This window comes from Phascolarctos cinereus, unplaced genomic scaffold (assembly GCF_003287225.1).
Source record: "Phascolarctos cinereus isolate Bilbo 61053 unplaced genomic scaffold, phaCin_HiC Scaffold_4;HRSCAF=312, whole genome shotgun sequence".
Taxonomy (NCBI): domain Eukaryota; kingdom Metazoa; phylum Chordata; class Mammalia; order Diprotodontia; family Phascolarctidae; genus Phascolarctos; species Phascolarctos cinereus.
In genome coordinates this window covers 441,758,052-441,830,140 of record NW_027555847.1, presented here as the reverse complement: position 1 = coordinate 441,830,140, position 72,089 = coordinate 441,758,052, and the positions used below count along the sequence as shown (strand labels likewise).

General features: G+C 39.4%; 2 protein-coding genes across 2 annotated transcripts; both read right to left on the bottom strand.

Annotated features, from left to right (window-relative positions):
* Positions 1-28,007: 28,007 nt before the first annotated feature.
* Positions 28,008-31,276, bottom strand: SEPHS2 (selenophosphate synthetase 2). The gene has a single exon (XM_020995756.2). The coding sequence runs from the start codon at positions 30,830-30,832 to the stop codon at positions 29,471-29,473; it is 1,362 nt and encodes a 453-aa protein (XP_020851415.1). The 5' UTR covers positions 30,833-31,276; the 3' UTR covers positions 28,008-29,470.
* A 4,074-nt stretch (positions 31,277-35,350) lies between these two features.
* On the bottom strand, positions 35,351-51,854 carry SERPINB12 (serpin family B member 12). The gene is made up of 7 exons (XM_020995696.1): positions 51,687-51,854; positions 45,931-46,050; positions 44,991-45,134; positions 43,068-43,185; positions 39,034-39,176; positions 37,679-37,846; positions 35,351-35,755 (listed from the first exon to the last, which is right to left on the bottom strand). The coding sequence occupies exons 1-7, from the start codon at positions 51,852-51,854 to the stop codon at positions 35,351-35,353; spliced, it is 1,266 nt and encodes a 421-aa protein (XP_020851355.1).
* Between the last annotated feature and the right edge of the window lie 20,235 nt (positions 51,855-72,089).

The window sequence follows — 72,089 nt, the reverse complement described above, 5'->3', positions numbered from 1 at the left end:
GAAAAGAAGGAGAAGGAAGAGTTTTCCTCTTCAAATCAAAAAGAAAAGTTTTTAAGTATTGGAACACAATCTAAAGATAATTTAGTTCATTCACATTAGTAATATGTATGTTTCAAGTTTTAAAAATCTAGTCTCATTACAAATTGGTACACTTTTATGTGTTATATCAAGCAATTTTTAATAATTTAAATGTTATTAAAATGTGAACTAAAAGAAACTGAAAGGTAGTGAGATAACTGTGTAAATCCAGCTAAATTATTTTATCAAGTCCGGTTAATCTTGTTCTATGATGTTTTATAACTATCATTTAGAAAATCAGGTATTTCTATCTTTACCTATGATTAAAAGAACAGCTTAGAGCTAAAATAATTTAACTATCACTCATGAAAATTACCAAAATTGTTAACTAAGTTATTTGAAGTTACTGTTTTAAAGCTAAGACCTAGAATTCTTAATTACTTCTGAGTGAAAAGGAGGGACACAAGGCAATTCCCTTAACTTTGTAAGCTTGCCAAAAGCTCCTACCAACTGTGTCAAGGTCGTCTGCTCTGAGAGAAGAATTTGTTTATGTTATTGAGTTCCTAAACAATTCATTTAGCTTACTGAGAAATTGCAACTTTATATAAATGATTTCTAATAATTGGCTTTTTCACCAAGACAAGTTTAAATGCGGGAAAGAAAGGATGTTAAGTAAAATTTCTTATATATGTGAGTCCTAGTAAATCTTTATTGATTATTGCACTTCTATGAAAATAATTAACTGTATCTGGCTTTAAGCCATAATCAGTGAAACTTACTGCTTGAGGTAAAAGACTCTTAGAACTATAATTAACTTTGTTTTGAGCTTGAATTTGGGTATGGTCGTCTCATTAAATCAGTATTTCCCATTTTCCCTATTATGATCCTTTAAGGAGGAATGTTTCTTACCATGTGCCAAAATTTTGTTCATCACACTATTAAACTTGTTAGTCAGAAATATTCCCAGACAAAAATAATTTATTGTATGGATGATAAACTTTGCAGTTGTCCTACTACTACCAAACTTTCCTTATTAATGCCCAAGTTTTAACAAGCTTTTCAGTCAACAAGCCTTTCAGTCTCATAGATTTATAATTACCCTGAAAGGGTACAGAGGGTGTCACCCTTTGCTTACTTTGGGTGTATTGTTCTGCAGTCTGCAGGTATACCACCAAAATGTTACAAATTAATCAAGATTCCTTGATAATTTTTAATAAGTTTCACATGACTTTTACAGATATTAATTACTTTTAGCTTGCCTAATAAATCACCACTAATCAATTATTTTAAGATGAAGTTAAACTACTAGGATAACAGATAGCTAAAACTCAATTCATTTCCCCTTAATTTGTGGGCGCGATATTTTACATTTACTGAGAGCTGTTATTTTCTCCTGCCCACTGTTTGTGCTTTTTCTATCCGTAAAACTGACAAAACACAAAATGAAATCCATGAACTTGTTTGGGCTCCTTAAAATTCACCTGTTTTTATTATTGCAAAGAAGTCAGGAAAATTAACGATGCTTTATGACTTCCTAGCCTTTGATAGTTATTGATTTAAAAGATTGCTTTTTTACTATTCCATTACAAAAAGCTAAAAAGATACATTACATGGATGACATTTTATGTGCTCATCCCAATCCTGAAGTGTTGGAAGAAATCTTGTTAAAAATACAAAATTTGTTGCAAAGTCATGGGCTTCAAATAGCCCCAGAAAAAATTCAAAAACATCCTCCATATCAATATTTAGGTCACCAGATACTTCAAGAAAAAATAGTTCTACATCCTCCAAAAATAGACCTACAAAAGTTGAAAACACTTAATGATTTTCAGAAACTTATAGGAGATATACAGTGGCTTCGGTCACAGATAGGCATTCCAAATTATGAATTGATACCTTTATATGATTGCCTTAGAGGTGATCCTCAATTAGATTCACCCGAATACTGACCCCTGAGGTGAAACACACATTGTTGTATATTCAGGAACAAGTAGTTGGAGCACACACAAACAGGATTGATAGGCATGAAAGTGTGGAGGCTTCTATATTTAACACCCCAAATTCTCCAACAGCAGTGATACATCAGAAACAAAGGCTTTTAGAATGGGTATATTTACCATCTCAGCCAAAAAATACTTTAAGTAATTATATGGTCCTAATAGGGGACTTAATACATAAAATTGACAACAGGTGTTTAACATTATGTGGCACACATCCGGAAGTCATACACCTTCCATTTTCTCAACAAATGATTGAAACAGCAATACAAACAATGCCTAACTGGCAAGTGAATATCAATTTGAAACTTGTGTATGGAAAACCCTTTAAATATCATGCAATCTTTGAGAATTGGCCTTGGATACAACCCACACTTACAGCAGGTGAACCCGTACATGGGATTAATGTCTTTACTGATGCCACAAAGATGAATAAGGCCTCTATCTGGTGCCCTAAAAGAAAGGAGTTACATGTGATTGAAACACCCTTTATATCCACACAACAGAATGAATTATATGCTGTCTATTGTGCATTTCAAAAATATGAGGAGCCAATGAATATTATCTCAGATAGTAAATATGTTGAAGGAATTCTAAAACATCTAGAGACTGCTGTAATAAAAAATACTGGTAACAATATATGTCAGCTGCTTAATGCTATACAACTCATGATACAGAATAGGACAAAAAATAAATTTATGTTTTGCATGTTCGTTCCCACACTCTTGCCCCAGGACCAATTTTTGAAGGTAATGATATTGTTGATAGGTCTTTAACAATGAATGTGGAAATAGCAAGGAATAGTCATAATAAGTTACATTTATCTGCTAGGTCTTTAAGAACTTTATATGGCATAACAAAATCACAAGCACGTGAAATTGTTAAGCACTGTGCTAATTGTGTGCCTTTTCAACCCCCTTTCCATGTTGATGTCCATAACCCCAAGGGACTTACACCTAACACCTTATGGCAAATGGATGTTACTCATTATTCTCCTTTTGGAAGACAAAAATATGTTCATGTTTCTATTGATACTTATTCAGGCTTTATTTTTGCTACTGCTCAAGGGTGAGGCTGTTCGCAATGTTGTTAATCATTTGCTTCATTGTTTTTCCTTCGCTGGCCCACCCCAATGCTTAAAGACTGATAATAGTCCTGCATATATTTCAAGGTTTTAAAAAGTTTTGTACTGAGTTCTCTATTAGTCACACTACTGGCCTTCCCTATAATCCTCGTGGTCAGGCCATAGTTGAACGTGCCAATCGTACCTTGAAAATGGTGCTCCAAAAAACAAATAAGGGGGAGCTAAGGGATCCCCTTGGCATCAATTGAACACTGCACTCTACACTATAAATTATTTAAAATTCGATAGTTGTAACCTCTCTCCTGCAATGAAATATCTGGCAGGAAATGACAACAGTACTAGTGACACCACTAAATCAAACAGATTCCTTTCTCCTAAACATAATATGAAAGTTATGTGGAGAGACGTTGACGTGTCTGGCAGGGTCCAGGGCAAGTGCTAACCTGGGGGCAAGGGTTTGTTCTTATTTTCACAGGTGATGGAGAACTCTGGGTCAGAAAAGGATGTCCATTATCCATTCAGAAGGGACAAGGCAAGCAGAAGAGAAAACACAGGCCGGCCAGGAAATTGAAGGAGCCGAAAGAATAAGAAGAAGGCACTACAAGAACTTTTAACCAAGCTGTGCCTCTTGTCGTTATCGTCAGCAGGGATGCAGAATATGGCAGCAGCAGAGACAGGAAATACAACACGATGGGCCTTTGTGATAAAACCACCATGGCCCAGACTAGTTACATGGGGAGAGACAATACCTGAGGTCATTCTGTAAGGAAATGCCTCCACAGGTTTTGGCAAGGAATTTCATTTCATATCACCTAAGAACCGGTCTCAACACACTGTAAAAATGAACTTTACTGGTGTGGCTTTGGTGCCGCCTATTTGTGTTACAAAAGGCAATGACACCAAAGACTCCACGTGTTTACAATTATTTAATGTCACCACCCATTTTGATGGGTATGTGTTTAATAACATGGCACCCTTTCCTTATACTGTTGTCTTTTTTCAATTTTATAAGGTTACTTACACGGGCATCTTGGGGTCACAGTGTGTTAATGACACACCTATCAGACTTCCGAGTAATTCAAAGCCATGCTATCATGTGACACTGATCATCAAGAGCTTAGGGTATCCTCCTTGGTTATCTTGTCATACTTCAGAACGTCATTGTGTTGTGTTACAAAAGAATTTTACGTTACAATCCTGGCACAATTATACTAGGGGAAAAACAATCATACTTGGGCTTTTGGTGGGTTTCCATTTCCTCAGTGGGTTTCCCTTCATGACAGAGGGGTTGAAAATCAGTTGTGGAAGGTGTGGGCAGACTTAGGCCCCATAAACATTACGAATTTGCAAGGGACCTTCCATGATAATATGACAATGAGAGCTTATTTGACTGGTAATCATGCATTTATGTGCGGAAGAGCACAGAATGTTAATATAATGGCCGTGGATTCAGGGGAATATAATGTCACTTGTATTAACTGCAGGGTGTCTGAATGTATAGGAACCAAGATTAGAGACCAAATTATTTTTGTTATTACACAACAAAAGTTTGCCTCGGTGCCTGTAAAAAGCAAAGATTGGTATGAGTCACGTTCTGATCATATTTTTGGAATAACAGACCAAAGTAATCAATTAGCAGTTGCTAGGAAAAAGAGATGTATTTCATGTGCAGCATTAGGAATTGTTAAACTTATAGCTATCATAACTGCTTCTGTATCTTTATCTCAATCTATATCTATCCCAAGAAATGAAATGGTTCAAGCTGATTTTATGAATCAATTAGCTCACAATGTATCTAAAGGTTTTCAAACACAAAAAAAGGATAGATCATGAATTTTACCATATACTTGAGGGAATGAGGGAAACCATTATCGAAATAGGTGATGAATTGCATATTTTAGAACACAGAACGCATCTAAAATGTGATTATAGGTATGAATTCATTTGCCTTACCAATGTTAAATGCAATAAATCCCAATGGGACTGGCAAAGAATACGTAGGCATCTAAATGGGCTGTTTGGAAATTCTACTATTGCAGTGGATATTGATGACTTATGCGAAATTGCTAAAGATATTGCAAGGGCGGCTGGTGAAGATTTGATGCCAGATAAAACTGCCCAACATATACTTGATTGGCTAGATAAACCCGGTAACCCTTTTGATAACCTTGGCCATTGGCTTATGTCTCTATTGTCTTCTTTGTTGCCACTATGTTCACTATTGCTGGCCATGCTGTGTTTTGGACCGTGTTTGTTCAGGTGCATAGCTAATCAGATAAAGGACTTTGGGACTGAGCTTCATATGCTCCGTCTCCAACAAAAACAAAAAGTGGGAATTGTTAGGGATCTATAAGGATGTAGAGGGCCACAGGCTGTTCAAGAGGTCTCACTGATGGGCCGAGGCCCCTCTCCGGTGCTGATCTTTGAGCAAAGGTCGCCTGGTTCGGTGCTCCATTGTATGGATCTTTAACAATCTTTAAGTCTCCTGGTTATTGTACGGTCATTAGCAGTCTATTCTGGGATTGGAGTCAGATAAGTGCACAGATAAGTGCTTGCACTGTCTTTGAGCACAGCATGGGCTATACGTCATTGTAACTTGAGAAAGAGTTCCTGTTATTTTACTATATAAGTAAGTGCTTTGCTAAAAATAAACGGAGTTGCTTTCATCTTGTCTCCCGCCTCATCAGTGCGCATTCGAGATAGAAAATCAATCTGGTCTTGATTCATCAGGTGATTGGGAAATCCTAGGCCCTAGGTAGGCTCTATAGCCAAGTGAACTAGTTGTGCACAACAAAGGCTCTTACCGCTATACCATGCTTCTAATCTATGGTAACAGACTCTTTCATACAAAAACTGGATCGTCAACCTTGATTAATCTTGATTAATCAATAATCACAAACTTCCTTTGTGACACTAGCCCTCTACATCTTTCCAAAACACTTTGGCAGGGCTTAAAATAGTCAAAATGAGCTGCCTCCTTGGGCACAATACATTGTAGTGGAGAAAATTTTGTATCCATTGTCTGTAGTTCTTCATTTGGGGATCAGTCAAGTTGTGTACTTCCCAGTGAAAGATCAAGAGAGACAGTGGTCTCCATAAAGGATAATACACAGAAGGCATTCAGTGTTCAAAAATTGCCTAAGACATACACATGCTCTGTTTTGGCTCTGCATTCAAAGTGGCCCTCAGGCAATCAATCTTATTGACCTGACCAGAAGAGTCACAAAGCACTGCTATGGAAAAATCAGTCTCTGTTGCCAGGTTCTGCAAAGCAATTTGGGAAAGGATCCAGTCAGGTACTCTAGAACTATGGCAAGAGATCTCCCGATGATTGGGTTCCACAGAAAACCTTTCAGGTAAGGTCAATCTAAATGGCTATCAAAGGAATTGAAAGTCAGTGAAAGAAGGAGGCAACAAGGCACAGTGGACAAAGAGTGGAACCTGGAAGATCCAGTTTCAGTCTAACTTCTGATACTTGTCAATTGAGTGACCATGAACAAGTCACTTGACCTGCTTTTAGCTCAGCTTCCTCATATGTAAAGTGAAAATAATAATAACTAGAACACCAGAATACATCCATCCTAGGGTTGTTGTAAGCCTGAAAACAAGCAGTCAATGTTTTTTTAAAAATGAAAGAAAAAAGCAAATTTCTGAACCAGGAAAACAGTATTCACAACTACAAAAAAAAAGTAATAGGAAGAACAATAACTAAATTAAATGCTATTATAACTATCAAGCTTGGAATTGGAGAAGAGTTGAGAAAATGCACCTCCCTTCCTTTATCATACATCTAGGGACACAGTTTGGAATGTTGTATATTGTTGGACACAATTCAGTTGGTCAGTTTTGCTTAACTACTTTTTTCTTCTCTAATTTTAAAATCTTGCTACAAGAGAAGGCTTGTAAAGCTGGGGAGCAAATCAATGAAAAGTCAAAAAGCATTTATTATGCACTTCCTCTGTACCAGGCAGTGAACTTAGTACCGGGTATAAATACAAACAGAAATAATTCAGTCCCTATCCTCAGGGAGCTTATATTCCACTGGAAGGAAACAATACTTGTAAAGGGAGCTAGAAAGTGGGGGAGGGGAGGAGAATACACCTATCCTAGGGCATGCTGGCTTAATCAGAAGAATCTTGGGTGATTAGTCTGTACCCATTCCCAAAACTCGAGCTTCTAGGAAGAATTCACCAATGAGAAAAAAGGCCTGCAGGAGCAGAGTGAGTAGGCAACTGAGGCATGATGGTATCACATATTATATATCTGGAAAAGAATGTGATACAAAAATAAACGTTATTAATAAAAATAAGATTAATATTTTTTAAAAGTCAATGAAAGAATGAAAAATGAGATTTTCCACATGATTTTAGCAGCATCACTAAGAAATGTCCCACCCTGTCCTCTCCTCTTTGAAAATGACTTGAAAAAATTGAAAATGGGAGCAGTTGGGTGGCACAGTGGATAGAGCACTGGCCCTGAGTCAGGAGGACCTGAGATCAAATTCAGTCTCAGACCAGACACTTGATACTTACTAGCTGTATGACCCTGGGCAAGTCACGTAACCCCAACTGCCTCGGAAGAAAGAAAGAAGGAAAAAAAATGGAAAAAAGAACAAAAAATTATTTTAGGCCCTAAAAAATGCTTCAAAATTTAGTTGATGGCAAAGAGCCCTTATAAAGGATCAGTTTCTGCTTCTTCCTCTATTTCTGTCCCTGTGTCTATCTTTTGCAGCCTGAAGGGATTCAGAAAGGGGAACAATATTCAGCTTAAATACAGATTTTTTTTTACTTTCTAAAGTATCACATTAATCACTTCCCCATTTTGTCTCATAGAACTTTTGAGACTAAACACTAAGAATGAGGGTCTCTGTCTTTTTATCCCCTCTGGACCATGTTTAGGCCTTTGTTTTTTTAAAGTATCTCAAGTTTTGGGAACCTGTAACTCCTCTGGGAGCAAAGATTTGGATTGTTTAAGCATATGCTCAGATTTGTTTGCATTCTACAATCAATGTACATGGAAATTCCAAAAGAAGTACAAGACTAAAAAACTTATACTCTGAAATCAAAATCATTTCTCCTAACTTCAAATGGGAGTGTGGAGTATTTAAAGTTGGAAGTCATTAACATTATATCTTAGATTTGATAAAATTAGTTTTTTAAAATAATAGCACTCAGTAACAACTAGGCAGCTTTTATATATGCACTTGAACATCTTTACTATTTTGTTTTATACCCCTAAACTATTGGGAAGGACTCATCCTGTTTTGCAAAACTGTGTTCAATCCAATTGAGATAGTTTTTTATAGTCCCCTGGTTCTTGGGGTTGAATGACCTACCCAGGTCATACAACTAGTAAGTGTCAAGTGTTTGGTCTGAGTGCAGATTTGAACTCAGGTCCTCCTGATTTCAGGACTGGTGCTCTATCCACTGCACCATCTAGCTGCCCCATAGCCCTCTGGTTCTTAGAGATAACATGTTACTGCAACCTTCGTTAGTAGAGAGGACTAGACCTTCTGATCCCATTCTCAACACCCCATTCAGCCAATCACTGCCCTACAAGCCCAGAGAACAAGAAAACTTAACATCTCTAACATGCATCAGAGATGGGGTATCTGGGAGAGCCTCTTCTCTTTCTCCACATTTGTCCCCATTGGCTGATCTCAAACTGCAAGCCTCTATGGTCTGGGTTCTGACAACTTGTAGAGACCCAGCTCAAGACAAAGACCTAAGGAACATGTCATTTTATTTCTGCCGGGCCTGAAACCTCTCCTGGGTAGGAAGAATATTCTTAAATAAGCCTCTTATTCTTGAGTTTTATGTGTGTCACATGCTTTTCGTTTCCTTCCATGTGACAGTTTATCACAAATAACATAAGAGGGAAGTTGCTGATAAATGTAGGAAATGATATAAATAGAAGGAACCGATCAATCCTCCCCAGTTATTTTGTAAGACCCCAAGAGCACTGAATCCAAATGGAAAATTTTCAATTCAAACAAAAAAAAAAGGACACTAAAACACACCTCATTGTGTATTTCTGAAGTTGATTTCTTGAAAGTAAATATAAGAATTTTATCCCTATTAGATTTCATCTTATTATAGTCAGTCTAGCTTGCTGGCCTTTCAAAATCTTTTTCAATTCTCACTCTATCATTCAACGTGTTAGCTATTCCTTCCAGCTTCCATCATCTGTCACTCTGTAAACCTTTGCCTTCATTCAAATCCCTGATAAAACATTAACCAGCAGAGACAAGCACAGATCCATAGTATGTGGCACTAGAGAACTTGTTTCAACTGTTAATAACGACTCTTTGGGTCCAGCCATTCACCACTTTGAAATCCATCTGATAATACACGTCTCTCCATCTTTTTGACAAGAAAAAGATGAGACACTTTAACCAAATAAGTAAACTATACCTACCGCCATCCTTTCATCAGTCAGGTTAGTAATCTTGCCAATAAAAGAAATAAGGTCAGTCTGACATGACTTGTCCTTGTTAAGCCATGTTGGTTCTCTGGGATTAATGAAAACTAACTTTCCTTCACTAGAACTTGCAGAGCATTTTATGATACTTTTATTTTATACTCATAGCATATTTTATATTTGTCATAAGGGTATACAGCATACAAGAGACTGGAATTGACAAATATTTCTGTCTCCTCAGAGGAAGCTTTCAGGTAGTAAAGAGAAGAATCAATGCATGATCCTCACAGGGAAAACATTGAGAGTTATGACTGGAGGACATGGAACTTCAGTTATTAATTAATAGTGTGGCCCCTCAGAAGTTATGTAGACACACACAAAAAGCTTTTGTGTAAATCATTTCCTAACATTCCTTCAGGCCCTACCTTCTTCAAGAACTTTTCTCTGCTTACACCAGCCCATCTGCCTCTCTCTCTTTTATGAATTCCTCAGAAAGGCAGTTTGACATAGTAAAAAAGCATAAGATTTAAAGTCAAGACCCTGATTTGAGTTCTAGCACAGACATTTATTAGGTTTTTAGCTATGGACAAATCACTTAACTCATTCTCCCTATCCCCAATAGAGTGTAAGTTTCTTGAGGACAGGAACTGTTTCTTTTCTTTCTTGGTTTATTTGCTTTTTTTGGGGGGGGGTACAGTCATTGTACACCCAGTGCTTCACACATCGTAGGTGCTTAATGTTGATGAATTAAGCTGAATTGACCTCTCTGACCTAAGGGTCCTGCCTGTCACGTGAGGATAATACTCATACTAACTATTTCACGAGGTGGTTGTGGGGAGAAAAAAAAAGCACTTTACAAACCATTAAACTCCACAGAAATGCAAGTCTTTATTATCATTGCAATTACAGAGTGTACAATAGAGCTTATCATTTATTTGTTTTCACATTCCATGAGTATTGTCTTTGTCTCCCAAACTGGGTTATAAGCTTCCTGAGTAGAGGGATCATGTGATATTATGGGACCTGATCAGCCATTGTGATGTTGACATAGTGTGAATTCACTCTAAGGATCTAAATGGCAGGTTGTGATGTGTTGCCTTGTGTGTTGCAACCCTCCAAGGCATTTGCTTCTGGGATAATTCTGCTAAAATTTGAGTGAAACACAAGGCTTCCTTCCTTCTGATATTTATACTCTGATTGCAAAAATGGTGCCACAGTATGGCTTAACAAGGCAATGCAGCAAAACTAGACTCTATTTCGTGAGTATCCTCCATGATTTGATCGTATTGTTCCCTCCACGCGGAATCACCTGCCTGGCTCTGCCTGTCCAATTCCTACTCATTCTTTGAGGCCCAGTTTCAATGACACCTCCCATATGGAGTCTTTTCAGTTCTACCTGATGTAAGGACAGTGTTCTTTCCTTCCTCAAAATTCCCTCAGCCTCCTCTACCTTTCTTCCTGTCCTCTCAAATACCAAATGCAAGTGTGAGAGAATTCTTGACTTGATGTCAGAGGACCAGGGTTAGAATCCCTGACTGTCACCAAGTAGCTTCCCCTGCCTTTGGACAAATCCCTTTATATCTTTAGGACTCCTCATCTGTAAAATGAGTGGATTAAATTACATAATCTCTAGACTAGATGATGCGTAAGGCTCCTTCAAATGCTGAATCAATGATGCTATGTTTCACATCATAGCTACCTGTGTATATCTGTGTATATGTGTGCTCAACATTTATTGAGTAAAATATTAGAAGTGGCATTATTTTAAAATACAACTATAAAATCCTGGAGCATTCTGTATATATACATTTTATAATTTATTGTAAAAAGTATTTCTTGTTAATAAAAATATCAAAGAGATCTAAGTTCTAGACCCACCTCTATGACTAGAATTCACTAAACCTACCAGATCTTAGGGCAGCTAGGTGGTACAATGCACAGAGTGCTGGGCCTGGAGTCAGTAAGACTCATTTTTCTGCGTTCAAATCTGGCTTCAGACACTTACTAGCTGTGTGACACTGGACAAGTCACTTCACCCTGTTTGCCTCAGTTTCCTCACCTGTAAAATAAGCTGGAGAAAGGAAATGTCAAACTACTCTTGTATCTTTGCCAAGAAACTTCAAATGGGGTCATGAAGACTAAGATATGACTGAAAAAACAGCACATTGAATCAGATTTTAGTTTCTTCATCCCTTAAATAAAAGCACTAGACCAGATGATATCCAAGGTTTTTTCCATCTCTGACTTTTTTATGATTTTGTACTTCTTTATATCCCTGTGACTCCTAGCATAATAGTAGACACATTAAATGCTTACAAACAAACTGATTTATCCAATGGTACAGACTTACCAACCCTGTTGTGCATGTATACCCCATATACTCTAGCCAGGTATGCTCAGTTGAGCTCTCCAGTCAGATACCTACAGTAAAATTGCACAAGCATTGTGAGATAATTAATCAGGCTCTTATTTTATTCCAATCAGCATTAATCAGCTTGATATGATTCCACAGGGATAATAATTAAAAGTTCTGTATATTAGGCCCCAGATCTGTGAATTACTAGTTATAAAGTTCACTTGCCTAACCACAAGAATACTGATGACCAAACCCAGCACAGGCAGGATGCCTTGACATGATAACAAAAGCCCCCCAACTTATTTTTGTACGTCCAGACCACCTTCTCTTGCCCAACATGAACAGATGACCATCTTATGACCATTTAGTCAGTGGAGATGGCCCTTGCCTTGCCCATCTTATGATCACCTATACTGATGCATCATTTTTGGCCTCCCTGGAGGGTCAAAATCAAGGTCTATCAACCAACGAGACCCTGAATTTTATTTTGCCTCTTCTGAGTGTCTGGGTATCAAGTCCTATAAAAGTAAGGCCCTGAGGAAAGGAGGCATCTCAGATCAGGAGGAAAATCTGAGATCCACTTCATTAGAGGGAGTCATAGACCCTTTAATAAAGTGCTATTTGCTTTGCGCTCTGCCTCAGGGGTTCTTCTTCCAGTTTGGGTAATTTTGGACCCCACAGAATCAAATTTTTGGTTCTAGTGAAAGCTCATCCTACCAGGAAGGATTAAAAGTACCTTCGTTGTATGCCTGTCAGCCCCCTTGAAAAGATCAGCTGATGGGGCTGTATACTAAACTAGAAACTAAAAAGTATTTGAGCTTTCACTGTCGATTTTCAACCTCAGCCACCATGACATCTCCCCATTTTGGTGCTACAGATTTGAATTTGGGTTAAGAGCCCTAGAATATTTATAGAACTGGAAAGGAACTCTGGCAATGATTTGGTCTTTAAGTACCCTTAAGGAGGGTATTCCTGCCATTGAAGGCAGGAAGACCTTCTCTGATATGAAGATGGATTAAAATGAAACATCATATAAACACAACAGTACACATCAAGTTCAGCACCAGTATAGTTGGAAATGAATTAGAAGTAGCCTCTTATTGACACATTTTTTTAGTCTCTTATGGCTCTAACCAAATACATCTTGGTGGTGCAGTGGATAGTATCAAACTATCAGACCTAGAGTTAAGAAAAATTGAGTTGAAATCCAGCCTCAGACAATTACTAGCTGTGTGACCCTGGATGAGTCATTTAATCGCTGCCTCAATCTTATTTGCCAAGATCTCGATGGGTCTCCCAACCCCCTGGTGACCTAATAGTAGAAAATCTCCAAGAAGAAATAAAATATAACAAACTATGTAAGGATATAGTAAAATGGATGGCCTCATCCACTGCTGTACTTGCCCTCCTTGAATTAGATCCTGAAGTTTTGCCTAAAAGGATTGCTTTCACAATGATAGATGTATTTGGTCACTTCCCCTTGTTTCCTGCCCTTAAACAGGGAATGTTTTCTTGTTTCTATAATAAATCCCAGCAGTTGCATTCCAAATACTCCCCTTTTCTCCCCTGGCTGATCCCTCCCTTTCTCAAGCCCTCCCTCTCCTATGTTTCTTTGGGTTTTGTTTGGGTTTTGGTGGCTCAGAGTGAGTGTAAATAGTAATTGTTTCTGTTCCGGCCAGAAGCCCTGAGGGTCTTCCCCTCCCAGATTGATTCTTTTGGAAAGTCAAACTAGGCCATCTTTTGCCTCAGTTCTTACCCAGCCTTTAATGACTGAATGGGTGTTGCCTCAGATAAACTGAGACCATAACTGAAAAAGGCCATGGTCTCCCACTGCATCTGGGGCCACCTCCAGTCATCCTGACCTATGTCTTGCCCCTGGACTCTGATGACTATAGGAGAGAGAGAGAGAGGCTGATAACTTCACATGGCTCTGCCTCACTTAAATCCAATTTACTTGTAAGTCAAGACATCACCCTGCTGATATCACTAGTCCTCTTCAGGAATGAAAGGCAAACAACAACAATCTCTCCTGTGAAATGTTTTACCCATCTCCCTAAGTTACTGTAGAATGCTGCTGATTGACTGTGTACTCTAAGTAGGCCTGAAAGATATCCTAGAAAGTTGAAGATGCTATTTGATAAGAGCAGTATTCCTTGGCATGGTAATAAATTTTCAGATTTTCAGTTTGGTCTCCTATCTTTGACCTATTGGCATCAGACCCTCACTGACCAGTACACTCGTCCCAAGAGGTATCATTTCTCTTGGTCCAGAAAATCCTCTCCAACACTTCCTAAATTGTTGAGAAGATAAATTCAAATTGTATGTGTAAAGTGCTTTGCAAACCTTAAAGTACTATGTACATAATAGCTCTTCTTAGTATTATTCTTTGTAGTATTTAATACTATGGTCCACCTTTTCATTCTGGATCAGGTCTCCTCTCTTGGCTTCTGTAACATTGTACTCTCAGGTTTTCCTTCCATATCTCTGACTGCTGCATTTTTTTCTCCCTTGCTGATTCTTCATTCTTTTCCTTTTTTTAAAAATTAATTTATTTTTAGTTTTCAACAATCACTTCCATAAGCTTTTGAGTTTTAAATTTTTCTCCCCCTTGCTCCTCACCTCTCTCCCCAAGACAGCGTGCAATCTGATACAGGCTACATATGCATTTCTATTAAACATATTTTCACATTAGTCATGTTGTAAGGAAGAATTAGAACCAATAGAAGGAACCACAAGAAAAAGGAAACAAAACAAAACAAGAAAAAAAAGGCAAATAGTATGCTTCGATCTGCATTCAAACTCCATAGTTCTTTCTTTGGATGTGGATAGCATTTTCCATCATGAGACTTTTGGAGATGTCTTAGATCCTTGCATTACTGAGAAGAGCTAAGTCTATCAATGTTAGTCATAGGACAAAGTGGCTGTTACTGTATACAACATTCTCTTGGTTCTGCTCACTTCACTCAGCATCAGTCCATACAAGTCTTTCCAGGTTTTTCTGGAGTCCACTTGCTCATCATTTCTTACAGCACAATAGTATTCCATTACATTCATATACCATAACTTGTTCAGCTATTCTCCAATTGATAGGCATCTCCTCAATTTCCAATTCTTTGCTACCATAGAAAGAGCTGCTATAAATATTTTTCTACATGTGGGTCCCATCCTTTTCTTGTTACTTAAATTTAGGTGCCCCCAAGTTTTATCCTTTGAGCTCTTACCTCCTCCCTATATTCTCAAGGCAGCTAGGTGGTATAGAGTGCTGGGCTTGGAGCCAGGAAGACTTGGGCTCAAATCCAGTCTCAAGCACTTACTAGGTGTATAACTCTAGACAAGTCACTTAACCTGTCTGCTTCAGTTTCCTCATCTGTTAAATGAGGATAATAACAGCACCTACAAAAATCGATGAGATGCTATTTATAAAGCATTTAACATAGTACCTGGCACATAGTAGGCACTTAATAAATGCTTGGTCCCTTCCTCCTCAACAATATACTATGGAAATTAGCTATCTGACTAATATAAGAAATTCAGTAAGGGAAAAGTGGGAGAGAACATTTTAAATGGAAGATGTCAAATACTTCCACTTATGAAGTCTCCCTTATGGCTGAGGTTTAGCCTTGCCCAAGATAATGCCGGGAACCCCTCTGAAATGAGGAATCATCCACGCTAAATGATTTCAAACTGAAAAGCCTCAGAGGACATTTCTTCTAATTCTCTCATTTTACAGATAAGGAAACTGAGGCAGACAGGTTAAGTGACTTGCCCAAGGTCACAGCAGGAACAACAACCATTTCTGGCTGAAAGGTGAATGAGATTTTAAGCCACAAGGATGTGACATAATTTCACACAGAGGTAAAAACTCTTTTGTAGCTTGAAAACAAAGCTCCTCTGATTTTAGATGATCATTTATTAAACACTTACTATGTTCCAGACACTGTGCTAAATGCTGAGCATATAAATAAATAAGACAGTGCTTCAGTTTCTAATCTTTAGTATCACAGCATATCCCAGCTTTTTAAAATAGTCATGGATTGTCCTTGTACTTTTCCAAAACATATGTTTCCTATTGGACAGTTCTTTCCTCTGTCTTTTACCTCTCCAGGTTACATTGCAAAAGCAACACCCTTTATGTAAGATTAAGAGGTGTGGGCTACCAGCTCTGATGACCTTGCACAAGATCCAGGAATTACACACAGGCTTAGTGTATTACACTATGGCAAATACTGTGTTCTAGATAATTAAATGACACTATATAATCCCTGAAATTAAAGATGAGTAAGTGAATGCTAAGTAACCCAACCAAAACCATCAGAATAGCCACATGGTGTTAGATGCCAACCCTAGACAAAATTAAGGTTCCTCCCCTTTCTGTGGCACCTTTCCATTTTCTCCAGCAGGGTCACCAGGACTTGCCTTTCAGTCGATAGCTACCTTCCTATTAGCCCCCTTAGCCTACAAAAACCTGCTCTCAAGAAAAACTAAACATCATTTCTCAATAGATAGCTGAACAAATGATATAAATATAGAGTTCTCAAAAGAAGTAGAAACTTTACAACCATATGAAAGAATGTTTCAAACTACAAATAATAATAAAATGCAAGTCAAAATAACTCTGGGTTTCACCTCACACCCAGCAAATTGACAAAGAAGACAAAACATGAGACTAGTTAATGTTAGAGGAGTTGTGGAAAGATGGACATACTAATACCTATTGGTGGAACTGTAAATTGGTCTAACCATTCTGGAAAGCAATTTGGAATTATGTTAAGAAAGTGACTAAAATACGTCCATAAGCATTAATTCAGGAATCTCACTGCTAAGCACATACCTCCAGAAGGTCAATGATAAATATTTATATCAGCACTTTTTGTTGTGGCAAAGTATTGGAAACAAAGTACATCCCTATCATTGGGGAATGGTGAAATGAATTATGAGACATGAACATAATAAAATATTATTGTGCTCTAAAAAAAGAATGAATATGATATATACAGGGAAACTTGGGAAGATATATGAACTGATACAAGGTGAAGTAGGAAAATAATATTAATTATGACTAGAAAGAATACCACCACCAAAACTATTGAAATTTAAGGCTATGACCCCAACACATCCTTGAATGGAGGTATTACACAATGCACATGTTTTTGGACTTTTTAAATGTATCGATTGTGCTGGTTGTTTCTTCTGTTTCTTTCGTTGTTTGTCTTTAATAAATATTCTTTGTTATATGAGATGGCTCTCTAAGAGAAAGGAGAGGGATAATGGGGAAAACCATGATGATATAAAAAAACAAGACATCAATAAAAACTTATTTATAAAAAAGAAATGTAATGACAATAACTAAGCCCCAAAGAAGAGATATGAGGAGATAACCTCCATCTCATTTTTACAGAGGTGGGGGACTATGGCTGTGGAACACTACATGTAATATCAAACTTTTTCAAAGTATTGGTTGGTTTTCCTGGAGTTTTTTTTCCCCCTCTTTTCTATTCTGTATTATAGGAAATGATCATCTATGAGAAAGAGAAGGGATATATTGGGCAACACAAGGGATGAGAAAACAAAGCACATTAAAAAAAAAAATTTAAGTTCCATACCATTTCTCCTCAGGTGCACCTGCCCAGTGAGCTTCCTCATTCTTTTCTCAATTGGTGGCCCATTCATATTCATGGGCTATATTCACCAGTCTATGTGACCTCAGATTTTTCTTCTCTTTCTCTAAAAGTTACACACAAACATATTTACTTAAGCAATCCCCAGAGTCACCCCTTCCATAAGGATATAGCCCACATAGATAGAAATAGCAATTATAGCCTGATGTCATCATTCTCCACTCTCTCTACTAAACACTGAATTCTTCACCTGTCTGGTATAGTGACCCCCATTTCTGCTATGACCACCATCTCATGGTTAATCTCTGAAAATCTTCAGTCTCCCCTGGTTTTAGACCTACCTACATATAAATCAATCCCTTAGTTCTACAAATGGGTTACATTGTTTCAAAGGGAGATTTACTAGGTAACAATGACAACAACAACAAATACAGCAAAATCCAAAAGTGGGATGATTTATAAGTGTACAGAACTTGAAAAATCTTTCCCTATAATCTAGCTACAAATTTACTGGCAGAGTTGGCCCATCTCTATTCTTTTTCTTATGTCTTTTTGTTTTTTGGGTTGGGCAATGGGGTTAAGTGACTTGCCCAGGGTCATGCAGCTAATAAGTGTTAAGGGTCTGAGGCCACATTTGAACTCAGGTCCTCCTGACTCCAGGGCCGGTGCTCTATCCACTGCATCACCTAGCTGCCCCTCTCATGTCATTTTTGAAGAAGCTGGTTGAGAATGTACTCTTCCTTATCTGGCTGCTAAGGGAGCCTGGGATTTCTACATAAGTTGCTTCTGAGAAAGTTGTAGTAAATGACCGCTAAGGTCTCTTCTAGCTCTAAATCCAATATTCTGTGACCCCATTACTTTCTTGCCCTTCTTTTAGAGATCTGTATTAATGTTGCCCCTGGAAGACCTGTTCTCAGGTCCACAGGTTCCAGGTCAACAGCCCAAAGCATCCTGGTTAGCCATGATGTTGATCATTTTACCCACCTTCCCATTTAATAAACTCCAGTGGCTCCCTATTATGACCAGAATCAAATGTATGAGATCCAGTAACACCGGCCTCCTTGCTACTTACTACTCACACAAGATATTCTGGAAATCATGCATTTTTCCTGGCTGCTATCAATGCTTGGAGGCCCTCCTCTCCTCCATCTCCTTCTTCTTTTTTGAGGCAGAGTCAAGTGACTTACCCAGGGTCACACAGCTATTAAGTACCAAGTGTCTGAAGTCACATTTGAACTTAGGTCCTCCTGACTGTAGAGCTTGCCACCTAGCTGCCCTGCTTCTTTCAAGTCTTATCTAAAATCCCATCTTTTACAAGAAGCCTTTTCAAGTTCCTCTTAATGATAGTGCCCCTGAGGTTATGTCCAATGTTTCCAGCATACACATATACATATTCTAGTCACCAAGCTTTCCTGAGCACTTAAGAGTTAACTTTTTCTCCCTATCTTAAAAGTCTAGCTTCCAGTTGGCTCTCCATCCCAGTTTCTCTTTCCAAATATACCAGATAATTAGAGGTATCCATTCCCAGAAGAGAAATGAGGGTCACACCCTGGCCTAATAATGATCACAGCTTTCCCAGGACTGATCATCAGCTTCAGCTATTTTCCCAGCTTAATTCATACTTAGGTGCCTTTTCCTCCCCAGGTGAGTGACTTTCCATGATTCCACAAAAGATTTAAACATATAGTAATAATAATAAAGATAACATCCTCCCATGGAAAGAGAAGGGTCATTTCTCTTTCCACCTAGAAGGATTCATTAACATTACTGAGTCTATAACAAGTTAGCCTAATATTATCCTTTTTTTCCACATCAATATTTCCAAACCCACATTTAAATTTTATTATATCCACACATCCATCCCAACCTGTCTTGGATCACCCTTCAATCCATACATATTTGGGGTGGGAAAAAGGGACAGTAATGGACCTTCCTTCACTGCAGCCTTTCATGTTCCATTCAGTAGTTGTAAAGCTTTCATTCTAATCTACTCATTTATAACTATCTTCATAAGAGTTTGTTTGTTTCCGGCTATCTTGACAATGTGTCACAGGCTTTGGGAATTCAAAACTCAACCTGAAATGAATTAGCTTCCCCGTTGTTGTTTGTCCTTTGAGATGTCTTGACTTGCACATGAATTGGATTTAAGTGAGGCAGAAAGCCATCAGTTTCACTTTCTCTTTCAGCCATAGAAGTCCAGTGGCAGGACAAAAATTGAGATGACTGGTAATGGTCCAGGATGAAGTGGATGACCTTGTCATCTTCAATCTAGATCAACCATTTTATTAGGAAAAACATGGTAGAGTTGATAGAAGACTGGCCTTGGTGTCAGGAAAACATGAGTTTAAATCTTACCTCTGACATATATTATCAATGAACAAACATTTATTAAGCATTTATTCATTCATTATTTATACTAGCTGTGTGATCATGGGCACTTAATCTCTCAGTTTTCCCAGAAACTCTGTGAGTGACAGATTTGCATCAGTGACTTCATCAAAGAAGACTTGAATTCATTACAATTCTTGAGACTTAGAGCAACAGGGCATTTGATTTCTTCTTGGGTTTTTTTATTTTTTGTTTTTTGGTGGTTGTTTTGGTTTTTTATTTGGTGAGGCAACTGGGGTTAAGTGACTTGCCCAGAGTCACACAGCTAGTGAGTGTTATGTGTCTGAGGCTGGATTTGAACTCAGGTCCTCTTGACTCCAAGGCCAGTGCCCTATCCACTGTGCCACCTAGCTGTCCCACAACAGGGCATTTGAGTAGACAATCTCACACACACACACACACACACATGTATATGTATGTATGTGTGTGTGTGTATATATATATATATATACATATGTTGAAGTCCTTGACTATGAGAATAGGAATTGTAGCACTCCTTGAGAAAGAAAGGTGAATGACCTGGAGGCTGATCAATATACATGTCATTGTCTACTGAAATGCCCTGTACTCCCAGTCCATCAGATTCAACTCCCAGAAGGAAGGCAGCCTAGCAGTACTAGATCTTAAACAATACTACAAAGCAGTAATCATTTAAAAAAAAAACCTGCCACTGGTACATTTAAAAAATTCAGTCCTCATAATATACATCTTCATCCCACCTCGGTCACACATGTGTATAAAGATGATCACAACTTGGATCTCACCATCACTCATAATTCTGCTATGACCCAGAACTCAGAAATTCCTTTCTCTGATTGTAATCTATCTTTCCATCTTTCCTTTTGACTTATTCTTCCTATTCATACTGCGAACTCCAGTCCCTCCACTCCTCTGTGCTTTCCTCATTCCTTACCTTGTACTTTGACCTCATTTTCCTCCCATCAGCATTAATCTTATTGTTAACTAAGTCAATTATACACTAATACAGGGGTAGGGAACCTTCAGCTTTGAGGCCATATGGGGCTCTCTAAGACCTCAAGTATGGCCCTTTCACTGAGTCTAAGTTTTACAGAACAAATCCTTTTATTAAGGGGATTTGTTCTACGAAGTTTGGATTCAGTCAAAGGGCCTCACCTGAAGACCTAAAGGACCATGTGTGACCTTGAGGCCGAAGGTTCTCCACCCCTGCACTAATGTATGCTTTTCAATTCCTTTCACCTTTGTCCTGTCTCCAGTCACTCTCAGTCAAATTCCAAATCTGGGTTACCTCCACAATATGACTTCCCTACCACTTCTATGCTCCATGAAAAAATATATAACTTTATCAAATAGTTTTATCTAATTTTAACTGAGCCCTTGCTGCTTCATAGCAATTCTTCTATTCTCCCGATGGACTATGGTCCATCAAAGATGGCTATTTCAAACATTCTCTTCTTTCCTCAAGCCCTTTACGTTATTTCCTATCCCCTTCTCTCTCAGCAAAGAACTTCTCTTTCTGCTTTACCAAGAACCAAGACTACCCATTGTGAGCTCCTTCTTTTTCCTTACTCCATACCTCAAAATTCCTTTATTTTGCTCTCCATTTTCTTCTTCCTCTTTTTTTTTTTTTTGGTGAGGCAATCAAGGTTAAACGACTTGCCCAGGGTCACACAGCTAGTCTCCATTTTCTTTTCCCTTGCTCCATTCACTTTGATCCTTGATCTCATTATCTCTTGTCTCATTCAGGAGTTTGTCCCCTGTAGCATTCCTTCTCTGTCTCACCTTAACTCTCTCTTTATCTGTCTTATTTGCTGCCTATAAATAGGATCAGATTATCCCCATCTATTAAAAGATTTTTCATTTGACCTTCATCCTCCCAAGCTATGATGTTTCACTCTTTCCTTTCACATCCAGTTCCTAGAAAGAGTAGTCTATATTTATTGATTCCATTTCTTCACTTTCTATTCCTCAACCTCTTGCAAGTTTCTAACCCTACTACTTAACTAAAATTGTTCTCTCTAAGGTACTAATGATCACTTAACTTAAATTCAATGGCCTCTTCTCAGTCCTCATTGAATTTTAACCTGTTAGTTTGGGCACTGTAAAGTATGCACAGCTGCTGGCTTTTCTCTTCCCCTGGCTTCTGTGAGACCACTCTTTCTCGGCCCTCATCCTACTTGAATATCCCCTCTCAGTCGTCTTTGCTGGATCATCATCCATCTCCCTTTGGTCAAGATTGGGAGGCCCAGAAGGCCCTGTCCAGATCTGTTCTATCTCTACATTCTCTTAATTCTCTCATCAGCTCCCACAGGCTCAGTTATCTTTATGCAAATGGATTCCAGCTCTATATATCCAGTCCTAATCACTCTCTTATACTCCAGTCCCATAACACCAACCAACCTTGAGGTTTCATTGGCAACTCAAGCTCATTCTGTCTAAAACAGAAATCACTGTCTTATCCCCTAAACTGACCCCTCCTCCAAACTTACCTGTTTCTGTTTCTTACCTTCTAATCACCCAGGTTCAATCAAAAAATCTCAGCATTGGGACTTTAGAGGTCCAACCATATGTGAAAATAAACGTGACTGATACTCTACAAACCTGACAAATAGTCATTCAGACATTGCTCGAAGACTTCTTTCTCAACCTCATAATCAGCTGACACTTCAACACTCTTCCTTACCCCAGCCCCCATATCCAGTTATGCTACTACCTGCTCAACACCTCTCATTTCTGTCCCCTTCTCTCCACTGACATGGTCATTACCCTAACCTAGGCCTTTCTTGCCCAGGGTCACACAGCTACTACAGAGACTACTGCAATAGTCTCCTAACTGGACTTCTAGTTTCTAGTCTTTCCCTCCTTTTGTTCATTTTTCACAAAGCTCCCAAATTAAAATTCCCAAAGTTTAGTCATGTCATTCTTTTGAAAATCTTCAGCACCTCCCTGTTGCCCCTAAAATACTCACCCTAGCATTTAGAACCCTCTACAATCTGCCTCTCATTTATCTTCAGATTTATTTCACACTGTTCCTCTTTCCACTCACTATGTTCCAGCTAAACTAGTACACTAGCTGGTCCCCAAATTCATTTTCTCCATGCCTTTACAAACTTTGTCCCACCCTCACCACCAAAAATATCAAAGAGGAAAAGGGCCCATATATACAAAAACATATTGCTATAGTAGCTCTTTTGTGGTAGCAAAAAATTGGAAACTGAGGGGATGGCCATCAACTGAGGAATGGTTGAAAAAGTTACGGTATGTTAATGTGACTGAATGCTATTGTGCTGTAAGAAGTTATGAAGGGAATGGTTTCAGAAAAACCTGGGAAGACTTGAACTAATGCAAAATGAAATGAGCAAAACCAAAAACAATTTATGCAATAGCAACAATATAATTAACTTTGAAAGACTTAGGAACTCTGATCAACACAATGACTAACCATAGTACCCAAGGATTCACAAAGAAACATACTCCCTACCTCCAAATAAAGAGCTCTGAGTGCAAATTAAAGCCTATTTTCTTTTTTTTTTTTTGGATATTGCTAACACTGAAATTTGTTATATATCACTATACATATGTGTAATGGTTTTTGTTTTTCTTGCCTTCTTCATGGATAGAAGATAGGGAGGAAGGAGAGAACTGAAAAGTAAAAACACCAAAAAGCCTGTCCCCTATGACACCTAGAATATACTCATTCCTAACCTATGCCTATTGGAGTCCTTAGCTTCATTTAAGGCTCAGCTCAGTTGCTACCTCCTAGGCAAATACTTTCTTAATACCCGCAATTGTTAGTGCTTTCTCCCTCCTGAAATTATCTTGTATTTAGTCATCTGAGTGGATGTCAAGTCCTTTCAGTAAAATAGACACTCCTTTTGGGCACAGATTATTTCACTTTTGTCTTCAAACCCATAGCTCCTTGAACATAGTAGGTATTCATTCAGTCATTTTCAGTTGTGTCCAATTTTTTTTTTTTGGCTAAGCAGTGGGGTTAAATGACTTGCCCAGGGTCACACAGCTAGTAAGTGTCAAGTGTCTGAGGACGCATTTGAACTCAGGTCTTTCTGACTCCAAGGCTGGAGCTTTATCCACTGCGTCATCTAGCTGCCCCCTGTCCAATGCTTCGAGACCCTATTTGGAGAGTTCTTGGCAAAGGTACTGAAGCGGTTTGCCATTTCCTTCTCTAGCTCATTTTAGAGATGAGGAAATTGAGGCAAATAGGGTTGAGTAACTTGCCCAGAGATTTGAACTCAGGAAGAATCTTCCTGACTCCAGGTCTCACACTCTACCCACTGCACCACCTAGCTGCCCAGTGGGTATTTAATGTTTACTACAGTGATGCCACTAAACCATAATCCTTAAGGCAGCCACCAGAAGACATATGCCTAAATTGAAGATAAGACACTACTACTTTTCTAGAAAAAGTGGGCACTAAAGCAAAATTCAAAGTTCAAAACCAATATTAAGAGTACAAGTAGAATGGCCTAGATATAATATAAACAACTAAGAGAATGACCTCACAGTCTGAAAAGAAATGGTAACAAAAGAACACAAAAGGAATTGTTTAGGGATTTAAATATGTATGTACAGTAAATTTCAATTGAAAGCTAACATGACTGAAGACTCTGAGCCTATACAGGTTACATTTGTAAGGCCTCTTCCAAGAGAAAAGTCTTTATTGTGATAGGACTTAATATACTACTATAGATTATTAGGGGAATATATATTTCTGGAGAAGATATTGAATAGGACAAATATAGCTGCTATAATGAGTAAGATGACTAATACTTTGGAGTCCTCCCAAATCACCAGAGAAATACCCAGTATTTTAGGGCTGCAGGTAGGGTAATTTTTTGAAAATGAAAAATTACAATTGACTGCACGCACAGGGTGGGTGGTATTTGATGGGAATAAAAAGGGTAGTAAGGCATAAGACAGGTTGAAATTTCCTTTACAAGATTTACTTCTTGTCAAAGTTAAGTTCCCGGTAACAAGGTTAAGAGGGATGAGGTCCTTGTAATGGTATTAATGACTTCAGATGACCCTGAATACTTGCTGGCCCACTAAAACTACATTTGAAGAGAACAGATTTTGTGGCCTGCCTTGCTACTGGAGCTTATTCACTTGGGCTTAGCTACAGAAAGAGCTTCTAAAGTAATAATTCTTCACCCTTTTTTGTGTGCCATGAACTCCTCAGAATGTTCTTAAAATGCATAAAATAGGTAAGACTACAACGAAAACCAATTATATTGAAATGGTTATCAAATATAAAAAAAGACTACCTATTCAAGAGACTCAGAGAACAGAAAGGATACTACACAGAAGGCAGCTTTAGATCACTTACTGGCAGGAAATCTGCAGATGTGTGCAAGTGCCCTGCAATCTTTATACTCCAGAGAGCGCAAGAGTGAAGTGGCAACAGCAGAGAAACACAGTTCCTAAAGAACCATGCAGTGGAGAACATGCTGAAAGAAAGCCAAGAAGCAACAAGACAGAGCCCTTCATTCATGAAGACCTTGCCCTTCAACTGTACTGTGAGTCCTGGACTATGAATGTTTGGGTAGGTCAACTCTTAAGGAAAGGAAGAAAATAGCAAACAAGTCTGGAAGGTTGTACAGGTTCCTCAGAAGGTAAGGCTCTCCAGATGGAGACATTTCAACCCACAGTGACTCCAAGTACTTTCTTCTTGTAGGAAGGCTTCAACCTTAAGTTAGTACTACAAGTCTGGATAAGTTTCTGTTAAAGTTGAGACCCACTGGAAGGTGAAAGTTGCGTTTACCAATTATGGGTTCTGATGCAAGTCCTCTGTACCTTGTGTTTTCTGTAAGGTTTGCCTGTATTCAACGTCCTGTCTTTGCATGAAGGCTTGAAGTCCTCTTCCCTTGTTGTAGATACTGAGGCACGAGTTAAAATCTAAAGTCCTCAGAAGATGCTCTACATGAGGACACCAGCCAAAATGAGAAATGTTTAAGAAGACTGAGTCTGTACCCAGAGCTTAAGGTTCTTGGGGTCATGGCTAACATAAGCAACTATTAAGTCCTATCCTGCCAGAAAAAAAGGTAAAGGAGTTTTAGGAATACCTGTCCCATCAAGTTATCAGGTACAAGGAAGAATTATTTTTTAAAATTTTAAAATACTAAAAACAAAAAGAAAAATGATCTTAGGTGGCCAAGAGACTGGAAGGTAGAAGAATGTGACAAAAAAGAGACAGGGGAAAAGGACCACTTAACATTTAAGTAACAAGGCTCTTTCAGTAGACGAGAGAACTATCTTCTCAGAGGAAAAAGGAGTCTGTTCTCAAAGGGAATCTGTAGACGTCATCAGGAGAGAAATCATTAAAAGTCAGAGGAAGAAGAGGCAAGCAGTAGTAGTAGGAGACACCTGAAGGGTACTAAGGTAATTATCTGTCAACCTGCCACTAACAATACAGTTCAGTTGCATTCCTAAAGCATATATCCTAGGACAGAGAACCTGCCAAGACTTATTACCAATTTCTGTTGATACACCCAGGGACAGATAATATTGCCAAACGCATTTAGAAAAGCTTGGGCAAAATAAGGACCTCAGCAGTACAGGTGACATTTTAATCACTTCTGATAATAGGAAAGGGCTTCTGAAGAGATTTGGGAAGTAAAGAGATGGTTAAGAAGATGGTATTTGAGGAAGAAGTTTTTCATTTCTGAACCACGGCATAAGATATAGAAACGATGGCCACTACCAAGGATGGAACGTACCTAACAAGGGCTGATTTTAAAAAAATCCAAATTATTGGTTAAAAACATTAAGCCCCATAAAGCCAAGTGCAAATCCATGAGACACTGTATAGGAGCCTACCTATTTGCCTAGAGTCTTGCTTATCTAATTAAAAAAAAAGTTTTGAAAGGAAAAGAAGAAACTTGCCTATTTACAACTACCAAATTAGATAACACAGAGCGCAGCTACGAAATAGGAAAAAAAAAAAAGCAAATGCCCAGTAACCAGACAAAATTCAAGAAAGGAGCTTACAATAAAACCCAGGGCTTCAAGTTTCTGTCTACAAATACACAGTTTGGATAATAAACAAGGTATACTAGAGATCTAAATTCAAGGAAGCAAATGTAATCTTAACAGATATTACTGAGAATTGAGATGGGGTCCATGTCTAGAAAATTACTCTGGAAAGACATGTATCTTATATAAAAGATTAAAAGGAGAATGGAAAAGAATTGCTAATTAAGAAAATATATTTATGTGAGAAAATCCAGGAGTCAGAAGGGGAAGCATGGTGAAAAAGCGCTTGAATAAAAAACCAGCTGAAGGAGATAGAGAACATTGTTGTGGGAGTATACAATGGCTCACACACAAAAAAGGAGCAAATAGAGAAGGTCTTGGGAAACAGATCTTTTAAAAAATCCTAACAAGGAAGAATGATACAGTAGTGATAACAAATTAAAATTACCCAGACATCTACAACTTTCTCTGCCCAAAGCAAGAGTAGCCAATAATTTTTTGGCTTGCCTTTAAGACTTTATCCTTCAAAAGGTAATGGAAGTGACATGGTGAGCTATATTCTAGAGCTGATTCTCACTAACAAAGACAAATTGGCTACTTAAGTAGAAATGACAGCAACCTTAGAAGAGAAGTGACCACTGCATCTTAAAGTTTACTTAAAATTAGCAGGCGCTCTGATATAGGTGAAGAACAGATTTCAGGGTTTATAGAAAGCAGGATCCCATGGAATAAAATTTTGCAAAGAAATCAGTCCAGGAGGGACAGAAGGTTCTCAAGGATGAAATTCTGAAGATATGAAAAGAAGTAACACTGAGAAGAAAAATGAGGCTTTGTCTAAAATGTGTCAAGTAGATACACAAGGAACTCATTAACCAACTCTGATTTTTAAAAGATGGAAGAGTGAAGGAAGATTAGGTAATTAAGGGCAAATACAAAAAGCACAGAAAGTGTTAAAAAGCACTAAAGTTCAGAAAAAAGCTGAAACTGGCCAGGAATATAAAGACAACAAAAAAGATGTATTTAGCTTATATTGGTAAAAAGAGAAGAAAAAAATGGGCTAGTACTACTGCCTAAAATGGATAAAGCTATGATAAAAAGTAATAATAATAATAATAATAAACATAGCACTTTAAGGTTTACAAAGTGCTTTAGACAGATTATCTCATTTGATTCTTTATTTCTCTTCCAAATGGAATAGTCTTTGGACTGGAAGGTACAGAACAAAAGTGAGTAACAGATAATAGAAACATAAGCAAGAATATATTGAGAACTCAGGACTGAATAAATTCAAGTGACTACGCCCATAAGCCCACATGAACTACTTTCCAGGGTACTTCACTTCAAAGAGTTAGAGGATATGATTGTTAAACCACTGTCAGCGATTATTTCAAATAATTACTTCTTTTAAGATCTGTAAAGCACTTTACATGCATTATTTCATTTGTACCGCATAACAGAAGGTAAACAGAAGTATATGTTAGTGAGAGGAAACAAGTTCAGACAGATTACATGAGTTGCCCATGATCACATAACTATAGAGAGGAAGGACTTGAAACCAGGTCTCTTATGTCTAGAACTCTTTCCAGAATAGAAGTGCCCCAAACAAAAGTAATTATGTAGGCTATAGATTAACTTTGATGCCTATCAAAATAATAAAACGCATTAAAAATAAATCATTCATGAATATCTAGATAAGGCTGCGGTGCTCATAGCAAACCAGCATGGCATCAAGGAACAGGTCATGCCAGACTACCGCTTTTCTTTTTTTGATAGTGTTGCTACACTGATAGATAAGAGGAATGCTAAGAATACAGTTAATCTAGATTTTATTTTTTTAATTGTTTATTTATTGAGATCTAAAAATTAACTTTTATTAGTTGAGTGATCAGGAATTGACAACTTAAGATGATACATTTTAGAGACACCAAGGCCTAGGCTCTCAGATTTTGCTCAGCCTCTTCCAGCCCTTTACTAGGGTTTTATGGGAGAAGCATCATAAATAGAGACTAGGCAAGGTTAGCAGAATGGCTTCAGGTGATTACTTCCCAACCTTTGGACAAGCTGCTCACTTCTTGGCCAGGGTGGGGAAGAGTCAACACTTCGGGGAAAAAAAAATCCAATAAATAATTCCAGATAATACCATCCTACTATTACAAGTTTGAAAGTTTTTGTTTCAGGCTTATTTGCTTATGATCTAAGTTCTTTTCAATGTGTCTTTCACCTTCAATAAATAATCTAATTTCCTATGTATGAATATAATCAACCAAGCAATCTCTCTAATCACATAGTTCAAGAAAAAGCCTCAAACTTTTAACAGCTTCATCTTGCTGCTGGAAGGGGAAATAAAATTATTCTGCTTCCCTCCTATAGAAGAGAACACCAAACCCATCCAGAAAGTAGAAAACATCTAAAATATAATTTATGACATTGAAATAAGCACAAAAGCAGCTGTTTTCCTTAACTGGCTCATTAAAGAAAGTCACCCAAAGAGGGCAACTTTACCATTCAACAAGTTTCTTTGGAAATTTCCCCTTCTCCAAAACAATAAGTAGTCCTGTAAAAACGATCCATGATTGCGTCCAAAAGTCTATAAGGTCCAAATACATGCTGCTTTGCCATCTCATGAACCAGGCTCAAGGCTAGCATGGGAATTATTGGGATGAAGAGGTACAGTGGCTCCACGTGGTGTAACTTCGATAATCCCTGGTTTGTCGATGATGCGGGCTGTCTGGTTTCCTTTTTCCACAATGCCAATAATCCATGCTTGGTGACCCTCCCCATATTTAGGAGACTTAATTTCAGCACAGAAGCGAGCTGCATGCTCTCGGGGCAAACAAATCAGTAAACCACCAGAGGTTTCTGCAGATGTTCCCTGGAGAAGACCAAAACGCCCACTGGCCTTACTAATAGCAGCCATCTTAGCGATGATGGGTAGATTATGAATGACAAAGGATACTTGACTTCTTTGTTGCCTTGCCAGGTTCTGAGCATGTCCCAAGATACCAAAGCCAGTGACATCCGTGGCAGCATGTGCATTAAAAGTGTGCATCAATCCAGCTGCAGTTCTATTCAGCATGGCCATACTAAACATAGCTTCCTGATAGGCCAATTCTACATCTTCTCTGGTTACCACCAACTTTATCTTATTCCACCTCTCTGGATTATCCAGCCACTGGTGGGCATTGACCGCCACCTGAGTGCCCAAAGGTTTGGTCAACACCAGCACGTCGCCAGGAACCGCACTATCTGGCATGATGAACTCATTAGGTTGGCAGACCACAGTAGCAACCCCTCCAATTATGATCCAGGGGTTTATCACCGTCTGCCCCCCTGTCACTGACGTTCCTCCTTCCTCAGCCGCATCCCTAAAGCCTTTGATCATAAGAGGCATAATTTTTTCTTTCTCTTCCTCATTCATCTTTTGGCTGACACTGAGTAACATCAGCATATTATCACACTCGGTAATGCCCATGGCATAAAGATCGCTCAGCACGTTGGCACAGGCGATCCGCCCCATCATGTAGGGATCTTCCACTAAAGGGTAAAAGAAGTCGGTGGTCTGCACGAGCGAGAGCCCCCCGTGTCTCAAGGGGATCACGCACGAGTCCATGCCGATGCCCAGGGTGGGGGGGCCGGGGCTGGCGCCCGGCGCGGCCGGCAGGAAGGGCCCGGGCTCCGGCCCGGGCTCCTGAGCGGCCGGGCCAGCAGCCTCGTCCGCCGCGCTGTCCCCGAAGCCGAGGCCTAGGCCGGGGGCCCGTGGGGGCCGCTCCTCCGGCCGCGTCAGTCCCGCCAGGAGCGTGAGCAGCGCCTCCTGGGGGACCTTGCAGCCTCATCCCTTCATGTCCGAGAAGCTCGTCAGGCGCCAGTTCGGGCTCAGCCCCAGCGCCTGGGGCTCAAAGGGCCGATAGGAGCCGGCGAAGGAGCCGCCGGTCGCTGGGGTGACGGCTCCGTTCCCAACCGTCGCTGCCGCCGCCGCAGCCATAGCGCCTGCTCAGTCCCCCCCCCGCCCGCGCCGACTCTCGCGAGGTTACTGGCAGTAACTGCCCTTTTACCGAGCGTTCCTTCCGCTGAGCCTCTGGTGAGTAGAAGGAGCGGAGCGGGTCATGCTGCCTGGCGCGCCAGCTCCCGGGCTGCTGCTGCTGCACGTCTGACGAGGAGAGTGGTCCGTGCTGCCTGGCGCGCGAGCTCCCGGGCTGCGCTCAGAGCCGCTAGGGCTGCGCTGGGGCGCGAGCTCCCGGGCTGCGGCGGAGCGGGTCTCCTGCTGCCTAGCGCGCGAGCTCCCGGGCTGCTGCCGCAGAGCGCGCGACGAGTGGGAGGAGAGGATGCGGAATGCGCCGAACGGCCCCACGCAAAGAGCCCAGCTTTAACTGGCTCTGGGCCTTCTCGCGAAGAGGCCGCCAGTGCAAATTCCCTAAGGGGGAGGGACTCTGCTCGGAGGGCCCCGCGGTTTTATCGACGATAAAGGCGGGTCTGGCCGTTAATAATCAGCTTATGATTGGCTGCCAGGGGTCGTGGGTAAGGAGCTACCTCATTTTGCAGACAGGAAAAACTGAGAAGGGTTAAGTGACTTGCTTAGGGTCACTGGAGTGATTTTGGAGATAAGATTTAAGTCCCGGTCTATCTCTCTCCCCAGTCCAGCGTGTTCGCTGCAGATGAACCAAAGCTGCAGCAGTAAAGGTCTAAAAAGTGCTTGACCAAGTATGAGTCGGGTCAGTTTAATAAGATGCATTTTAGTAGAGATAAAGAAATGAAAAGTCTTTATGTTTAAAAACTCAAATTTACAGATAATGGCAGTTTAACCAAAAAAGATCTGAGGCTACAAGTTTAATATGAACGGTGTGATTTAACAGCCAAGAAATATGATATTCACTTGCATTATGGGTCAAAGTGTCCAAGACTAGGTAGGTGATGCTCCTTCTTCTGTACTGTGGTCAGACCGCACGTCCAGAGTACTGCATGCAGCTCTGCCAGCATGTTTTAGGAAGGATGTTAATAAGCTAGAGGAGAGCCAGAGCAGAGCAAACTAAGGTCTTGGAATGCACAGCTGTCTGAATTCTGAGGCACCTAGGTAACCCAATAAATAGAGCTCTTGATCCAGCCTCTGACACTTCTACCTGCAAGACCCTGGGCAAGTCACTAAAACGTTGTCTGCCTCAGTTTCCTAAATTGTAAAAGAATAGCACCTCCCTCACCAGAGTTGTGAGGAGCAAATGAGATTTTTGTAAAGTGGTTAACACATAGCAGGAACTTTAAAAATGCTTGTTATGCCCCACCACGTCTCCCTCCCCTGCAGGCTGTTTGTTGTTTGTCCTTATTTGTCCTTGGTTCTGGAAGTGGACACCATGATGTCAGGGAGGCAAGATAGAGATCTGGGTGACTGGAGATGGCCCCGGACTCTATGGGAGACCTTGGCCTTTTTAAGCTAAGGTCTTTCCCAGGTCTCAGTTTGTCTGCGGCAAGGCCCATACAGTGATTAAGGCTAGGTAAGAAATGAGCCGAAGAATGGCCTCTTTTACCTTGTCAAGATGAGGGGGAAAAGAAATCAATCTGGGAAAAAGACCTTCAGGGTTTCTGGACAATACTAGAAACAATTGCAATTTACACTTACTCAGAGCCATCTGAACCCAAACAATGATTAAGTGAGGGAGACCCCTTTCCTGATTCCTGCCCCCCCCTTCCTATAGAAATTGTTGCTATTTGGACTAGAGAGCAGAGGACCACAATGGAAAGGAAACATGATAATGATCAGGTATATTTTATAGTCTGTTCCTCAGTGATAAACTCCAACTCCATTTATTTTGCTGGACATGAGAGGGCAGAAAGGCTATATTTCATTATTATTATTTTCTTTATAGACATAGCAGTAGTAATTCTAAGTAGGATCATAGAAATGTGATTTAAATCCAGTTAGATAGATTTAATGTGGGCTGTCTTCCCATTCAAAATGATTGGGGGGGGGGAAATGAACTTGGATTCCCATAAAACTGAGATTCTGAAGGACTGCTTTGCCTCTTACATATCTCCCTCCACTTCCAAACCCCATTTCAGGTAGGACAACAATTTAACTCCTTCTGGTTAAGCTATATGATTGTAGATTTAGACTAGGTTAGAAGAGACTTCAGAGGTAAATCTAGTCCAGTTTTCTCCTTTGTGTAGATGAGGAAAATGAGGCTGGTAGGCCTAAGTAACAACTCAGAGCCTTATGACAGGCCACAGCTGTGAAGGTTACAGTGGGTCTGGGGAGTTTATGTGTGTGACTTTTTAACCTAAGGCAGACTGTGAAACACATACAAGTGGCCAAGCTTCTACTAATGCCTCCATCCAATGCTCTCTGTAAATGAGTTTTTATATAATCAGAAAAGATGGCCAAAAATCTGAAGGGTGCTGCTACTCTTTGTCATATCTAATATCTAGAGAATTTTGCGTGGGAGGAATTTCTTTTCTCTCTATTGTATAAATGTTCTCATTTGAAACCTTTCTTTGAACTTTTGACAGTGTGACAAGTTTACCTGACACCGCAGCTTCCCTGGGATACCTGAGTTTGAATTTAGCACTTCCACAAACTAGAATCTTTTATACCCTTCTTTTGTACCTAGCTGTTGGACCCTGGGCAAGTCACTTAACCTCTGTCTGCCTCAATTTCCTTAACTGTAAAATGAGGATCATAATGATGGGGATGGGATCTGAATCCCTAAAAGGAAAAGACCATGCCTTTGGGATCTGGACCCCAAAAAGGAAAAACCCTGGACTTTCCCACCTGGCCAAATCTCTGTTTTTTTTTATCTGAGGCTATAATCCTATCAACTGACCTTTAATTGAGGCTACACCCAATCTCCCAATTCTGTTCTTTTACTTCCCAGTTGCCCCTGGCCACTTCCTACCCTTAATCCTAGCTAGACTCCATACTCCCTTGGCCACATGGTCCAGGTCCCTGGCATACTGTTCACCCCAGTTTACTGGCTGCTCCCATCCAGATCCTCCTCAGACCCCTCCTCCAGTCACCCCAGACTACTTGGCCACTCCTAGATCCCTCCCACGGTCTTTCTGTATATAAGGTGTTCAAATTCTTATAATCTTGACAACACTTAGATTCTTTAAGAGTCTAGCCAAGGGCTCAGATTTTTATAACCTAGCCAATAGCTCACAAATGTTTAGATTCCTTAATAGTCTGGCCAATATGGCTGATCTTTAATAAACCTTGTCTTTGGCTGAAAGAAGGCTTGGATCGAATTTAGACAGGACCCACATGTCATGATTTTAGGGTCCCAGCACCCCTAAATCTGTGGACCTCAACAGTAATAGCACCTACTTCCCAGGCTTATTATGAGGATTTAATTCAATAATATTTGTAAAGAACGTAGTACAATGCCTAGCACATAATAGGCACTTCCTTTCTACCTTAACTATTTAAATAACATAGAGGTTATGTGGATTGTACTTCATATCTTTATTGTTTTGTTCAGTAAAAAACAATTTTTTTTCATTACTTGGCAACTTGATTTGGACATTTTAGTTAGCAAAGTATCTTTGTTTACTTAAAAAGAACACTTTAAATCCATATAGATGATATGTTAGCAAGGAAAACAAGCGAGAAAGCTTAACTATTCCCCCTCCCCCAAATTCATCAGTCTACAAATGTGAGGATTTTTTTATAGTGGACAAAACATGATTTTTCTATGACTGAAATCCTGAGAAATCTCCTCATCTCCATTCTCTCTGAAGAGGATGCATACTTCATACATTCCTGTTTACAAAGGAGAGAATAAGTCTGATCTGATTTTCAACCTTTGGTGTTAACCTAGGTATTTGTAGGGACTGGAGCACTGTTTAAGTTTCTATAGTAAGGACATAAGTGTTTATAAAATGGAGTTAGCACAGTGTCTGACACATAATAAATGCTTATGGATTAATAGATTGATTGATAGTAGAGAGTGATTTTTCCCTGCAGCTGAAGATGTAAGAAAGACAGCACATTTTCCCTGCTGATATACCCTTATTTCTGCCTCCCACCCCCATCCCAGGACTATTGTCTCCACTGTAGAGGCAGATGTGATTTATGGAAAACATTTCCCATTTAACTGTAATCTTAGGCTTCTGTTTTTCCTAGATTCTCTAATACAACCAGTTCCTTTTCTGAGTAGGCTAGGTCTGATTTGCTTGGTTCATTAGTAACACAGGAAAACAAAATAAGAGAGATAATAAGCTTTTTTCTGAACTTTCTTGATGTGGAAATCCGGGGGTCAATGAAGATAAGTGGACCTGGGAGCTGGCAGGGGAACTGTCAGCAAAGAGAGAAATGGTTGGCTAACAATTGTGTTGAGTAAGCCTCCTGGAGAGGAACAGGAAGTGACACGGGCAGATGGCTGGGGGTTGGGCTAGTGGGATTGGGCAAGTGATTGATAAGCTCTAATTCAGGTCCCTAATACCTGTGTTATAGCAAAGGGAGGCTATGCTACCATTTTCTTGCTGCCTCATAAAGTAGAAGGAAATAGACCCATTCTCAAGGTGAGCAGACTTTGCCATAGAAAAGGATGGTGTCTGTTTTGTTGTGTTTGATGAAAAATAAAAATGGGTGATTGGCATTAAATGTGACATAAGGTGACGCAGACTTTGCAGTAACCACAGCTCCAGTGGCAGCTGCTGCCTGGGTACCATCCTCATTAACCTCCACAAATGTCTTGTGGACAGCTTTTGACAAATACAGGTTGGGGCTTGAAGACATTCCACTAAGGTCAGACTTGGCTTCATCAAAGATATCTGTGATCCCCATTTTTTGGAGAATAAAGTTGAGATCCAAGTTGCTTTCCATGGTTAGTTGGGGAAAGGAAACGTCTACCTTTTCCTCGCACAGAATAGTGGAACTGGTCCATTCTGTTATTTTCTCATGAGTCATCTGCTTTTCAAGCTACCAGGATAGAAAAGGATAAACAGTGTTAGTAATGAGAAGTCTGTTTCCAAAAAACTAGGTCACTATCCACAGGTGCTCAATACGGCAAGGGTTTCTCCCAAGCGTATTTCACTTTAAAACTCTTCCTGGTTTTTTTTTGGTTTGAAAAGCTACCTTAAATACGTCTGTCTTCAGTTGGAGTAGTGACACGCTACCTGATCCTCTAGCTGTCCCTTGGGAGTCTTGTGGTTTTGGTTTCTGCTTCGTTCTTGATGAGGACCACGACATCAGGAAGATGGTGACATGACTTGCAACTGAGTTGGGTTTAAGTGAGGGAGGGCTGTGCAAAGTCACCAGCCTCACTTTCTCCTCGGGAGCTATGAGGGATCCATGGCCAGATGTAGATCAGGATGACTGAGGGTGGTCTAGGATACAGTGGGAGTCTTTGGCATTTTTAACCTCAGGGCTTTCCTAGCTCTCACTTTGAGTGAGGCAATGCCCATTCAGTGAATAGGCCTGTTTTAAGAAGGGTGGCCCCTTTAATAATAATAAAAAAATCAAACTGGGAGGGGAAGACCCCTTTAGGGTTGATTGCCTAAAGAGAAGCAATTACCGTTTACATTCACTCTGAGCCTTGAGGGCTCAAAAAATAATCATTAAGTGGTGCTTGGGCCAGGGCCTATTGTTGGCTAGTCAATGAGAGTCAGAGTGAATGTGTAAGACTTGGTCTTTAAGAAAGAAATCTAGCCAGTAAACCCCAAGATACCTTCCTTTGGGCAGAACACCCTCAGGTAAGGACATGATACCCCATGTTGGGGACTGGAGAGGGGAGAGGAGGAAAGTGGAGAAGAGAGGAGAGGGGAGGGGTTGAGTCTAATCCAGTAATAATCTATCTCCAGTTTGCCAGGCAGGTCCATATCTACATGGAAAAACTCATGTAATCTAATGCTGAAACTGAAGCACACTTCTCTGAGACAAAGGTCTAGGCCCTTTCTGTATTTTTGGTGTCCACTTTCCCTTGCTTTGTAATAGAAAAAGGTAAGATTTGAGAAGGTATAGATTATCCCTTTGGCTATGAAGAAAAAAGAAAGATCCATTGAATTGGAACAGATTCTTTCCTTAGGCAATTGGGGTTAAGTGACTTGCCCAGGGTCAAGTGTTTGGTCTGGGGCTGAATTTGAATTCAGGTCCTCCTGACTTCAGGGGCCGGTGCTCTATCCACTGTGCCACCCAGCTACCCTAGACTCTCTTTCATTCAAGAATTTGTTGGTCAGATATTTAAGGATCAATATCTGTTTAATTAATTGATAGGTGACTTTCTAAGTATTTCTGACAGCTGAGGCATAGTTGGACTTCAGAATTAAAGTCATCAGGTGTCTCTTCTATATGTATAATGGCCAGAGTCACAGAATTCTGGAATTAGAAGGGGGCCAGCTAATCTGATGCCTCCCCCCCCTACCCCCACTGTATGTTCCTGATAAGTGGTCATCCAGTCTGGGCTTCAAAACCTACAAGGAGGGAGAGACTACTACCTCTTGAATCATTCCATTCCACTTTTGCAATTCTAATTGTTAGCAAGTTTTTCTTTATGTTAAACTAAATTTGCTTTTCTTTGCAACTCCCACTCATTGCTAATGGTTCTTCCCTCTAGAGTCAAGAAAAACATATTTAATCCTTCTTCCACAAGACAGTCTTTCAAATTCTTGAATACAGCCATGATATCCCCCTAAGACTTTTTTTCTCCAGGGGAAGCACCCCAAGTCCTTTCAACTACTCCCCCTTGTGGCGTGGACTCAAAACTATTCACCATTCTAGTTTCTCCATCTCTGAAACTCCCTTGTTTATCAGAGTCCATATTTAGTTAATTTGTTTGCTTTTGCCTGGCCTATGGTTTCATTGGTTTAGGTAGTTCCTAGAAGAGAGACAAAAATAAGAATTTACCTCTTCCAGTCCAGTGGAGTCCTTGGCAGGTAAAGTGGGCAACAGCACAAACATGCTGAGCTTTCCCTTGATATAATTCATCTCAAGAATCTGTGTCTTTAATTCTTCAATGTAACCAATTCTAAATGTATTCTGTTGTCTCATCATTTTCACATTTTTCTGCTCATTCTGTCAACAAAGGCAGGAAAGGTTAAGAGAGAGCTAGCCTTTCTCACAGACATTCAATGTTGCTCATGGCTGCTTCAGGCAAAGGGGCACATTTTCCAGGAATTCGGAAACCTGCTGAAGTTAGAATGATTAGCTGATCTAAATTACTCTGAATTCAGGATTTTGATGCATCGTTCTCTGTGAGTCACTGCTCTTTAATACAGGAGAGTGACCATATTATATTAAACATCAATAAGGGATGCTAAAGATAATGGCAGATCATTACTCAAATACATCCTACTCTTCCCACTTACTCTGATTTTTAGAATAATAATCCATGGGAAATTAAACAGGTAAAACCGATAGCCTGTATTTTATTCTCCATTGAGTTACCAATGTTAATGTATATTTAAAAGTTGCGCGCGCACACACACACACACACACACACAAAGATACTTAATAGCTCTTGGTATATCATGTATGGGCCAGAGAAAACATGCTTAACCATAGTTAGTATGTCAAAGATGTATGATCTCATCCATGCAGAAAATAACCTCCACTAATATAGAGCACAAAACACTTGCAACTTAGTGGATAGATTTTAGGGAATTCCCTGAGTCTCAGAGGGGCAGGATGGTGATGGTCATGATCAAGCAGTAACTGTCAGACACAATACTTAAACCCAGGTCTTCCTCACTCCTGAATTCCATTAGGCCATGATATCTGTAATTAACCATGGGGACAGAGACAGAACCTATGATTTCATTGACTTTGGGAACTCACAGGTAAGGAATTTCTCTTTCCCAATACAGGTTAGCACTTTCTCTGCAATTTATATTCTTAGAAAATTACCTAGGGCAGACATGTAAAACTCAAATAGAAATGGATCCCTCAGCTGCTTATTGACTTAGAAAACCACAAATTAACATTATCTATTTTGCATTATATTTTTATTTATTTTGTCGAACATTTCCCAATTATGTTTAAATCTGCTTCTGGCCTTACTTGCTTGCCCCATGAGTTTGACACCTTTGGCCCAGAATACTAAGAAGTTAAGTGACTTGCCCAAGGTCACACAGCTAGTATGTACAAGAGGTAAAACTTGGTCCCAGTTCTTCCTGGTTTTGAGGTGGACTCTTTACCTACCACTCCATGATGTATCTATTTAATATTATTCTCAAAACTGGGATAATGACTGGTGTCTTTACCTTGTTTAGCCAGAAAGGTAAGTCTTCTGTTTTTTCATAGTCAAAACTTTTTTCCCATTTGGCCTTGAAGTAGATGGCATTTACCAGCACCAGCACTGTAGAATCAGTAATGTTGTCTTTGTCAAAGAGGTCCTTGATTTTACCTGAAGGAAACATCCCAGAATACATTCTAAGTGTGAGATATTTTATTGTTGTTGTTTAGTCATTTCAGTTGTGTCCATGTCTTCGTGATCCCATTTGGGGTTTTCTTGGCAAAGATTCTGGAGTTTTGCCATTTCCTTCTCCAGCTCATTTTACAGATGAGAAAACTGAGGCAAACAGGGTTAAGCGATTTGCCCAGGGTCACACAGCTAGTAAATGTCTGAGATCACGTTTGAACTCAGGTCTTCCTGTCTCCAGGCCTAGCAGTCTATCCACTGCACCACTTAGCTGCCCAAGTATGAAATACTGCAGTCATGTTAAAAATGATGAGCTGATATTTTTTTAAGCACCTTAAAGTTTGAAAATTTCATTTCATCCTTATAAAAACCCTGAAAGTAGATGTTTATTCTTATTCCCATTTTAAAGATGAGGAAACTGAGACTCACAGAGCTTAAATGATTTCCAAACAGTCACACAGTCCAACACTCTTCCTACTAAGTCATGCAGCTTCAACCAGTTATGAGCCAGGGTACATGATGTTTCTTTTGTTTGTTTTTAACTTTTTTTTCCTTTTTTTGCAATTGGGGTTAAGTGACTTGCCCAGAGTCACACAGCTAGTGTCAAGTGTTTGGTCTGAGGTCGCATTTGAACTGAGGTCCTCCTGACTTCAGGGCCGATGCTGTGTCTACTGCACCACTTAGCTGCTCTGGTCCTTTCCATTCTCCATGATCTGTTAAAGATTACTAACAGTAGCTTGGAAAGCACATCTGCAGTTCTTTTAGTTATTATCTGGCCCAAATAACTTGAATTCATAAAATATAATATCTCCTCCATAGCCATGATTAGATGGACCATTTAAGTGGCTCTTAGAATACTCTGCCTTACATTGCTAATTGACTTTTTTATTTAAAAGAAGCAACGTGTTCACATCAAAAGAGCACTGACTTTGGAGTCAAAGGACCTGTCCTCCTATTTCAGCTCTACTACTTACTATTTGTGAGTCCTCTGTCATGTGTTTTAGCCTTTCTGAGCTTTGGTTTCTTCATTTCCAAATAAGCAGGTGGATGAGATGACTTCTATAGCCTCTTCCAGCTCTTAATCTTATCATATTATATATACATCCTATCTCTCCAACTGGGTTATAAGTTCCCTGGATGCCTTAAATATGCTTGTATCCCACACAGAGCCTAGAGCAGTGCTTTACATATAGCAAAAGCTCAGTAAATGCCTGTGGATAAATAAAAGACAACATGCATAGCTCCATTATTAGAAATCCCGGGCAGCTAGGTGGTGCAGTGGATAGAGCACTGGCCCTGAAGTCAGCTGTGTGACCCTGGGTAAGTCACTTAACCCCAATTGCCAAAAAAAAAAGAAAGAAAGAAGAAAAAAAAAAAGAAAAACCCACTGAGTAGCCTGATGGTCAATCAGAGGGCTTACTAGCATTGATTCTCTCAGCTCGAGCACACAAATGTGGTTAGAACTAAGGCTGTCCAACCTGGCTTGTGGCATCAACAAGAAGTAAACTTGGACCGTATACCTTTTCATCATGAAATGCCATGCATTCTCAGCCCTGTACCAAACAGCTGGTTTTCTGTGTTGGGAAGTGAGGGGGGAAGTGTATGTAGTGTTCAGAACCATAGAATTAGGAACGTAGTCATCAGTCATGAAGTTCAGCTCTCTTGTTTTACACATGAGGGCACTGAAGCCTGTAAGCTTCAGCAACTTACCCATGTCACATTAACTAGCTGGCAGAAGCGCTAGCTAGGACTGGAATTTGGCTCTATAGATGAGTTTGGTTTCTTTTAATATCTGTGATCGTGGAGAGGGAAGTGGGCAGAACCAGAAGAACAACATTTGTACACTAACCGCAACATCAGAAAGACAGCTTTGAGAGACTTAAGAACTCTGATGAGTTCAGTGACCAGCCATGATTCCAGGGAACTCATGGATAAAACATGTCACCCACCTTCTGACAGAGAAGTGATGAACTGAGGGTACGGAATCAGACGTGTTTTGGACAGGAATGTTGTGGGAGTTGTTTTTTTGACCGTAAGGATTCTGTTTTCTTTCTTTTTTCCCTTTTAATTTGTGGGGTTTAAGAGAAAATAAATGTTCTTTGAAAAATAAATAAAATAAATATAGAGCTTTGGCCTTGGAGTCAGGAGGACCTGAGTTCAAATCTGGCCTCAGACGCTCAATACTTAATACCTTTATGACCTTGGGCAAGTCACTTAAACCCATTGCTTTGCCAAATATAAAAAAAAAAGAAAAAGAAAATAAACAGATGCATTAACACACACGTGCATACAGATGCATTCACACATAAGACCCAACAGTCTTAAGCTTAACAGAGTTAAGTTTCTTATCCTACCAACTTAAATGCAAACATATTATTAGTATATCACAAAGGCAGCATCTTATTCCCAAACGTGATAGTGAAGGTAATAGAAAGAGTACTGGTCTTGGAATAGGAAGACTGGAGTTTGGGTGTGAGCTTAGGCAAATCACTTCAGCACTCTGGGGCTCATTTTGCTCATCTATAAAATGAAAGGGTTGGGACCAATTACTTCTAAGGTCCCTTCTAACCATGACAATCTGTAACCTGCTTATTAGGGATAACCATAAGAATACATAATTATGAGAGAAGGAATAAAGTTGGAAAGAGGACCAAGAGGAGAGAGATGTAACTTCATAGTTATAGGGTCATGGCCCACAAAATCACAGTAATTAACCCTGAGAAAAATGTGGTTAGTATTCTAGGCTATAGGTGAGCAACCTAGAACCTGTATTTAAAGGTAATATTTAAATGTGATTGGAGTTGAATGGCCACTTTTGAGGCCTCATCCCTAGAAGGTCCTGTCCAGTGACTTCTTAATTTAGACTTCAAATTTGGAGTATTTTGATCCCGCCGCTAGTGACCTAATCACAGTCAAAGCTGTGCCAAGAATAGGAGAGGTCCCACTTTTAATGAGCAGTTCTCCTGCCTCTTCATGGACAGGGTGTTTTTTGACAAGTTATGTGTATCCATGTGGCTTTTCTCTTTCAATTCATGAAAATATTCTATTGACACTACATTTAGATCTCTATCTTTTTCCACTCTCTCCAGTATCCCTCTTCGCTCAGGACAAAATATACAATATTGGAAAAAAGTATGAGGAAAATTGGCCAATAAGTGGTTCTGTTAAGTGTTTGGTGATGCTTAAAGAAAAATTGTTTTGCTAGCGCCGACATGGTTGGCAACGGAACCTAGATGTTTTTCTTTAAAATTATTAATTGCATAATGAGGAAAACATCATCCACATGACAAAGGATAACACCAGCAAAAAATTCAGAATTTTCATTTCTATTAAGTATAAAATAGTTACAACACAGAATTTAAGTTGGCAGTATGATGCAGCAGGCAAAACATTGGTTCTGAACCAGAAAAAACATTTTTGCAGTAACAGCAACATCAGAAAAACAGCTTTGAGAGACTTAAGAACTCTGAAGTCCCAAGAACTGAGTTGGAATCCCAGATCCAACACTTGCTCCATGACCCTAGGTGAGACACTTAACCTCTTCCATCAGCCTGTTTTCTCACATGTAAAATGAGAATAACACCTGTAGCCCTAATCATAATGTAGTTGTGAGGATCAGTGAAATAATTCTGTCAAAGGCTTTTCAAACCATGAAGTGCCATTTAGATGTCAATTTTTATTGTCATTGTTATTACTATCATTATTATTATTATTTACTTCCTTATGACTTAGCAATTACTTATTCTTTCAGATCTAAATAATTTCATCTTTAAAATAAAGAGGTTTGATTTAGATGGATCCTAAATCCTGTAATAAACATGACAATCTAAAAGTCCTTAGCTTTCCAATTCATATTATTGACTCCCACTTTCTTACCTTGAGTTTGACATTCAACCCAGAAATTAATCTGTTGTCTGGATTTTTCTGTGTCTTTTCGGAAATCCACACTTTCAATGCTTGTATGGTAAAATTCCATCACATTATCTGAATATGCCTGTTAGATTAGGAAAGTAAAAGATACTACAATAAAATCATATACAGTTACTAAATCACCAGCTAAGTAACCCAATAATAGAAGGAAATCAATCTCAGAAAATATCAGTAGTCACTGAATATGATAGAAATGTATCTTTCCATTCCTACCTATATGCAGTCTGAATCAGACAGGACCATTTGAGCAATTGCATTGAATTGGCATGGCCATAAATTAGGGCAAAATGAGAATGATATATTCCTTTCCAAACCAATATCCTTATAATTCCACTTTTCATTTGTGGCCTGTAAACAAGCGAGATTTTTTTTAAAGTGACAGACTATAGCATCATCATTATTAATATTCTTATTATTATTATTATTACTTATAGAGAATCAAAACCCAGTGAAGAAAATCTCTTTTTATTTGTAAAATGGGAGTTTGTTTCTGCTCTAAACTAGGAAGTACCTTGGGATGTCAGTCCTTTCCAACTCTTGCATTTTAGTATCCTTTCGCAAATTTAATTTTGATTCCAAAGCACTGTGGTACCCCTGAATAGAAAAGCATACTTCCCTGTTCTAGGAGTTGTTAGGACTGCATAAGGCTTTATCATGGAGTCATTGCTTTAAAGCTGGAAGGAATATTAGAGGCCATACAGTGCAGTCTTCTCATTTTCCAGAAGAAGAACAAGGCGCAGGGAAATTAAATGACTTAACCAGTGTCACAGAGCTAGTAAGTATCTGAGGTGTGATTTGATGATCCGAGGTCTTCCTAATTCCAATTCTCGTATTGTGTCTGCTATACCATATTGCCTCTATATTTAGAACGGCATGCCATCAGCTGAATGGAGCAAATGGACGCTGGTGGGGTCCACCACTACAAAGAATCTATTGATTCTAGAGAAGATAGTTGCTAGAGTGAAACCAAGACTGGGTAAGGGGGTAAAATGGAGAGTATGGTAAATTAGAGTGCTTCTGGTTTAACCCAACACCTTGTTCCTCACTGATTCAGAATCACTACTGTATTTCCTCAGTCTCAAGCCTAGTCTCCTGTTACACAGATACCCTCTTCCTTGTTTATACTTCTGTCATACTTTTTACCTGGCTTCCTCTTCAGATAAGTAGATCCATAAGATAATACTACCTCTAGCCCATGAAGTCCTGTAATTGGCAACCTCAGCCACTGACTTTGGCCTTTGTTGTCGACATCATTACTCTCTTATCTTTTTAATTCTAAGAACTGTATCTCTGGTCACTGACCTCTGCTTTCCAGGCTGGCCCCCATCTTCACCTGTAGACAAGATGTATGGTGCCCAGACATTTTGACTGAAGCCTTTTCCCCTCTCTCACAGTGCAGGAAGGCTTCAGGGTGGACCATGCAGTGCATAGACCCACAGCTCATGCCAGGTGGTTAGGCCATGAGAAATAGAATAATGAGCAGAAGAAATACTCAGGCTTACAAAGCATAAATTGGAGCTGTTTCAGTGTGACAACAGAGTTAGTTGTGAACTTCTGCCAAACTAGGTCCGGACAAGAATGACCTAGTATGCAGCAATTATGGTACCTTTCTTAGAACTAGCAGGACAAGCACACGATTCTCAGTGACAGAGCTACCAACAGAAAGCAGGAGCTGCAAGGAGCAGCCCATTGTGTGGGAAAAACAAACATAGTGTGATGTTGGGACACACAGGCGCAAATGTTACCAGTCATCATCTCCACCATGTTCTTTTGTCCATCTGTTGCATTGCCCTCAGGAAGAGCATTGTAAAACACTGCCCAGGAAGGAGAAGAACTTTAAAATGTACTTACTAGCTGTGTTTTACTTACAGCAGAGATTGGAAATTCCTGCTCTCCATACAGCCTGTTGGCCATACTTAGGGTATAATCGGATTTTATACTATCCAGCTTCTTGAGCAGCTTCCCAAAGTAGGAGTCAGAATCTCTATACCCGTCACTCGCAGACTTTGTATTCTTGATAGGACATAATAAAATTAGATAAAATGTCATTAATCTGTCCCTTGAAGACACAATCTCTTTTCAGACACCTATTTGTCATTATTCAATTTCATACAGGTATAGTAGTATTTCCATGTAGTTTTAAAATTTTAATTAAACTATGGAATACTTAAATAACAATGAATAAAGGCAGCTCCATACATGTAATCTTCTTTTGTCCTAGCTTATTGCCCTTAAATTTCATCCTAGCTTATTGCCCTTAAAAGGAACACTATAAAATATTGGCAAACTTCATACAACCCCCTTATCTGGATTTCAGGATCATGACAAGAACCTACTATACATCATCCCCTGAATTCTGTAAGATGGCCCCAAGAGAATTTTCTTAACTTACTGCAGCAGCCACATTTCTGATATAGACAAAGAAAAATTCTTTGCATTTATTGGGTGAGAATCACTATGGATACCTCCCTGAGCCTGCTGTGTCCTGCCACAGTTCATCTAGGGTAATATCACCCTTAGACCTCTGACTAGAGTAGCAATTTCTGCCTTTCTAGCAACTAGCCATCATTCTTCATGTAGTTTCAGAAAAAAAAAGTAACCAAATCCACTAACTCAGAGACTGTCAGATGAGAGGAATCACAGAGATATTTTTGGTCTAATAATAGTTTTTTGATTGTTTGGTTGAGTGTTTTTTAGATTCATGGGACCTAATGCTGCTGAGCATTTATTTTCAAAGAAAACTCGGGCAGCAAGCAAATGACCATCTTCACTGAGGAGGGAAATCAGTTTATTATGATAAGATAGATACCTGTGGATTTGGAGGTTCTGACGTCTCATGCTGGTCCCCTTGGTCTCCTTGACTTGCTCCTTTTGAAGAAATTTCAGGTTCTGTGCCTTTACTTTGTGAAACTTCATTGAAGTGTAGCACCTGCAGAGTGGGAATATGGATATAATGTAATTAAAAAAACAATACCTAGGTCAAGAGCCAGAAATCTTCATTTCTAAGACCTGACTATCTAATTTCTGATTTCTAATTCTGACTATCCATTAATAGTCCATAACTTTAGGAAAGTCATTTAACCTCTTGAAGACTCAGTTCCTTCATCTATAAAGTAAGAACTGTGTCTATATCTCCCCTCTTCCCCCACTCTTTTTCAGGGTTGTTATTAGAATCAGAGGAGGTGTCATGAGTGAAGGCACTTTTATGGAATCTGAAGGTTGAAAAAGACCTAGGAGGTAATCTATTCCAACCCATACTTGAATATGAGCAATACCTTGTTCAGTATTCACATCCTACCTTCTCTTGAAGACCTCCAGGAATGTAAAACTCACTCTCTTGTGAGGCAATCTTGGGTAGCACTAATAGCTCTATTATTAGGAAATATTTCCATGAATAGAGACCCAAATCTGCCATGGTGTAACTTTCTAAATTGTTCCTCAGTCTGCCTTCTGGGGCCAAGCAGGACAAGTCTAATTCTGCCTTCTCTCTGTCAGCCCTTTGCAGATTTGAAGATAGTCATATCCTCTCTAATCATCTCCAAGTTAAGTTAAACATAAATCTATCCTCATCGGGAATGTTTTCCAGTCCTCTCATCAGCATTGCTTCTGTCTTCTGGGAGCATTCCGGTTTCTTAATATCCTTGCACAGAAGTGAGGAGAGTTTGGATATAGCCAGATCATGGTAGAAGACAGTAGGCCTGTTATCTTCTTCATTCAGGACCCTATGCCTCTATTAATATGAGTTATTAAGTGATTTCCCCAGAGTCACACATAGTAGCTGACAGAGCTGTGGCTTGAACCCAGGTTTTCTGGCTCTAATGAACTTTTTAAATGTTATGGCTTAATTAGGTAAATGCACATAACCTTAGTTTTCTGATTCTAAAGCCCTTTCCAAGTGTTAGTGATCGGGTGATGGGACCTGGATCACTAAAAGGAAAAGACCATGTCTTTGAAAGCAACCCAGTCCCTGAATTTTCCCATCCATTTCAGCAGCCCAGGTCACTAGCTCCTCTGCCCAAGGCACCTGGCCCACTGCAGCCCACCTAACTTACTTGACATTCCTTTCACTGTCATGCTTGGCCCACCTCAGACTATTTACTACTCCTTAATTCCATCCAGATCCTTTCACTGTCCCTTTTTTATATATCAGTATATTGTATATCAGTCTGACCCCCATTAAGTTGCTGCTTCATTAGGAATCCTGCCTGCTTCTATTGGCTTTTTAATAAAATTTGCTCCTTGACTGGAAGATAGTTTGAGTGCATGAATTCATTCCAGGCAGACACCACCCTCTACCCTGACCTTTCCAGGTTCCCAGCAATCCCCAAACTGCATCATTTGGATTATTAGGAAAATGGCCATAATGTTACAAATGTTATGGGAAATTTAATATTGTCCTTCAGAAAGGCTTTTGTAATCAATTAATAAGCTTTTGTTAAACTCTTAGGATGTGCCAGGCACTGTGCTAGACAGTAGCAACACAAAGATGAAAATGAAACTCTCACTGCCCTCAAGGGGCTTACATTGTCTTGGGAATTAGTATGGATTCTATAGTTTTCTCTAACCTCAAACTCTTTAATAAGTGTCCATGTAAAAAAAAATTTCTGGGCAGAAAAACTCCATTTATTTATTAAGGATCCATTGTAGCCACTGTCAAGACAGAGAAACTAAAGGAAGCATGGTTCAAAGCCTTGGAACAGACATGAGAAGAGTGAGTTCAAGTCTCCCATCTGCCACTTGTGGCAGCTATGACAGCCCCTTCTTCCCTCCCTTGCCCTGGGTTTTAATATCTTTGTCAGATGAGGGCCTTGGGCTAGAGGTTTAAGTCCATTCCGACTTTTAACATTCTACAATTCAGACTGAGTTTCAAAGCCTGCTCAGAAGGTAGGTGAGGGTTTCCTATGGTGAGGTTTTGCCCTAAATAAAGTTATTTAGGACCTTGTGAAAGGGCACCATTCTAAGATCAAAGTAGCAGCAAGGTAGATAGTGCAGTGGTTAGGGTGCTGGCCCTAGAGTCAGGAAGGCCAGACTTCCCCTCCAAGATTACCTTGTATCTGTTTTGTATGTATGTGTTTTTGTATTTGTTTATACATGTTCACATTGTCTCTCCCACTCAAACATAAGCTCCCTTAAGGGCAGGAACTGTGTCACTTCTGTCTTTGCATACAAAGCACCTAATATAATGCCTGGCACATGATAAATGCTTGATGAATGCTTGTTGATCAATTCCACAGTCAAAACTAAATCACTGGAATGAAAAACTGAAGGTGTTGTGGAGTAGAGAATGGAGACCCAGACTCAGAATAAGGGAGAGCTGAGTTCAGATCCTCCTCTGCCATATATAAGCCGTGTCAACCTGGGAAAGTCACTTACCATCTCAACCTTTGTTAAGACTGTAAGTTGGGGCAACTAGGTGGTGCAGTAGATAGAGCTCTGACCTTGGAGTCAGGAGGACCTGAGTTCAAATCCAGCCTCAGAAGCTTGACACTTAACTAGCTGTGTGACCCTGTGAGGACCCTGCCTTACCGGAAAAAAAAAAAAAGGCAAAAGCAAAAACTATAAATTGCAGTGTTAAGTGCTGACCTGCATTAGTAAAGAGAGATTCCTGTGCCCACAAAATCGCCGGTCTGGTTGGCCAAAAGTAGAAGGGAAGAAGAAAGGAAGGAAGGGAGGAAGGAAAAGGAAAGAAAGAGAAGGAAGGGGGGGAGGGAAAATAGAAAAACTAATAATTGTCCGGAAAAACAGAAAATGAAACATACTTCCTCTTCCATAGAGCAGAGAGGTAAGAAACTACTCCTGGCAGAATATTATATGCATTGTCAACTGAAGCTGTTTTATCAAGTGTTTTTCCTTAATTGATTTGCTTGTTACAAGGAAAGGTTAAATCAGATATGGGGTGTTTCCAGTAATGACTGTGATGTAAAAACAAAAGACATCAATAACAATTATTTCAAAAAGAGCCCTGGTATGTCACATGTAAGTAAAAAACATAGCACCTAGAACAGAGTGAGTGCTTAATTAATGTTCGTTGACTGAATGACTTACAAATCAGCTCCTTTTAGCAGCATTTACACAGTCTCTTCTGGTCTAGTCAGTTTGATTCTCTACAAAGCTATTGAGTGACAACTGTGTACATAATCTTAAACTTTTGGAGGCTGAGTTATTGCAAGGATCAAATGGCACCTTGTAATGCACTTTATAAACATTACATATGTGAATGTGAGTATCCTCCTTCCTCTTGCTCTCTTCCTCCTGCCCTCTTTCCTCCTCATCCCTTCCCCCAATTAAAAAAAAAAAGCCTTGGGTTGGAGTCCTTACTCTGGGACTTCTAGTTGTGAAGCCTCTGGGAAATCTCAGCCTCCATGAATCTAATTTCCTCATCTATAAAATGGAGATAATACTTGTGCACTTTCCCCAAAGAGTTATTGTGAGAATCAAATGAAATAATGGATGTTAAGCACTACCTAAATGAAACATTATTATTTTTTAGCCCTGAGGTGCCACCTTCAGGGAGCTAACTACATAGTTGAAGAGACAGTGTGACAAAAACACTAGATTGGGAAGCAAGAAACCTAGGGTTCTAGTCTCAGCCCATCTACTAACCATCTCATCTGTATGACCTTGGACTTGACCTGACAGCCTCAATATTCTCCTATAAACTCCAAGGTTAGCCTAGGCCCTTTCCAATTCTGAAAGTCCCTGAGTCTATGAATCTACAGAATATACAAACAGAAAAAGAATGTGCAGTGCCAAACAGGATATAGTTGGTACCACATAAATGATAGAGACCATCAGTGCCACTCCTGGGAATTCAGAGAAGGGACAGATCACTATGGCCTGGCAGGCTTCGTGAAAGAGGTAGGAATATAGTTGGTGATTGAAGGACTTAGAGCAGAGGAGAAGGAGGAGGAAGGGCATTATAGGCAGAGGCAATATGAGCAAGGTACTGAAGGAAGGAGTAGTCAGAGTGAAGGATTCAGGTTCTCACACTGGACTCTTACTCAGACAGGAAAAGTACTTACTATAGACCAGGCACTGTGCTGAGCATTTTGCAAATATTATCTCATTTGATTTGCATAATAGCCCTGGGGGATAACTGCTGTTATAATCCTCATTTTACAATTGAAGAAACAGGCAGGCAGAGGTTAATTGATTTGTCCAGGGTCACCTAGCTAGCAAGTGTCTGAGGCAAAATTTGAACTCATCTTCCTGACTGCACCCAGTGCTTAATCCACTGCACCACCTAGCCACTTAGAGAATAATAGGTGAAGATAACTGAGTCTAAAGCATAGCAAGAAATCTTAGGCTCTAAAAATGTAAAGTATAAACAGGATGGGGACCTACGTGAGAAGAAGGACTCTGCAAAACCTAGATGAAATCACCTCAACTTTTTCCAGGGCACTTTTGATAAATTCCCTTTCACTATGTTTCATTGGAACCCTGGTGGAGTTTATATTGCCTCCCTTGGATGAGTAGCTAGTTCTTTAGGAAGGGTACCCAGCTTGTAAAAGTCCTGACCTGACCACTTGAGTTTAGGCTTTCCACTGTGTTTGCCACAGAAACAAGACAATTCTTGTCCCTTCATTTGGAATCAATTCAGTTGGAACCATAAGGAATGGTGCTTCCAGGTTCGAAGAAGGAAACTACCTGTGGCACAAATGTGTCATCACTCTCCAAATCTTCACAAAGATGTGTCTGCACAGGGACTGTTAAGAGACCATATTCTGTAGCAAAAAGATTTTTGGGTTAGGGGTTTTAACATGTTGAAATCCCAATTTTCCTTACCACCATGTTGTCTGGGTCTGGCCTCTGATCAATCATGTCACCTCCTTGACCCCAGTGTAATATGGGGATAATGCTTTTATGTAATAGGGATTGTTTAGAGAGAATCAAATGAAATAATATACGTGAATGGAATTTGTCATTGATAAAGCACAGTATTGAAATGCCAGCTTATCATTACTCTTTTCGGGGAGCATTATTAGCAAACTTTGCTTTCTGCTCTAGCATACTATCCCAGATTTCTTTCTTAAGAATCATGCCTTAAACCCAGATCGCTCTGGCTCTCACTGATTGGCTGACCCTAGGTTCAAGGCCAAACCCCTCTTGGGCATTGTTTGGGCCCTGTTTGACTCTAAGTGAATGTAAATTGAAATTGTTTCTGTTTTGGCCAGAAGCCTTGAAGGTCTTTTCCTCCCAGTTTTTTTTTTCTGGACTAAGTTAAAGAGGCCATTCTTTGCCTTAATCACTAAATGGATATTGCCTCAGTCAAATTGAGACCTGCTAAAGACCTTAGCTTTAAAGCCCAAGTTCTTCCACCCCATCTGGGGCCATCTCCAGTCGTCCTGATCTAAGTATATGGCTCCAGAGGAGGAGAAAGTGAGGCTGGTGACTTTGCATAGCCCTCCCTCACTTAAATCCAATTCACTTGCTTGTCTTGGCATCAACCTCTATGATGTCATGGTCCTCTTCTGAAGTACAAACAATAACAACAACAAACAGTAACTTTGCATGAGTACTTGCAGTGAGCTCAAAGGTATGTAAAACATGGCAACAAGCACTTACTTCATTGATCTGATCAGCAGTAGAGCGTTTAGCTCCTAGGCTAATCATGCCAAAGGCAACTGAAATGCTCAGAGGACAGATAAAGATGTTTGCCCGTTCATCACCTTTACTTAGCTCTTGGAAGAAGTCCACGCAAAACTTGGTGTTGGCTGTCACGAGGCAGTCCATTGTGAAGCTGAAAGTAGGCTAAAAAAGAAAGAAAGAATCCTTGGATTAAAACATGTCACTCTAAATTCCACAGCATATTGCTATGAGCACTTATTCATTAAGATTTCAAAATATGAAATATGAAGTTCATAATCCTCCTGATACCAGTCTGCTCCACTGCTGGTGCAATGCTCTCAGGAGTCTCCTTTGCTGTATAGTAATCATAGTGAACTGTTGCTCTTCTCCCCAGCTAAATGCCTACTCCGGGCAGCAGCCAAGAAAAGCTTCCTTTTCTATTTTCCCCTCCTCACAATGCAATGCCTGGCTCTGTCTAAATGTTCTGCCCATTTTAGTTCAATTTTTCAAATGTCTATCAAGACCCTACAGCCTACCACGCCTTGCCCTATACCCTGAGGATGCAATTTTTTAAAAAAAGATGTAATCCAAGCCCCCAAAGAGTGTGCAGTCTAGTTGGGGAGATGAGAAATGTCTATGAATGACAAAGGAATATTAGGAAGTGAGAACTATATTGAGTAGTGGTAGGAGAGCCAGGAAGAGCTGGGTCCAAGCCTCCCACCTGACATACACTGTCTAACCATGGCTTTCAGTCTTCTAGGCAAATCTCTAGGAGGATAAAATGCAGGGAAGATGCCCATCTTGCATTGCTCCCAGAAACTCCTCACCAGGAGCTCCCAGTAGCAATGGAATCAGTAGTCCAGTAGGGAAAATAGAAAATAGGAGAAAAAAAAAAGAAAATAGGGCATGATAAAATATATGGAAGTCAAACAGAATGAAATGGGCAATTCACAGTGTTGGGAATCACTTCTTGCTAGGAAAACCAGGAAAGGTGACACCTGAACTGGACTTCTTTGAAGGAGGAGAAATGTGTCAGTAGCTGAAGCTGGTTGATGTGAAGAGGGGAATCCAGGACAGGAGAATAGTAAGCACACATGCACAGAGGCAGAACAGGATGAGTTCAGGGAATGACAAGTAATCTAGTCTGGCTAATGTGTGAAGATCAGTGGTGTGAAATGAGACCAGAAGGGTTATTTAGAATGAGATTTAAAGATGAGGTCCTAAAATAGAGTGGTGTAAACGGGAGTTGGCCCAACTGAGAGGGAGGAAGTTCCACATCAAGTGGAGACTAAGATGACCATTTGCTAGAGATATTATAAAGGGGATTTCTGGTCAGATATGGATAGGACCAAATGACTACCAAGTTTTGCGATTCTATGGAATAGGCATTAAAGATATTCCAGAAATAGAATACAAGGGACTAGAGAACTGATTTGATGTAGGCAGTGGCAGAAGACCTTACACAAGTCATTTAACCTCTCTATTCCTCAGTTTCCTCATTTGTAAAGTAAGGGGCAGCTAGATGGTACAATGGATAGAGTGCTGGGCCTGGAGTCAGGAAGACCTGATTTCAAATCCTTCCTCAGACACTTGTTAACTGTGTGACCCTGGGTCACTTAACCCTGTTTGCCTCAGTTTCCTTTATCTGTAAATAAAATGAACTGGAGAAGGAAATGGCAAACCAGTCCAGCATCTTTACCTAGAAAATCTCAAATGGGGTCACGAAGAGTTGGATATGACTGAAGAATGACTAAATAGCAACAACCAACTCAAAGGGTTGGGCCAGATGACCTCTGAAGTCTCTTCCAGACTACTGCCCTGTGATTCCAAGGTTTCAAGCCTGGGTGATAAGGAAGGTGATGGTGCCCCTGACAAAAATGAGGAGGTAAAGAGGAAGGCCGTAATTTAGAAGGAAGGCAATGTGAGTCCACCGCTATTTGAAGTGTCAGTGTGACATCCAGGTGGAGGTGCCCAGCAAGCAGACTGATGCTGATGGGAGAGGCTGGGCCTAAAACTATAGATCTGAAGGTTTTGGAGTCATGTTCACATAGATGATAACTAAACCCGCTCAGAAAGATAACATTGCTGAGAGAGTGTGTGAAGAGAAAAGGAAGCAGGCAGAATAGGTCTTTGGTAGTAATCCATACTTAACGGACAGGAGGAGAAGAAGAACCAAGACTGAGTGAAGATCAAGAAAGAGCTAGCTATTCTTTTTGTTGTTCAGTTGTTTTAGTCATGTCTGGCACTTCATAACTTCTTTTTGGGGTTTTCTTGGCAAAAAAAAAATGCTAGAGTGGTTTGCATTTCCTCCTCCAGCTCATCTTATAGACAAGGAAACTGAAGCAAACAGGGTTAAGTGACTTGCCCAGGGTCACACACCTAGTAAGTGTCTGTTTATTCTTGCCACTCAGCATTTTCTGTAGCTGGGTTGAGATTATCTGCAGTAAATTGTTATGCCTTTTTTGTTGACCTCTCATCTTATTCTCTATATGTATAATCTTTAGGACCTTAATAAATTATTTCAAAAGCTATAGAATATTAGAGCTGAAGTGGACCTTTTAAATCATCTCAGTTCAACTCTACGTTTTTCAAGATGAGAGGATACTGAGACCCAGAGAGGTTAAGAGACTTGCCAGGGGAAAGAATCTGACTTCTCCACCCCCCCCCCCAATCTATTTCCAGTATTCAGTTTCTTAGAGAGCTCTAAATACTTCTTTATGTCTTATTAATATAATTTTCCTCATGTTATTTCCTCTTATTGTTTATGGATTTAAAAAATAACTGGTCAACATCCTCTCTATGTATTTACCCTTCATTTACTTCTTGGCCTTCTGTTATCTCAGTTTAGTGACCCTGACTTTTTTGCCTCTTTTCCAGACTTCTTATTTCCCCTCTTGCATTGAGTTGACATTCTCTGATTTTCTCCATTACTTTTATGGACATATAGTAGCTACTCAATGCACATTTATTCATTTAAATTCTATACATCTCTTAGAATGCAGAGAAGAAAACTAGAGAGGAGAAGACATTCTCAGGTCAAATGGATGCTAACCAGCAAAAGGATCACATCTCAATCCTTGAACAGTTAGTGCCAAGGCATGCTCCTATTAACACAGCCAAGTATGTGTTGGCAATTTTTAAAAATAGCATCATGCATTATTCAGCTTTATGGTTCACACAGACCACTGTATTTTTGGTCTACCATACTTATATTTTCCCACTGTTAACCTCATACTTGTAGATAGCTAGATGGATTTCACCTGCTTTGTAAGGGAAGAACAAGCTAAGACTTTGTAAGGGTCTCAGGGTACTTCAAACAATGTTACTGGATGAGGGAGATGATTCTCTTTGTGAAATGGGATAGATTCTCAGCTGGCCCTATGCAATGTATTCCAAAATGAACCACAGGGCTTTGCAGAAGATGGAGAAAAGAGAAGCTGAAGGGTGACAAGAGGTCATAAAAAAGAAGTTGTGATCTTCAAAGCAAAATGGAAGAATACAGGTAAGATGCATCCTTCACTCTTCTCTGTGGCTAGAGGTGAGGTGTATGTTGTCACGGGAGACTTTTTTCTATATGTCTTAGAATCCTGAAAGCTTTTCATGCACTTGGCTGTTATCTTTTGGGGCCCAGTGGAGTCAGGTAGCATGGTTCAGAGGAATCTGAGGACGGCAATTCAAATCCCATCTCTGACTCTTAAAACTTGTGGGACCTTAGGAAAATCTCTACCTCTCTGGACTTTAGTTTCCTCATCTGTAAAATGAAGGTAGTGGATTTAATGACTCTCTGAGGCACTATCTCTTTCTAGGATGACCTATGTCTATTTTATATGAAGGCTTAGGTGAATTATTTTTTGAGTTCTACATTAAAATCAAATTCCTCACACATAGAAGTTACTTCAGTAGATTAACATACGTGCTTCATAGCTAAAATTGTCAAGGTAGTTAATGCATTTTTTAGTTCTAAGTATTTAATAAATACCCCCATTTTCAAGAACTGTGTGTGAGAGAGAGAGACAAACAAAGAGAAAGTTTCTGAGGTATAATCAATCAGTAATCAATCCACAAGGTATTAGGGATACAAAGACAAAAGTGAAAGTCCTTGTGCTCAGGAAGCTTACATTCCCTCAGGGAGGACAATGTGAACATGAATAAATAAGTACATACAAAATAAGCACAAGGTAAATTGGGGAGTGGGGAATGGGCACCACCAGCTCAGGGCATAAGGAGAGGCTTCATTTAGAAGGTGGAGCTTGGTCAGAGTTTTGAGGCAAACAAGAATTTCTAAAAGTCAAAGGCAAAGTTGCAATGCATTACAGACATGGAGAACAGTCATTGTAAAGGTGTGGAGATGGAAAATGACACGTCCTATGTGAGGAAAGCTATTTGGTCAAACTGTAGAGTGTGAGAGAGGAAGTAATACATAATATCATTGGAAACATAGGTCAGGGTTGGTTATGAAATGCTTTAAAAGTCAAACAGAGGAACTTAGATTTCATGCTAAAGGCAAAAGGGAGCCAATGGAGTGTAGCGTGATGTATAAAAAGTTTGAGAAACATAGTTTTATTAACTTATTGGAAGTAATTGCTCTAACAAAATAAAAGCTATAATTGCTAAGCAATTACATGTTTTTAAAGGATTAACCACTACATCAAGAAAATTGTCAGGGGCCTAAACCAAACTTCACATATGTGAGATAGTGTCAATGAAACAATGCAATGTCTAAAAAAGACGGTATTAATCATGCTGACAGGGGTCAGTAGAACTCTTGAATGCCAAAGACCCCTCATGGAAACCACTCAATGCTTATATGCCCTTGGAATAGTAAGTATTCCCCTGAGGGTAGCAACAACTTTGATTGGTTAACAATTAATAAGAAAAATAAGTATGAGTATCATAATGAGAGGTGGACCCATTCTAATGAGGGGCTGGGGTACATGACTTTGACCACTCTCACTCCCAGACCATCCTCAGTCTTGGGCAATCTAGACAGAGGTTCTACCCCCTACTCAAACCTGAGTAGAGCACAATGGGCTTCCCCACTTGGGTAGAATTTGAACAAGATTGAGGAGAAAGTTAATCTGATCATTATCAGCAAGTCCTTCAGAAACTGGCTGGAGGATCTAGAAGGGGGAAAAAAACCTAGATCTCCCCAATAATTAGTTATTTATAATCATTTTTCTCATTAGTGAGCTAGTCAACAAGCATTCATTGAGTTTATTGAGTAGGGGTGTGAGACATGGCCAGTCTTGCACGTTAAGAAATGTGACAAGATGTTATCACCAAAATCAATAATACCTGAGTTTAAAAGACTAGTTCTCTGAAGGATTAGGAGAAACAGTCTTATTTAGAAATTGCATTGTTTCACTGACACTATCTCATATATGTGAAGTTTGGTTTAGGCCCCTGACAATTTTCTTTATGTAGTGGTTAATCCTTGAAAAACATGTAATTGCTTAGCAATTGTAGCTTTTATTTTGTTACAGCAATTACTGCCAAAAATGGAGGTTTTCCAAATTTTTACCTGTACGTACACACACACACACCCTGGGTGCATTTAGCAATTCAACAATGTTTCATACCTCAGCAGAGCAATTTTACATATATTTTATAATGTCTGCATGCCCACTGTGTTGTCCTCCTCCCAAAAAGCAATTTAGCATTACTCACTTAGTAGACACTCTGTTCTTCAAAGGTAACTGGAAGCAAAAAAAGATGAAAGCCAAAGCCACAAAAAACTAGAGTTAGTTTCTTTCTAAATAATCACTAAATCTCATATAAGAGAAAACTAACCATGATTGCCAAATCCATCCATGGAACCATAGATGCACAGAATGTCAGAGCTTGAAGGAACTTTATAGATTTCAATACTCCAATGTTTAAAAAATAACATCATGCATTATTTAGTTTTATGGTTGACTCAGACCACAGTATCTTTTTCTGTCCCACTCTGCCTCTCTCATATTTTTCCATTGTTGACATCACACTTTGTCAGATAAAAAGAGTTGCTCTAATATCTTTAGTATCAAACTGAGAGAAAACAATTAGACATGATTTCTTCAGGCAAAAAGAAAAAGAAGAGAATATGAGGCATTTGTCTAGATAATTTAGGTTTCAAAACAAACTGTACTGAAAAAATATTGTCCCAAATGATTGAGTGACCCAATTTGATTCAAATTCACATTGTATAACTTGAAATTTGTCTTTGGCCTTTGGGAAGAAGTAGCAGAGGAGAGAAGAAATGTCTAAAAGAGAATCTGTAACGAGAATCTCATTTGGAAGGAAATATTTTTAAATGTTGTGTGAGCAAACAAAAAAATCAAGAAATCATAAAATTATATACATTTTGAAGTTGATCCTTACAACAAACCTGTGATGTAGGTGCTGTTATTGTTCTGTTTTACAGATAAACAAGCTGAGGTTGAAAGGCTAAGAGCCTTGCCCAGATCACACAGCTAGTTAGTGTCTGGGGCAGGAATCAAACTCAGGTATTGTGAGCTCCAGGCCCAGCTCTATCTAGGAGGCAACCTAATGACCTTACATGATATATTCACAAGAAAGGTTCAAGGAGAAATCTTAGAGGGCAGAAGTGATCACTAACTGGGAGATCAGGAAAGCCGTCCTAGAGGGAATGGCATTTGAGTTGGGTTTGAAAGGATGGGTAGGAATCCAATCTGTGTACGGGGGAAGGATGAAATGGGAAAGATGCTGAGTGGAGATGTAAGCATAGGGAATAACATGAAGAAAAGTTTGCAGGTAAGAAAGCATAGGTGCATATCAATGGGGTGGTGAGTAGTCCAGGTTAGGAAGCTCACTGATTACCTGGTGGGAAGTTCTGCGAGATAAGTCTTGAAAGGTAGGGTGGTGTGGTGTTATGGAGGTCCTTGAATTTCAAGTTAAGGATTTTGAACACTCCTGACTAAGTGATGGGGAGTTATTGAAGGGTTTGAAGAGAGGAGTAATAGAATTAAATTTATGCATATGCTTGGCAGTAGTACAAAGAATGGAATATATTGGGGATGGGCTAAGAGTGGAGACTGAAAGATCGCTTTAGGGGCTACTGCTCCAGTCCAAGCAGGTGTTAAAAGAGGCCTGTATTAGCAGCCATGGAAATAAAGGGAAAAAATTGGGCACAATTGGCCTGTCTTTTTAACTGGTAGGGGAGGGCCATGGAAGAAGCAAAGAAAATAGCCTCAGTTTCAAACACGGGGGACAAAATGTGTTTTTCAATGAGAAACAAGGCAGCATTGTAAGACAAACCTCCAACCCTGCTCCATCTCTCCCCCTCTGTTTTGGTGTGTTGTGCCAATGAGTAATAAATCAGCTTTGTTATTTCTCAATCCTATAGTACTCTGATCAATTGCCCATGCCTGCGTTGGTTAATCCCAGAGACCAGCTTGCTTACTTTGGGAGACTGGTTACTGGAAAGGCAATTTTCTCAGGGGGGTTAAATTGGAATAAGGAGACAGTATATCTTTCAGTAGAAGATGTACCTCAGCCGACAATTGTTGCCGGCCCCTGAGGCCAGCAAGCTAAACTGCTAACAGTCAAGGCATCCATTTTTAATTGCTTGGGAAAGGTTAGGTCATTAATCACAAATAGCTTTTAATTGGAGCCTGTATCATGAATCATTTGTAGAAAACAATTATATTTAGAGCTTTTCTGGTTCAATTACAGTTGTAATTTTATGTTGCCATAGCATTTTGTCCTTAGGAGCCAGTATTTCTTGTCTCTGTTACAATGTATGCATTTGCATTTGACAGTAGGTTTTCATATGGGAAGAAAGTTTGTTCAACAGAATTTGGGACTGTGTACATAGAGATGGGTCTTGAAGGAAGGGAAGAAATTCCACAGACAGAGATGTGGACTAGACCACTGTTGTCCAACTCAAATAGGACCCACTCAACTGTGTATAAGAATGCTTATGGCTTGCACATTGACTCAGAAAACCACATATTAATATTATCTGTTCTATTTTATTTATTTCATTGATATTTCCCAGTTATATTTTCATCTGGTTTAGACCACACTAGGGAGTGTTGGGGGACACATGCAGCACACGTTTGACACCTTTGACTAAACCATTCCAAGCCTGGGGGACAAACTTCTGGACTTCATATTTACTTAGAAGCATAAGTTCTCCCAAGCTAGAATGGAGCTCAGAGTTCATTAAATCCAACCTCCCTCCCCATTTTACAGATTAATAAACTGAAGATGGCCTGTTATGGATGGTATTTAGAATACTATGTACTGGCAGCTTCCTTGACAGTGATCTGGGAACCAGAACAGTGCTCTATGGGCATATCCACCTATGCCAATGATGGCAGAGTGATCTGAAAATCAGGAGAAAAGCCCTCTTTGTGGCTTTGGCTACCAGTGGTAAGGCACAAGTCAGTATGAACCTTTATCTATCATCACAGGGAAAATATGTTCTTGTCTTCTGTGGAAATCTGATGCCTGGATGTTAACTACTTGCCATCAGCATCATTTGGCATTTGGCCAGTGAATATTTTTGTTGTTATTCAGTCATTTCAGTGGTGTCTGACTCTTTGTGATCCAATTTGGGGTTTTCTTTGCAAAGATACTGGAGTGGTTTGCCATTTCCTTCTCCAGCTTGTTTTATAGATGGGGAAACTAAGGCAAACAGGGATAAGTGACTTGACCAGGATCATACAACTAGTAAATGTCTAAGGCCAGATTTTAACTCAGGTCCTTCTGACTCCGTGGCTGTCACTCTATCCACTGTGCCACCTAGCTGCCCATTGTATTTTTTTATTGGAAGCTAAAGAAATCTGATCACAGTGTGCGCTTCAGTGAAGTAGAAATTAAAAAGGTGAAAGAGCCTCATACAAAAAGATTGGTCTCCACAATAGCCTTTATCCATACCCCAAAAGTAATTGCCATTTCTGGGAGAAACTTGTACAATATTTAAGAGGCTCACAGTTGGATGCATCAAGAGAAAATGGTCCTGTTAATAAATAACTGTATGGACCCTGGATAAGTCACCTTACTTGACTTAGTCTCAGTTTCCTCGTCTGTCAAATGATTGGATTAGATTGTGTGATCATTTACAGCAGGAAACATTAACGAGAATAATAACATAGGCATTTAGGCAATTTAAAGATTTCAAAGTACTTTATGTACATTTTATCCTATAAGCCTCACAATAACCTAGTAGAACAAGTAATACAGTAATTGGTATGCTTATTTTACAGATGAGAAAACAAGAGGCTTATGGAGCTTAAGTGACTTGACCACAGTCACAAAGTAATTAAGTATCAAAGGCAAGATTTAAACCCAGGTCTGTGTCACTCCACAGTTATACCACTCTGTACACTTACTACACCCTGCCTCTCCTATAATATACATCCATGTAGCATTTAATATTTACAAAATACAGTTATCCTTTCCACAGCACACGGGTTAGGGGCATAATGCCCCCTTGATCTGGAAAAGCCATATAAAATTTTTTGGACCTCCCTTTGTACCAGAGAAGAAGTCAGAATTATTATGGTATTAAAAGATTAAAATGTTGATATTAAACAATACTATGCATATATTTTAGCATTTCTGAGTTTCTAAACTTTTTTCTTTGTCATCTTCAGCTTCCACAAAACTCCCCCAAAATTCCCATTTAATTTCTTATTCTGACCCATGATTTCTCAAAATCAAGATGGGGAAAGTAACAACACAGAAGAGATAACTGTGTATCCTATATCCTAGCTCATTTGATTCTCTAGACAACCCTATGAAGTAAACAGTAACACCTAATATTTATATTGCACATCACACTTTATTAAACAATTCAATTTAGTTCACCAAACATATTAAGTGCTACTGAGACAGGACGAACCTATGTGTCATTGTAAATGAATTCAAAAGCATTTTATGAGCACTTACTATGGGCCAGACATTGTGGTAAGCACTGGGGATACAAATATAGCCAAGCAAGACACAAGATAATCCCCGCCTTCATGAAGCAATGTTCTAAAAGAAGACAGTACATAAAGTTGACAAGAGGAGGAGTAAAGATAAGACAAAGACACAAATTACCAGAAGTTATAGTATGATAAATGCATAGGAGTACAAATGAAATGCTATAAGAGATTCCAGAAGAGAAAACTCCTATCCATCAAGGGGCTGGGGGTGGGAAGAAGAAACTCAGGAAAGGCGTTGTGAAGCAGAGGTGGGGCCCAGGCTGGATCTTGAAGAGAGAGAAAGGTTTCCATAAACAGGGATGTGGAGAGCAGATTCTTTCCAGCAGGAAGGTCAACATGTACCAAGACACAAAAACAAGAAAAGGCAAGACAATATGGTGACAGTGAGTAGTCTGGTTGGGCTGGGGCATGCAGTAAATGAAGAACAGTTTCCGATAAGTTGAGAACTAGATTACAAAGGGCCTAACTCGCTAGATCAAGGACTGTATTGTATTTGCTTAGCAACAGAGAGTCATTGAAAGATGTGAATAAGAACATGGCCCTGTCAGACCTATATATTAGGAAAATTACTCTTTGGCAGTGGTTTGGATCTTTGAATTAAAAAGGAGGAGAAACAAGAAGCAGAGAGACTAGTTGGGATGCTGCTGCAATAGGTCAGGTGGGTGGTAATGAAGCCTTATATTAAGGTTATGGCAGTGGGAGGAGAAATGAAAGGGTGGATACAGGAAAACTTGTGGAGATACAATCCGCCAGAATTGGCAACTGATAGAATGTGGAATCTGAGGAAGAGGGCAGAGGCAAGGGCAATCCCAAAGCCTCAGGGCTGAATGATTAGGAAGAAAGGTGGCATCCCCAACAGAAATAGGGAAGTTAGGAGACGGGGTAGTTTTGGAAGGAAAGTTCAGTTTGGGACATGTTTAATTCATGATGACAGTAAGACATCAAGGTGCAGTTGTTAACCAGGCAGTTGGATATGCAAGACTGGAGCTCAGAGTGAGTCAGGACTGAAGACATATAGATACAGTCCTTCATTGCAACCATAGGAGAAGACAAAGTTACAAATGAGACAGTGTGGAGAGGAAAAATGAAGTACCAAGGACAAAAACCTAAGGAACCCATATTTAGGGTACAGGAAGAAAAGCTAGAGAAATAAAAAAAGATAATGAGATGTTAGAAAGGAAGAGGGAGAACCATGCAATTACAGCAGCAGAGAAAGATTAAAGAAAATAAGGACTTTTTCATTTTTAAGCCACTAGATTTGGTTGTAAAGGCCTGACTGTTGACTTGAGAAAGGGCATCATCAATAGAGTGTTGAATATGGAGGCCAGATCTCAAGAAGTCACAACAACCCTGGGAGGTAATAAAAATATTATTAGCCCCATTTTACAAATGGAAAACTAAGGCCCAGAGCTTGCCAAAGTTCACATGGCTAGTAGTTCCAAGCGTTGTTCTCCTTGTTTTGTAGGAGCTGAGATTTGGAGATATTACATGTCTTGTCCAAGGTCATGTAGCTAACAAGCTAGACGCAAAGCTTAGACTCAGACACAGTCTTCTAGCTGTAAGGTTACCATGCTACCAGTGACAAACCAGATCAAATAACATAAAAATTAATAAGGGTACATGTTAAATTCCACACTTGGTTTCATAAAAATTAACTTCACAAATACAGCCTAGGGAGAGGTGTGGCTAGACAACAATTAATTTCCAAAAGGGTTTAATTGACTACAAACTCAGAGTTAACAGTGTGATAAGGCAGCCAAAAAATAGCTAATGCTTTCCCGGGATTCGTTAAAAATAATGTAGTGTCCAGAACAAAGAGAATAATTATTCCGCATTACTCTGTCCTGGTTTGGTACTCCATGTCTGGAATATTGTGGTTGTCCCATTGTAGAAATGATGTGGACAAGTTAGAGAATGTCCCCAAAAATGGCAACCACCATGGTGACTATGCTGGCCATTTTGCCATGTGATGAATGGTTCAAAGAACTAGGGATGTTACTTAGAGAAGAGTAGACTCAGAGGGGGAATGATTGCTATCTCCAGATGTTTGAAAGTGACTTGATTTGGTAATCCTGAGAGCTCAGATCTGGGGACAATGTGTCAAAGATTCAGAGATGCAGATTTTGGCTAAATATATGGGAAAATTTCCTAACAAAGCTCTCCAAAAGTGAAATAGACTGCTCCTAAAGGAAGTTCCCCCTGTCCTCTCCACCTCCCCGAAAGTCTTTAAGCAACAGCTGAATAACCATTTGTTGGAGAGCTTGTAGATTTTTATTTAGTTTGGAATTGGATTATAAGATATTTGAAGTCTCTTCCAGCACTTGTAGTTCATAATGCTATGATTCCTCCCAACAGATGGCATTGCCATTTTTGCCAACCTATGGAATATTTAGCTAACCAGTGATTTGTAAACTATATATTGTTGTAGTGTGTGTGTGAGTGTTGGGGGGGAGCGTGAGGGGCAAAACGTGACTAAGAAAAACAATACAATTTAAAGTCATTTGTAGTTTGCCTTTCCATCTCTACTGATCTGAACGACTTAGCAAACTACCAACTCCATGCTCACTCTGTTTACAATTGATAGCCAATATGGTAACAGATAAAATAACCAGAGATCAGCGCATCATGATACTAACAAGTTATCATATGAGATGGGTAGGTTTATTTAAATGACTTCTATGTTAAGGAAACATTTTATTATTACTTTTTTCTGTTGCATACTATAACTAAAATATAGTTAGTAGTGTAATTACTTAATCCAAGTATGAACAGCAGACAATTTGAGAAAAATCCACCACACCAGGAAGTCATTGTATAACTGGGTGTGATGCAGGCTGTCTCAATAAGGAACAACTTGAAAAACTTGTACAGTATTTTCACCCAGTTATCATTACCTTAGATCAGACTTGAAATAATTTTCTACAATAATTAGGAGCCCAAAAGTCTATTTATCCCATGTAATTGTCATTGCCCCTTTGCACAATGACTTAATACCACTCCCTCCATATCCAGATCCTCATGATTTTCTTCTCCCAAACCCCATAGCACTAAGCTAAGATTAGAAAACACACTTTAAAAAATAAGAGGAATCTTAAGGAAGATGGTACACAAGACAGTCCGTCATATCAGGAGTGCTCCCTGACTATAGCCATACTTCTCAGTGTGGTATACTGAAAAGTGTGCTAGATTTGGAGTCAGAGGGTTGGACTGAACTTGGACAAATTACTTAATCTCTCTGGGACTCAGTTTCCTCATGTGTAAAATCAGAAGATTGGGCTGGATGGCCTCTGAAGGCCTTTCCATTTCTAAATCTATGCACCTTTGGTCCTGTCTTCTTCATCAACCTAAGTACAGATTTGTTTCTACACTCCTGTAATTCATATTCAGGAACATACTTGTATGTAAACTTAGGGTACAGATTTAAAACCAAACTTATTTGTGGTTCACAGAAGAATAGCGATTTCTCCCCAAAACAACTTTTGGTTTTCCTGTTTCTAATGATAATGTTATTCTTCACTTGGGCTCAAAATCTTGACATTCTTTATGTTGGACACTTTTTTGTCTTTCGCTATCCACATCTAATGAATTTCCAAGCCCTGCCAATTCTGCCTGAACAATAGCTCTTGCATCCACCATCAACTTTCTATTCTCACCGCTACCATGTCAGTATCATCTTGAAACAATGGAACTTCCTCCAGTTCCAAACTGTCCCTCCTCCAATCCATCCATCATATCAACACATGACTAATCCCCCTTATTCATGAATCTGATGGTGTCACTCCACTGTTCGAAACCCTTCAGTGGCTTCCTATTGCCCACCAGATAAAGCTAAACTGTTCAGTTACTCTGGGATTCAAGGCCCTTTGCAACCTGACACTTCTTTACCTTTCCAATATTATTTTGCACTTCTTCCCAATATGTGCACTAAGCTTTAATTAAATTGGATTCCATCCCATTCCATATGCCTAGAATGGTCTCCCTTCATCTCCCCACTGAAATCCTACCTATTCTTCAAGACTCAAATGTCCTCTCCTCCATAAAGCCATCCCTAATCTTTCCCACACCACAGGGGTTCTGATACACCATAGCTCTTTGCACCTCCCATGCTATTCTGCACTATATTTTGTTGTATTACTATGTAGTTATTACAAATTTCTGCATGTTTTGTATTCCTCTGTCCCTACTAGATTACATATAAATTGTATGAGAGCAAGTGCCGTCCCTTAATTATACTTGTATTTTCCCTAGCACCTAATAATTATAACAATGATAATTAATATGTACATAGTACCTTAAGGATTACCATGTATTTTGTGTATGTTATCTCATTTGATTTGATGCGTCATCATAGTGCTTTGCGTATAGTATATATCCAATGAATTTCTGATTAGTAGATGAGTGAATGAATGAATTTGTCATGGCAAAAGAAGCTCAAACTTTTAAGGTTAGAAACTATTCTTCCATAGAATTAAGTTGACTCATATATTAGCACTTTCCCACTTCAACTGCCAGAGATCACTGATGTGTAAGCATCAGATAATAGGCAAAGATCCCCTCAGCCTTTACTCAAGGAAAATTTGAGACAAGAATAACCGTACATTGGTTGATACCTAAATTTTTATTAAAAAAAACTTACTAGGTATTTTTACAACTTGTTGGAATGTGGGAGTAGGGTGGGGAAGTGGACACTGGAGAATGAATTATTCCCTGAACCAATACAATTGTACCAATAATCACACTATCCTCTGTGCTAGTCTCTCTGTTACATTGATGTTCACATTGTGGGCAATGTTTGTCCAGTAAGGGATGGCTCTTTACTCATACCGTGACCTCCTCTCACACATCTCTGCTGCCAACACAATGGCTTCATACCCTTTAGATTCTCTACAAACAACTCAGCCACCAAGTGGTGGCTTCAAACAAGGGTGTTTGGCATACAACAGATATTCAGTGTAACTGATTATTTTTTTTTCCCTTCTAAGGACTGACAAGTTGTTTTTAGCATCATGAAAACAGAATAATAAGCTATGTGTACAAGATACAGAAACAACCAGTTAATTCAGTCTTACAGTACCAGAAATCCAATGAAAAATGTCAGCCAAACCAGGGATGATACTGAATGGAGTGTCCAGTGAATATCAGTAATGTTAATCCTGTGCGTGTATATATATATATATATATATACATAATACATATATATTATGTATATGTATGTATGTCTGTGTATATATGTATATGTATATATGTATATGTGTGTGTATATATGTATATATATATAGTCTGTTAATCTTATGTAGACCCAGTTATAGTTAGAGGAAAGCCCATTTACTTCCTGACATTTATAAAACATAGAAGGGCAGCATGATGGAGAAAAAAGGAGGTCCCATTTTGGAGGGTCCCATAGCCCCATTTTTTAATAAATTTGGATTGTATGAAAAATATTAAGTACTAAATAATATCGTGTTTCTGCTTGTTAACAAAGAATTCCGAGGAAGCATTATGGAGAACTGGAGGGCAATTCATGCACCAACATCTAAGATAATGAATGCCTGGTGCTCAGCACACCATAGGCACACTATAAATGCTGCTAACTTTTGATATTAAGTGCTAAATTAAATGTAGACCTAATAAAATCAGTGGTTAGTTAAGTCCCTAAGTCTGTTAAGCCTCAAGAAGTTGGAACTCACAAAATCCAAAGACAAATGGCGTAACACATTTCAACAGTGACCCCTCACATTATTTGACAGGTGAGAGCCATTGAAAGGCTTCTGCAGGGAAGATTCCTGGATTCCAACCCCATTTGACAAAAGTGGAAGCTGAGTCCCAGAGGTGTACAATGACTTACCCAACTCCTTCACAAATGACCTTATCATTATGTGATTGTCTATTCCTGATATATGGTGACATTCTTATTAATAGCTGCAGCACCTCAAATATGGGGCAATGTATTGCCAGTCAAGAAAATTGACACTGTAAGAGTTGTTCTGGAAAAAAAAATGCAGCCGAAATCCCATTTAAACTTACTGTAGACATTATAAAATATTTAGGAGTCTACCTTCCAAAACAAACCCAGGAACTCTATGAACACAATTACAAAACACTTTTCACACAAATAAAATCAGATCTAAATAATTGGAAAAACATCAGTTGCTCATGGGTAGGGCAAGCTAATATAATAAAAATGACAATCCTATCTAAGCTAATTTACTTATTCAGTGCCATACCAATCAAACTACCAAGAAATTATTTTATAGAGTTAGAAAAAATAATAACAAGATTAATTTGGAAAAACAAAAGGTCCAGAATATCAAAGGAACTAATGAAAAGAAATGCAGGGGAAGGTGGCCTAGCAATTCCAGATCTTAAATTGTATTATAAAGCAGCAATCATCAAAACTGCTTGGTACTGGCTAAGAAATAAGGAGGTGGATCAGTGGAATAGGTTAAATATGCAAGACACAGTAGTCAATGACTATAGTAATCTATTATTTGATAAACCCAAAGACCCCAGCTTCTGGGATAAGAACCCACTCTTTGAAAAAAACTGCTGGGAAAACTGGAAAAGAGTATGGCAGAAACTAGGCATAGACCCAAATCTCACACCATATACCAAAATAAAGTCAAAATGGGTTCATGACTTAGATATAAAGGCTGATACCATAAGTAAACTGGGAGAACAAGGAATAGTTTACCTATCAGATCTATGGAGAACAGAAGAATTCATGACCAAACAGGAGATAGAGAACATTATGAAAAGCAAAATGGATAATTTTGATTACATTAAATTGAAAAGTTTTTGCACAAACAAAGCCAATGCAACTAAGATTAGAAGGAAGGTAGAAAATTGGGAAAGAATTTTTACAACCAGTCTCTCTGATAAAGGCCTCATTTCTAAAATATATAGAGAATTAAGACAAATTTATAAGAACACAAGCCATTCCCCAATTGATAAATGGTCAAAGGATATGAACAGACAGTTCTCAGATGAAGAAATTAAAGCCATCTATAGTCATATGAAAAAATGCTCTAAATCATTATTGATTAGAGAAATGCAAATCAAAACAACTCTGAGGTACCACATCACACCTATCAGATTGGCCAACATGACAAAACAGGAAAATGATAAATGTTGGAGAGATGTGGGAAAATTGGAACACTAATACATTGTTGGTGGAGTTGTGAAATGATCCAACCATTTTGGAGAACAATTTGGAACTATGCCCAAAGGGCTACAAAAATGTGCATACCCTTTGATCCAGCAATAGCACTTTTAGGGCTATATCCCAAAGAGATCAAACAAATGGGAAAAGGACCCACATGTACAAAAATATTCATAGCAGCTCTTTTTGTGGTGGCAAAGAATTGGAAATTGAGAGGATGCCCATCAATTGGGGAATGGCTGAGCAAGTTGTGGTATATGAATGTAATGGAATACTATTGTGCTATAAGAAATGATGAACAGGCTGACTTCAGAAAAACCTGGAAAGACTTATATGGTCTGATGCTGAGTGAAGTGAGCAGAACCAAGAGAACTTTGTACGCAATAACAGTCATGTTATACAATGACTAATATGTTAAACTGAACCCTTCTCAGCATTACAAGGATCTAAGACATCTTCAGAGGCCTTGGGATGGAAATGCTGTCCACATCCAAAGAAAGAACTATGGAAGTCGAATCGCTCTCACTTATTTTTACCTCCTGTTGAGTTTTGTTTCATCTTTCTGATGGTTCCTCCTATTGGTTTTAATTTTTACTTACAACTTCACTAATGTGAAAATATGTTTAATGGGTATGTAAATGTAGTCTATATCAGATTGTGCGCTGTCTTGGGGAGGGTCAGGGGGGAGGAAGGGGGAGAAAAATTTTCAACTCAAAAGCATATGGAAGTGATTGCTGATAAATCAAAACAAATTAATAAAATTTTTAAAAAATTGAAAAAAAATGCAGCCAAGTTTTTGATCACTCATGCTTTTGCTTGCTTTAAGAGCCACTACCACATGAAATTCATCACCACGTCATAGAATCCTTCTTCTTCTTCAAAGTTCAAGCACCATCTTCTATGTGAAGCCTCTTCTGGTGCCCCCAACTACTCTCAGCTTAGTTATCTTGCATTTTAAGACCTCTTATGTATTTGCACTTCCTTCTATATATACTTCTATACGTCTTTGTTGTCTCCTTGTTTGAATAAATTTTGTTGATTAATTGAACGCCTGCTCCTTGAAAACAGGGATTGTTGTTATCCTTTGTTTTGTATTCCCAGCACCAAGGACTATACCGGATGCTTCATTAATACTTGGGGATTGATTGATCGATAACTGGCATGTTTTAGCTTCTTGTGTGATGTTCCTGAGTGAGGGACATCATTCAAAAGGATTTTTTTTTTACTTAAAATTTCAACTCTTTCAAATTTTTATGATGTAAATACAATAAGTTCTACAAGTAATTCTTTTCTTTGAAGTAAAATAAAAATGATTGTCCTAGTGGAGAGCGGCATGGTGGGGGAAAAGATATCCCTAGATTTGGAGACTGAAGACCTGGGTTTGACTTCTGACTCTGCTATTGACAAACCGTGCTTGTCACCCTGAGCTTTCATTTCCTTATTTGTAAAATGATGAGGCTAGACTTCATCATGTCTCTGCTCTCTTCTAAGTTTAAAATTCTCTGGCTGTGAAACAGAAAAGGCTTTACCTCCTGCTATCATTCATTTGTTTGTTAATTCAGCAGATATTTATGGGCAAGGCAACGATGAGGCACTGGAGGCTAGTGATCTCAAACCCAAATTATCTTGCTTTTTAACCCTTCTCACTAATCATGCAACTGACATTCAAATTTTTTTTCCTTTTCTCAAATTGAAAACAAAGAATGTCAGAATGAAAGGAACTTTAGCAGTTATCTGATCTAAATACTTATGGGTTGATGTGTGTTTGATGGATCCTTCTGACATCTTTTTTTTAAATTTTTTTGGCAATTGGGGTTAAGTGACTTGCCCAGGGTCATGCAGCTAGTAAGTGTTAGGTCTGAGGCCATATTTGAACTCAGGTCCTCCTGACTTCAGGGTTGGTGCTGTATCCACTGTGCCACCTAGCTGCCCCTACCCTCTTCTGACATTCTGATGAAGCCTATAGACCCCTTCTCAGAATCATGCTTTTAAATGAATAAAATAAAACTCATAGTATTGCAAAGCAGACCAATTATATTGAAGTAGAGTTATCAGAATATTTTTTAATGAGTTCATTGGCTGCCTGTTAAGAACCCCTGATCTAGTCCAACCCTTTCATTGTATACATAAAGAAAATGAGGCATTGAGAGATGAGCTCACTTGCCCAAGATCACTTGACTAGTAAGTGGCTAAGACCTTGAAGCTGGTTCTCCTTACTCCTCATCCGAAATGTTTTTCATTCAACCACCTAGCCTCTTTTGTTAACCCAAATATATGTATATATTTTTTTCTGAATGAAGAGACAAGGGAGGGGACAAATAACATAGTACAGCTGAAAGTACATTGGTTCTAAAGTCAGAGGACCTGGGCTCAAACCACACCCTAGTGTTTATGACTTATATGACCTTGGGTAAGTCATTTAATCTCTCTGGGCCTCAGTTTCCTCTTCTATAAAGGGAATTAGATGGCCTCTGAGGTCCTTTTTAGCTCTCTGGTCTGAGGTGATGCAATAAGCATTTATTAAGCATCCATTGTGTATTGAGCATTGTGCTACATGCTGAAGATACAAAAGACAAAAATAAAACAACCCCTGCCCTCAATGAGTTTACATTCTAATGGGGGAGGGAGGAGATAACATGTAGACATATAACTTTCTATAAGGTGATGGAGTGGAGTGGTGTCAATAGCAGCTTAAAGGGATCAGAAAAGGTCTCTTATAGAAAGTAGTGCTTGAGCTAAGCCAAGATATCTTAATAGTAGAGTTTATGAAGGGAAATAATTTATAATGAGACTGGAAAGGTAGGTTGGAGTCAGTTTGTGAAGAACTTCAAATGTCAGAGGAGTTCGTAGTTGATCCCAGAAGTAAGAGAGAGCCACTGGAGCTTATCAAACAGGAATGTTCAATGGTCAGACCTATATTTTAAGGTCCATTTGGAAGAAGAATTGGAGAAGAGAGAGATTTGAAGAAGGAGACCAACCGGGATGTTATTGCACTAGTCTAGGAAAGAGGTGATGAGAGGATGCATGTGGCACGTGGAGAGAAGGGGAGTGGATTGAGATCTGTTGTGGGGGTAGAGTCTATGTGGTAAGGGAGGATAAAGAACCCAGGGGGAAGCTGAGGTTGCAAACCTCAGTGACTGCAAGGATTGTGATAATCAAAAATTCAAAAGATGGATGGACTTGAAAGAAAAGATCACGAGTTCAATTTTGGACATGTTGAATTTGAAGTGCCTACGGGACATACATTTCAAAATGTCCAATTTTGACATTGGAAGCTTAGTGGAATGAACCCTATACCTACCCACT

What these genes read in the sequence shown, in the direction of transcription:
- SERPINB12 (XM_020995696.1), bottom strand. Translation starts at nt 51,854, where the DNA reads ATGGACTGCCTCGTGACAGCCAACACCAAGTTTTGCGTGGACTTCTTC. An exon ending in CAGAACCTCCAAATCCACAG is followed by an intron (nt 45,135 to 45,930) that starts GTATCTATCTTA and finishes TGTCCTATCAAG; the next exon opens with AATACAAAGTCTGCGAGTGA. An exon ending in ACTCCACTGGACTGGAAGAG is followed by an intron (nt 35,756 to 37,678) that starts GTAAATTCTTAT and finishes CTATCCTGGTAG; the next exon opens with CTTGAAAAGCAGATGACTCA.